This window comes from Myxine glutinosa, chromosome 5 (genome assembly GCF_964187855.1).
Source record: "Myxine glutinosa chromosome 5, kmMyxGlut1.1, whole genome shotgun sequence".
In the NCBI taxonomy this organism is placed as follows: domain Eukaryota; kingdom Metazoa; phylum Chordata; class Myxini; order Myxiniformes; family Myxinidae; genus Myxine; species Myxine glutinosa.
This window is the reverse complement of record NC_136265.1, coordinates 80175632-80243650: the sequence shown is the minus strand read 5'-3', so window position 1 is coordinate 80243650 and position 68019 is coordinate 80175632. Positions and strand designations below refer to the sequence as shown.

Here is a 68019-nt window from a genome sequence, read left to right as displayed (position 1 = left end):
CGAGGGAGCGCAATAGTTTAAAGGGGCGACAGGGAAGCGCGAGTTTCAGAGGGGAGTAGTCAGATCAGATGATGCCGTGTGATTGAGGATCGAAAGTGTATTGAGCAGTGTATGAGGAATAATTGTGATTGTGGATTGTATTGAGCATGGAAGTGTATGGAGCAGTGCATGAGGAACAATTGTGGTTGTGCATTGTATGGAATGATTGAAGAAGCCTGGGAGGAAGGAGGGTGCAGGTGGCACCAGGTGTGGTTGCACAGGTGTGCAAGTGAACAGGTGTATGGAGCAGTGTATGACTGAGTAGTGGTGATTGAGTGTTGTGTTGACCAAATGGTCCTGGGAGGAAGGAGGGTGCAGGAAGCACCAGGTGTAGGAGTGATTGCACAGGTGTGCAAATACAGGTGAGCATGGTTGTATGGAATAAATGGTCTGGAATATATGGAGTATGGAATGGATGGTGTGGAGTGAGTATGGTGGAAACTGTGGAGTGGAGTGGATGGTGCGAAGGTGTGTATGGGGAGGATGGACCCCATCACGAATACCCGGGGACGGGGAGGGTAGCTTAAGAGTTAGGTCGAGGGAGTAGGTAAATTGTGGTTGGATATTGGCATCTGTGGTGCGTGTGGAAGAATGGTGTTTGGATGGGTGCATTAGTGACGTGGAAATGGCTGGGCGTGTGGCCTGTTAGTGTGTGTAGTTAAATGGGCACTCCGCCACTGTTAGGATGTCGGCCAGGTGAGGCCGCAGGTGGGCTCTGAGAGCCGTTAGAGTTGTGGATGGGGCCCGAGGATCCGGAGGACGGACCCGGGTAGCCCAGTGCCAGAGAGGGCACCGAGTGGGGAGAGCGCCAGAGGGCCTTCCCCAGGTAGAAAGGTTAGGTTAAGGAGCAGGTAAGCTCGGAGGCAACTGCAGTGGTGGAGGTGTGCAGGTGGGTAGACCTGCTGGGAGAGCCACACGACCCAGTCCTGAAATTGTGCAAAGGCACAGGGAGTTGAATGGGGGGAGTGAGACCCCAAATTGATGAAGCACCACAGTTTGGTCAATGGGAATTTGGTTCTTAAAACCGCATAGAGTAAGATGGTCAATGGATTGGCAGGGAAAGACCCCGGGTAGTGTAAAGTGTATTAAAATCATTTAGAAGGTAGATAGGATGGAAATCTCCTTGCACCATCTACATCCACTCACCTGAGGTAACGACGTAACTCCACACCATGCCATGTGTTTTGGTTATTTCTGTGCAAATGCTTGGATTGTGAGATGCATCATGACGTGGGTGTGACATTGTGTTGTGTTCCATCTCTCCCTCCTTAAGAGGATTGATGATGAATTGGTGATGGCAAATTTGGTTAGAGGGATTGTGATGACGAATTTGGTATATTTTATAGCGGGGCAGCTAAGTGCCAAATATCAGTACAATTGTTCAGATTGTGGTAAAAGCACCAAATTTCGTACAGTTCATCTTGAATACATAATAATCGATTTCAGATATAGTGCCAAGAAAAAAATCCCCCTGGTGGCCATATTTGGCCAAAATCCAAGATGGCCACCAGCCGAGCCGTGAATTTCTATTAAACCCGATATTTTCTTTAATATTCAAGCTACAGACATGAATAAAACATCATTTTGTATGTTTTCAGACACAAGGAATCCAATTACAGCATTAATTCTTTCATAAAATGCATATATTTCAGCATAAAGGGCATGTTTATGTCGAAATTGTCAACAATCGACGAACAATTGACCGGATTACAATTTGGAATATTCACGATGACAACAGTCGGAAAGGTGAATGCTTACTTTCTAATATGACTATTAACTGTATTCAGAAACAATTCTTTTCTCTTTTCTGTCAGGTCTACATGTATGGCGCCAATGATGCCATCCAGGTGTTAAGTCTGAACCTTTGGAGCTCCCACAATGTCGACATGGAAAAAGTGTAAGCTCATTGAACATGAGAAGCTGTCCTCACCTCGAAACACACCCGGACCTATTGATTGGACAATATGTGTGCTATGTCAAGAACGTTCAACTGCACCACTTCAGTGTCCTGCACTATCAAAACGAACAGATGTGGGAGCTGGTTATGACACATTGGCTGACAATTTGAAATGTTTTCATGACTTGGGCAAGCTCGCGGTGGCTATAGATATATCACAGCTTGATGAGGGCGATGGCATTGCAAATACGTTGTCCAAACATAGTGCCAAATGGCATCACTCCTGCCGCTTGAAGTACTCTGCTAGTAGGCTGACAAGACTACAACCGGTGGAACCATGCACCAGTCAGAAAGGAGATGGTCCTTATATGCGTCGACAAGCTAGTGAAGATCAAAGTAGTGATACATGTTTCTTCTGTGACATAATGGGAACAGAAAGTAGTCCGCTGCACGAAGCAATGACGTCAAAACTTACACAACGTGTCAATCACTGTGCTTTCAAGCTACAGGATCAAAAGCTAATTGCCAAACTTAGTGCGGGTGACCTAGTGGCACAGGAAGCGAAATACCATTCAGCATGTCTGGTGAAACTGTACAATGCTAGCAACAGGAAAGTAGAGGAAGAACAAAACCAGAGCCCAGATGGACAGGCTCACGGTATAGCTTTGGTCGAGGTAATTGGCTATATCGAAGATATACGTTTAGCTGACAAGACCGTGGCTCCAATATTCAAATTGAGTAATCTCCTGCAGCTGTATCCGGATCGCTTACGAGAGCTAGGGGTGGACATATCGGGCCGTATAAACTCTACACGTCTGAAAGAGAGACTCCTTGCCCATGTATCAGGTCTTCACGCGTACAGGCAAGGTCGCGACATCCTTCTGACATTCGAAGAGGATGGAGGACTTGCTCTGAAAGATGCATGTTTGGATGACTTCGATGATGAAGCTATTTGCATAGCAAAGGCAGCACAGATTATTCGCCGAGACATGCTGAAGAAGCACACATCACACTTTGATGGCTACTTTGAAAAAGGATGCCAGGAAGATGCTGTACCACAGTCGTTGGTAGCACTACTTGGTATGCTAATGGATGAACCCAATATAAAGAACAAGGCAGCAGACACAGTGAGACAAGCAACTCTGAGTCTCGCTCAGCTGTTGCAATACAACAGTCATGTGAGAAGGCGCCAGGAGTCCACCAATTCGCATCACTGTAAGGACAGAGAGACCCCACTGCCTGTTTATATTGGCCTGATGATCCATGGACATACGCGTAAACGTGAACTGGTGGATATACTGTTTCATCTCGGCTTGTCAGTTTCATATGACAGGGTTCTTGGCATATCGACAGAACTTGCCATCTCAGCGTCTGAGCAATATCAAACTGATGGGGTTGTGTGTCCACTTGTCCTGCGCAAAAATCTATTTACAACTGCTGCAGTGGACAATATCGACCACAACCCCAGCTCAACTACAGCATGCGAGGCCTTTCATGGTACAGGAATATCCCTGTTTCAAAACCGAGCAACAGCGTCTGATGGTATTGTACGTGAACCCGCCATTCTGCAACCAACGTCTTCAAAAACACAGATACCGCCACTTCCGGACTCGTACACAACTTTGACACCAGTTACACTGATCAAGAAGGATCCCATTGTTCCATTGCAGAATGGTCCACTAACATGTGACAAAGAACTTGTGAAATCTGCTATTGACTGTGAAACTAAATGGCTGAACAATACCCAAGACCTTATCACCAAAGAGCTTCAGAGCACAGATGAGCCAATATCATGGGGTGCGTTCCATGCAAACACACTGGAAAGTCCAAGAAACTTTGATGTCACAATTACATCACTGTTACCGTTGTTCTCAGACGATTCCAAGTCTGTCGCCATGATCCGTCATGCAATGGATGTTGTAAAATCTGCAGTTGAACTTCTGAATTCTGGTCAGGTACCAGTGTTAACAGCGGACCAGCCTCTGTTTGCAATTGCAAAGCTGATCCAGTGGAACTGGCCAGATGTGTATGGAGAAGAAAAGTTTGTTATTCTGCTTGGTGGACTCCACACAGAGATGGACATCTTGAGAGTCCTTCGAAAGTTGCTGGACCGAAGTGGCTGGACACATGCGCTAACCCAAGCAAACGTTGCCACAGCAGGGACAGCTGACTCATTTTTAAAGGCGTCACATGTTACAAGAACATGCCCATCAAGTCACTTCTAGTGCATTGTCAATCCTCATGCATAAAGCTTACGACACCTACACGTGTGAGGAAATAGAACCATTGGCCTTTGACAAGTGGTGCCTTAAACAAGCTGAGATGTCTCCACAGTTCCAGTACTGGCTGATCATTATACGATTAGAGCTCCTCGTTTTGGTGTATGTGAGGTCTATTCGTGAAGGGAACTTCGCACTCTACGTCGCAGCCCTAGAAGCAATGGCTCCCTGGTTCTTTGCCCTTGATCAAACACACTATTCCAGATGGATTCCCGTTCATATTCGGGACATGGTTACACTGCAGGACAGACTTCCTGATGTAGCGAGGCAGTTTGAACAAGGTGACTTTGTGGTGCACAAAACAAATCGTCCATTCTCAGCTCTTGCCATAGATCATGCACACAAACAAAATAATGTGGTCGTAAAGGGTGATGGTGGGGCGGTTGGTCTTCTGCAAAATCCACGAGCACTCCTACGGTGGATGGTAGCAGGTCTTGAACTGGCTAAGGTTGTACATGGCTTTGAAACAGTTGCCCTCGAGAGCAGTACTTCGAAGAACAATCTTAAGCATCATGAGCATACGCTGTCCGCACAAGTCTCCTTTGCAAAAGAGGTCACGACGCTCATTCAAGTAATTGATGACATGGGAAATCCATTCACAGACGAAAGCGGGGACTTGCTGGTCTTGGATAGCCGAGATATTGTTGATTCAGAAATAGCGGATAACGTGCGCTCCATAGAGAATTTGGGCCAGCAGCAGTATGAGCAATATGTCAAAGAGCGTATGTTAGAGAGAACAACCCCTATAATGGATCCCATCAAGAGAAACAACATACCTTTGTTCAGCCGACCACCACCAAAGGTCTCATCTAAAGCAACACACCTATCATCACTTAAAAGTGACTGTGCACTGTTTTCGAGACTCTACATAGCTTCTCAAATGCGCGAAGGGGACCTGGAAAATTTATTCAGGCACGAGAACCATGCGTATCCTCCTTCTCTGTCACAGCTTGGGAAACTCCGGTTTGGGACAAAAGCTGACCTCACGGATTGTTTAGAAAAGCTATGCAAACCCAGTGGAGAAGCCCCTGTAGCTGATGTTATCATATTGGATGGAGCAGCAATCGTCAACATGTTGAGACCAGTAGGGACCAAAACCTTCCAGGAATACGCTACCCTAGTGTTTCTGCCGTACATCAAAGCACAGCTACGAAACGTCTCGAGAGTCGATATCGTTTGGGACATGTACATCCAAGGGAGCCTTAAATCCACAGCTAGAGAGAAACGAGGCAAAGGTATTCGGAGACGTGTAACAGCAGCAAACACTATTCCAGGAAACTGGCAGGAGTTCCTGCGTTTGGATAACAACAAGACTGAGCTCTTCGAATTCTTGGCACATCAGGTATTACCGTCACCAATCACCATGCTTAATATAATTCTTAATATATGCAAATAATTGTACATAACATTTAATATACAATGTAGTTTCATTAACCATGTTAGCAAGTGTGCGTACTACTGATATACCAATGCTCTATACCAATATGAATCTATAATCACTAATACTTCTTTACTGTCGCTACTTCTAACCATAGGTGGTGGAAAATCTCTCCACAGAGAAGGAAGTGTACACGACATGTGGAGAGAATGTGTTGTGTACTCGTGTGAATCAAAACGTATCGGCTATGGCACCTTGTTCGCACGAAGAAGCAGACACGAGAATGTTCGTCCATGCAATGGATGCAGCAAACCGAGGACATCGCAGAATTGTCTTGCGGACAGTCGACACTGATGTACATGTTCTTGCCGTCTCCAATGCTGTACGTCTTGAGAACACGGAGATATGGGTTGCGTTTGGCACAGGAAAGCATTGCCGGTACATCTCTGCTCATGAGATCGCCACATCGTTGGGCCATGACAAAGCAAGGGCGCTTCCAATGTTTCATGCCTTCACTGGTTGCGACACCGTGTCATCATTTGCGGGGAGAGGAAAGAAGACTGCTTTCGACATTTGGAAATCATTCCCCGAGGTCACTCCAGTCTTCATCACTCTTACGGAAACGCCATCAAGTTTCAACGAAGAGTACATGTCAGTTTTAGAGTGCTTCGTTGTACTGCTGTATGACAGGACATCTTCAGAAACCAGCGTAAATGCAGCCAGGCAACACATGTTCAGTACCAAAGCTAGATTTCTCGATGGTATATATCGCCAACAAGTGCAGCACTGTTACAACAAGTGAAACGGACAGTCTACCAAGGTGGACATATTTGGGGACAGTCACATGTGCGTGTTCCAGAGGTGCCTTCCCCAGATGCATGGGGGTGGAAGAAGAACGCTCTACATGAATGGGAACCACTGTGGACACTACTGCCTGAAGCAGCAATGTCTTGTTCCGAGCTGATAAAGTGTCATTGTGTGAAAGGTTGCAGGGGACAATGCAAGTGTGTCAAAGCAAATCTTAAATGTACAACACTCTGTCAATGCAGGGGTGATTGCGACCACAATGAAGGCAACTGACTGTTGTTTGTAAATGATGTAATGATATGGCGTTTTCATTCGCTAGTCGAATGTAGCCTACTGCAGTATTAGTAGTAGACATCATCATGTTTCAGTAGTATTGTCATTCAGTTGACATGGGTGTATATAGTTAATGTATTTGTTGTCTATCATGTCTATATACAACATGAACTGGTCAATTTATTGTTTATTTCAAGATCTGCCAATGTGGGTAATTGTGTTTTAATTCTAGTCTGATTTGTATATCAGTTTTACGGTATCGTTCTTGCCAGCAGTCAGCTATAGTGGCTACTGGTATAGTGGTATATCATATCAAGGTGCTTAATAATCTGTTATAATGTGGAATGTCAACCACACCCAACTGCAGTCAGAAGTAGTTGCTTAATGATTTTGTGTTCTTACTTCCCAATATATTGCATTGTGATATTTGTTTACATTTTTATTTATGTTTGCTTCTGCTTGTACATCATATGTTACCATGATGACAATGCATTTATTTTAAAACTCAACCATGTGGTAATTCCATGTAAAGTAATTTTACTTTTCATTTAATGTGAAATGTTTTAATATTGTTCATTTTTAAATCTCATTTCACATGCATCAGTGTACTATGTGCATAATTTAATGGTAGCGATGTATTGTTGTGCTAAACTGTTGGCAGGTGGAACAACAGAGCGATTCGGTTACTAAATTACCATATTATAAATGATGTGTACAATTACACCTTCATGCATTACATATATTATTGCAAGTAAAAAATACTTAGAATTTATATTATGAGTATAATACACCCATGTTGTGATATGATATCACATCACATTGCTTAAAATCGGTCAAATTTTTCACCGATTTCAGATAATTTGGCACAAAAAAGCCCTTTATGTTGAAATAAATGTATTTTATGAAAGAATTAATGCTGTAATTGGATTCCTTGTGTCTGAAAACGTACAAAATGATGTTTTATTCATGTCTGTAGCTTGAATATTAAAGACAATATCGGGTTTAATAGAAATTCACGGCTCGGCTGGTGGCCATCTTGGATTGGCCACCAGGGGGATTTTTTTCTTGGCACTATATCTGAAATCGATTATTATGTATTCAAGATGAACTGTACGAAATTTGGTGCTTTTACCACAATCTGAACAATTGTTTCACATATCTGCCCCGCTAATAGGGGAAATATGGGGAGGACGAGACGTAGTGACGGATTTGTAAATGTGTAGAGTTTTGTACATATGGGGGTAAGGGGCAAGGGTAGAACAGGTAACAGGGGGGGGGGGGGGGTGACGTACGGTAGGGACGAGCTTTTCTCCGCTCAGTCTCCAGACGCACCTCACCTTGCATTGCCTTTATTGATGTGTACCCTTGTGACCTTAACCCTCGCTAACCTGCCCTCTCTGTCTTCCTTCCCCGACCCATGGATCGTGCGTGCTCTCTGGGCACTGAGGGGAGCATGCGGGAGTCCGCCATTGTGTGCCCGAACCCCCGCAACCAGCTGTCTGCATCGATGCACCACTTATGGACCACATGTCTGTGGCTGAGCACCAATCATGGACCCCACGGGTTGGGGCATGGCCCCTCTGCTGGAACCGGCCAGGTTGGCCAGAGGAAGATCTTGCTTGCGGACCTCGGTAACGTGGCACTTATGCCATACAGGTGAACCACCCCTAGTCGGCCCCTGTGGGCCATAAATAAAAATGGACACATTTTGTGCACTTTTTATTATGTCCTAATAGGCCGCCAGCAAGAAGAACATGAGGAAAGACAACATCAGGAAGAACATTGGCCAGCAGAGGGAGCAGAAGAGCAAGACCATCAGCAGGGTTGTTTATTATGAACTGTGGTGACTGTGCACTGACTGGTGCGTTTTTTGGTGCTTTATGGTGCTCTTTGTTAGTGCTGGTGTGTCGATGCAGCGCAGGCTGTCTCTCCCCCCCCCCCCCCCCCCCCCAAAAGAACAATCACAGGTCCTGGGTTGCGTTTTGTAAATAGTCCAGCGTCAATTGTAAATAATGCTCCCCACCGTTCATGTATAGTTTGAAGACAATTCCGCAATTCGGTTAGCTGTGGGCGTAAATCTGTTAGGCAGGGTGCAATACAGCAGGGGGACATACTTGTTTGTGTTTTAAAACTGTCACACTCAGGGTCAGGTTAAATGTAGAGGGAACAACACCTACGTGTCACACTAAAGTTAAAGTTTTATAGGCCCGAGGGCGTGCCTAGAGGATGAGGGTGCAGTGTTGCGGATTTGAGAATCCTGTGTTTTTTATTGTTGTAAGTGTCATGAATCTTGTTGTAAATATCACCCTCCGTAGTGTAAAGGTCAAAGGTCGTCCTCCTAGTTAATCCATATACATGCACGTAGCAAATCATATATCCTTCTAAATAGTTATCTCCTTATTCTATGTAGTTTCAGGCTCTGTTCCCACTAGTTGACACTGCATTGCATCAGATGACATAAGATAGTTCCCTTCCATATCCCAAAGCCTCCATTGCCAACTGCATTGGGCGGTTTTCTGCATTTGCCGCCATTGCCATGTGCTCCAGCTCGGAGAAGAAAGGCGTGTCTCCACCTCGTCATCAGAGGGTGGAGCCAGGAGAGCCCTTGCCGACCAACCAAGCACGAGGGGTTTGGCTTGGGAGGGCGAAGGGAGAACGATTTGGGAGGTTCGCGAAGGTTCGAGGGTGTGGCCTATATAACCCGCAGCGGAACGCCCCCACAGGAGCTGCATGATCCAGGAGATGAGAGAGGGATGTCCCATGAGCTTTGAACCACCGCAGCTTTGAGCTTTGACGGCAGTTTCGACCGTGGCCGCGAAGGAACGCTGCCGTGCAAAAACGATCAAGAAGGGGCAGCGGCTGCTCACTCCCGGCCCGACCGTGCTCCGGTTCCAGTTGAACCTTCCTCTCCTTCCCGCCATTCGTTCCTGCCTTCATTTCCCATTCGTCTGAGTCTGACCGTCGTCTGTCTTTTGTCTTGTCCTGGGGTTAAGTAAGATTGTACAGTATAAGCTAGTATTTGCACTGTGTCTTCCTCTTCTTCTTCTTCTTCTTCCAGTTACTTTCGTTATCTTTCCTTCTCCTTGGTTCTTTTTGATTGTGTACAATAATAATAATTAGTAATAAATCATATTTGTTCTTCCTACTTTTGCCTTCTTCTTCTTCTTCTTCACATCCGTTCGTCTTTGAGGTTTCCCCATTGAATACCTGTGGCACGATTTGGCCAACGTATAAGAATCGGGTCTAGTTCTGTTAATGGTTCGTGCCGCGGTTGCTAAACCGTTCGGCAATTAACATCTGTCCGCGGTCGCGAACGAGGTTGCGCCCCTGCCTCTCCGGAGGGAGCTGTGCAGCTTCAGGACCACGTCGGTCAGTCATAGACGAGGGGATTAATCCCCCCTCGATAAGGGGAAAAGAGGCCGACGGAGAGATCCGTAACAATATATATATATATATATATATATATATATATATATATATATATATATATATATATATATATATATATATATATATATATATACATATATATATATATATATATATATATATATATATATATATATATATATATATATAAATGTGTCGTGGATGTGTGACGTCATGTAATGGAATAGGTGCATTGCGATATGGGAGGAGGAGGGTCGGATGTTGAAGGAGGAGGAAGAAGAGGAGGATCGGGGAAAATTGGCGGACTCGTCTCGTGTTTTGCTCATGTTGTCTCGTGTTTTGCTTTGCTTGTATGATCCGGAAAATGCTGTAATAAACTTTACAAATGCCTGTTTTCACCGAGGATAATAATGAGTCTACGTGAGTTGCTGCGTTATGATTTACACCAATTGTAATACAAACGTTTCTTTTGTACAAATTTATTTGTGAAATTGGGGATATTATTTATTTTTAATTTATTTGCAATCAAAAAAGGTCCAAGTGGTGTCAAGCTCTAAATGGTCATGTCCAAGCTGGTCGAATTGGTCTAAAGCATTTTATGGGTCTTCGTGGCCTTTAATGGTCTTCGTGGTCTTTTTGGCATTTTGGGTCTTCATGGACTTTTGGGTCTTCAGGATATTTTGGGTATTTTGGGTCTTTAGGGTATTTTGGATTCTCTGGGCCTCTAAGGGTATTTTGGGTCTTCGGGGCTTTTTGAGTCTTCAGGGTGTTTTGGGTCTTTGGGGTCTTTTAGGTCTTCAGGGTGTTTGGGTCATATGGCTCTTCGGGACCTTTTGGGTCTTCAGGGTCTTTTGGATCCTCAGGGCCTTTAAGGGTATTTTGGGTCTTTGGGGTATTTTGGGTCTTCAGGGTGTTTTGGGTCTTCAGGGTGTTTTGGGTCTTTGGGGACTTTTCAGTCTTTGGGGTGTTTTGGGTCTTCGGGGTGTTTTGGGTCTTCTAGGTGTTTTGGGTCTTCGGGGTGTTTTTGGTCTTCAGGGGTGTTTTGGGCCTTCAGGGTGTTTTGGGCCTTCGGGGTGTTTTGGGTCTTTGGGGTGTTTTGGGTTTTTGAGTATTCAGGGTCTTTTTGAGCCTCAGGGCCTTGAAGGGTATTTTGGGTCTTTGGGGTGTTTTTGGACTTCGGGGTCTTCAGGGTATTTTGGGTCTTCGTGGTCTGAAGGGTCTTGGGGGAATTAAAGGGTCGTCAAAGGTCTGAGGGGTCTCTGAACTGAACAGACCAGGTAGGCTCTCATATGTAGCCTAAGCGAGTTTTTAAAGAAGATAATCCAACTTTAGTTTTGCATGTAGCAGATGGGAGCGTCATTTTTTTTTCTGCGCCACCCCTACATAGAGTACTAACGTACTCTCTGATCTATCTATAATTCCAGTAATCTCTGTGTGTCTGTGTGTGTGTATGCGACCGCTGTTTCTCGACAACCACGGGTCCGATATACTTGAAACTTGCCAGGTATATTGCTGGGGACCCGAGGATGTGCCTTTTCAAGGTTTCATATTAATCGGAGAAGTAGTTACCGAGCTATGTCCAAAAAACGATTCAACCAATCAGAGAGCAGCGAGTTATCACGTGTGCCGAACGTGGCGAACAGACTCTGCCTCGGACGGCACATTTGAGAGCGTATTCATTTATTTCACGTTGGCAAACTATGTTGGCGCTATGTTGGCGTTAAACTATGTTTTAAAACTAATTAAAACTAATTTGCGATTCTTTCGCTTTCCTGCGCGTTTGTGCACGCTATGGCGATTTCTTTACCAAACTCCGCAAGCCGTTCGCTTTGGACCAAACCATTTCATGTAAATAGAGGGGGGGGGATTGTCACCGTACTCGCAAGCCGTTCGCTTTGGACCAAACCATTTCATGTAAATAGAGGGGGGGGGGGGGGGGATTGTCACCGTACTCGCAAGCCGTTCGCTTTGGACCAAACCATTTCATGTAAATAGAGGGGGGGGATTGTCACCGTACTCGCAAGCCGTTCGCTTTGGCTTTGCGAATGGACCAAACCATTTCATGTAAATAGAGGGGGGGGATATAATTTTAGATATATATATAGTACGGGCATGCCCTAGTATATACAAATACACACAAACACACATGTATATTTATGGACACACACACACACACAATTTTTTTTATTTTATATTTTACTATGGGTGTATATATTATACAGTATAATATGTGTGCATGTAATACAATACTGTATAATATGTCACATAGAATGTGTATAAATCACAAATGTGTGTGTGTGTGTGTGTGTGTGTGTGTGTGTGTGTGTGTGTGTGTGTGTGTGTGTGTGTGTGTGTGTGTGTGTGTGTGTGTGTGTGTGTGTCACCGCTACCGATCGTCATCTCTTCCAAGACTAAATGGAGCCTTCCCCGGTTCTGAAGCATCCATATTCACCCGAGTAAGGAACCACAACTCATAGACCAATCCTTCTCCGTGCTCCGTTTCCCCCTCGATCCCCCGAAGTAGCGCCTTGAGGGTACGCCCGGGTTAACCCGGTTGATCGGCTTAAGTACGGACGACCCCTTCCCCCACCAAATATGCCATCCTCGGCTCAGTTCTCACTCCCATCAAAGTCGTCCTCGATCCCACAACCCTTGCTCTGTCTCGTTCTTAATGGCTCTCTGTTTCCGTCGCCGGTGAGAGGGAGGCGGCAAATCACGCCACCTCCCCCTCGCCACCATCTTACACGTGTTTGTGTGTGTGTGTGTGGTATAGTGTCGGATTTTGAGGCACCAAAACCCTGAAAAATGTCTGCCTTGACGTCATCACCAGATCGACGTCACATCAAGTTTTCACATGACATAAAACATTTGAGTCCCCAAATGAGTGATAAATGAAATATGCACATTTTACCATGATAAGCAAAAGCATGATCATCCACTTAATCTCACAATTAAGAATCCCCTTTTAATAACAACCCCTGTCCATAACTGTGTGGACCTCAAACATCTGGGGACTCCAATCCAACCTGACAGATCTCTTAATCCAGGCCGCTGCCAATAACCTGAACATCTTCTATTTAACAGAATCCTTCCTCGAACAGGACGTCCCTCACTCCTTAGTGTCTCTCCCTGGGTATTGTTTGATCGACCTAAACCCCATCCTGGTTGTGGAATTATGCTGTGCAACAAAAAGCTCCATTTCTCGCTCTCCATGCACTGCTCTTCCACCTTTTCTAATGTACAAGACGCATCGCTCATGTGAAAGTCCTGACACTGCTGAATGCCTTTTGTCAGATGTCGTCGATCAGCTATTTGGAACATGGCATTAGACGCAGGCAAGTCACATGCTCTCACAGTCTCTCCACAGGGATAGGCAATTAAACGATCCAATCAACTTTTCTGGATTGTGTGGAAGAACAATTGAAGACGAAATTGCAAATTCTAATTGAACAGGAAAAATTGAGTTCGGAACTTGATTGTTTGGAAAAGCCATAAAATAATTATATTTTACAGCGTGGCTTGGAAACAGGGAAGTGCCATCCACTTGGCCTTGAGGCCGTTTTGAGCGAGTGTAAAAGCTCTACACATTTATTTATCCTTCAGGAGAAGTCTACCCTCAGGAGAGCCAGGACACAATATCTCTCTACTCTCAAGACGGAACACTCAAACCTGTCTCCCTCCTCCAAATCCTGGTGGCGTCTGGTCAAATCTGTTTCTGGCATTCGTTCCCCTTCCATCCCCTCCCTTACCTCAAACGGCTACACAGCTGACTCCGCACGTGAAAAAGCTGAATGCCTCAACTCTGTTCTCTATAAACTTAAGACAACATATGTGAAAGGGACAGTGGGATAATGAAATAATATTGGTATGAATTTTAGGGTAGAGTGGTATATAGATCAGGTAGATCTGTGTCGGTATCATGCTCCAACTGTCGTGAAGAAGAAGAACCATCTCAATGTACATAAGCAGGGACCTGTCTAGCCCGGATGTCGGATTAAGTGTATATTTGTAGTCATACAAGGATGGCCTTGTGATAAATAGAGTAGAGATTATGTTAATTCCCCTGTGCGTGAAACCTGTGACCTACCCTGTGTCCCGTATGGCAACGCACATAGACACTAGTTAGGAATCCATCCCCATCAGCTCACACACTAATTAAAAATTCCCCCCCACAATAAAATCCACTGGAAATGCAGGCAGGAAGCGCCCATGCATTGCGCCAACTTAGCAGACAAACATTGCTCAGTCAGGATGAGGCTCGTGATTGGTCAAGGTAGGGGCAAGAAGCTGGCCACTGATTGGTGGAAGGAAGACATGAGGCAGGACGAAGGTCGCCGATTGGCAGAGTAAGGAAGGACTGGTGATTGGCCAGGGGAGGGGCAAGAAGCTTCCCTCGGATTGGAGGACGTGAGGGGTGAGCAAGAAGTGACGCGCTGATTGGTGAAATGTGCTGGTGACGTCACGAGACGAGCGATAAAAGGACTGACTAGCCAGCATTTTGTTCTCGTTTTGGACTGCCTTCTTGCGCTGGACCCCTTCTCGCTTTGGACTCTCTTCCCTTCTTCTCCTGCTGCCCCTTACGCCTTCCTCCGCCATAGACTCTCTCTCCTTTGGTTCCGGACATCGCGAGCGATCGCGCGGGGACGCAAGGCTTGCCGCGGCAACATGCTCTGGCCTAGCAGTGCACGAGCAAGGGCGCGTCAAGGCCTGGTTCGCGCCAACGACTGATTGGCCTTCCTCCCGCTAACATCGGAGCCGCGTCCCGACTGCACTCGGGGCCTGACGATCCCTGACACACCTCAGCCGAGGGGAGATAAACCTGCACCACACACGCAAGACCCCCTTAATTTTATTATATATTCCCTTGTCGGTTTGTTACGTCTGGTGAAGGAGCGCTCATTAGGGGGTTTTAGTAACCGTCATTGTTCTCGGGTTCCGGAAATAAAGCCGTGTTTATTTTTGTACATAAAATCTGGTTCGTTTGAGTTACTTTTCGAAGGGTGAAGACATCATCAAGGCCGTCCAGGTAAGTCGGTATTCTTCTTCCTCCTCGCGTATCATCCGCCATCAATTGAACTGAACGCCTTCATTAACGCTCGTTTCCATCCGTGGCTTACTCTCGGTCTTAACTGAGAGCAGTCACATGACAATATGAAGGAGGCACTATGTCTGGATTGGAGAGATAGAAAAAATGTCGTTCAACCTCAGACAAGAACATCGAGCACAATGCTCAAAGCCAATTGTGCCGGCAAAAAGATAAACAACCACTGGCCCAGTGGATCATTTGTATGGAGTGACCGAGAAGTAAGACATCATGAATCAAGGATTGTCCAGGGTTCAGACAACACCCCTCCACTCTTTGACGTCTTGCATCCTCACACAGTTCCCTTTTGATTATTTGATGCAAGACATCACCTTGAGTAGATAGGGTGGCTTATACCCCATATTTCCCTCACCCCACACCTGCACATCTATATCCTATACCATTGTGTTGGGAAAACTCCTACACTACATGACCAAAAGTATGTGGATACCCATTCTAATTAGTGCATTCAGCTGTGTCAGCCACACCTATTGCTGACAGGTGTATATATAATCAAGCACACAGTCATAAAATCTCCATAGACAAACATTGGCAGAAGAATGGGCCGTACTGAAGAGCTCAGTGACTTTCAACGTGGCACCGTCATAGGATGCCACCTTTCCAACAAGTCAGTTCGTCAAATTTCTGCCCTGCTCGAGCTGCCCCAGTCAACTGTAAGTGCTGTTATTGTGAAGTAGAAACGTATTGGAGCAACAACAGCTCAGCCGTGAAGTGGTAGGCCACACAAGCTCACAGAACGGGACTGCCGGGTGCTGAAGCGCGTAAAAATCGTCTCTCCTCGGATGCAACTCACTTCCGAGTTCCAAACTGCCTCTGGAAGCAATGTCAGCACAACAACTGTTCGTCGGGATCTTCATCAAATGGGTTTCCATGGCCGAGCAGCCGCACACAAGCCGAAGATCACCATGCGCAATGCCAAGCGTCGGCTGGAGTGGTGTAAAGCTTGCCACCATTGGACTCTGGAGCAGTGGAAATGCGTTCTCTGGAGTGATGAATCACGCTTCACCATCTGGCAGTTCGACGGACGAATCTGGGTTGGCGGATGCCAGGAGAATGCTACCTGCCCGAATGCATTGTGCCAACTGTAAAGTTTGGTGGAGGAGGAATAATGGTCTGGGGCTGTTTTTCATGGTTCGTGCTGGGCCCCTTAGTTCCAGTGAAGGGAAACCTGAAGGGAAAGCATACAATGACATTCTAGACGATTGTGCTTCCAACTTTGTGGCAACAGTTTGGGGAAGGCCCTTTCCTGTTTCAGCATGACAATGCCCTCATGCACAAAGCGAGGTTCATCCAGAAATGGTTTGTCGATATCGGTGTGAAAGAACTTGACTGGCCTGCAGAAAGCCCTGACCTCAACCCCATCTAACACCTTTGGGATGAATTGGAACACCGACTGCGAGCCACGTCTAATTGCCCAATCTCTCTAATTAAACATTTTCAACACGACCCAGAGTGGACATCGAGTCGGTTCCATATCAATAGGTACTGGAAGAGGTGCAGTCCTTGTAAGTCTTTGGACTTACTCTTCACTGTAACCCCTTTGCCGGGAGGGTCATATCACAAAGCCATTGTGTGAGTGCTCGATATTACTTTGTTTTTTTTTCTCGGGACAACCATTACTCAAACAAAGATGTAGAGATGGTTTCACATGATCATTTATTCTGATCATCCCCACCTTGTTTCCATACTTTTTGGAGCAACATCTCTATATCCCTTTACATTCCATAAATGTTGTTATCTTCGCCACCAAAGGTGGATGGGGGTTATGTTTTCACCCCTGTCTGTTTGTTTGTTTGTGGGCAAAATATCTTTGTGGACGTTGAACAAAAGTTGTGGATGGATTCGGACGAAATTTGGCAGAGATGTAGCATATGTCACAAGGACGAAATAATTAGATTTTGGTGAAGATTCGGATTCGGCCACAAGAAGTTTTAAGTGATTCCTTCACCATTAGGAGATGGGGCCAAAAACTATACATTGCAGGATATCTCAAAACGTTATGCATGGATCTGGACGAAACTTGGTGGACAGGTTGTGTGTGTGACAAGGCAGAATCGATTCGATTTGGGTGAAGATCTGGATATGGATTCGGATATGAGAATTATTTAATTTCTTAAGTGATTCATCAACATTGGGAGATCGGGCCAAAAACTATACATTGCAGGATATCTCAAAAAGTTATGCATGGATCTGGACGAAACTTGGTGGACAGGTTGTGTGTGCGACAAGGAAGAATCGATTCGATTTTGGTGAAGATCTGAATATGGATTCCGATATGAGAATTATTTAATTTTTGACGAAATTTTGATTCTTCACCATTGAGTGATATGGCCAACCAGGTGGAGGTATGCTCTCTACTGAGTGCCGTTCTAGTTATTACTTATTTCTTATTGAGCGACAAGGGAGTTGAAAGCATGATTGGGCAAGATAAATACGAGTATAAGAAGAATGTCTCCCTATGGTGCATTAGCTATCCATAACCGAATGGTTTCTCTCATTTACACAATTATCACATATAATAAAGTTATTTTTCGATTTATCCAAGTATTGTGGTGAAGGTATATCTTCGGTATTATCGCTGGCAATACTGAACGAGTTTGACTCGCTCCGAAGAACGTTCTCGGAGGAACATTTGACTGGGACGAAGCTTTAGAATCCTCACTTTTACTCGTATAAACTCAATGTGAAAAATAGCAAAATTGGATTCAAGCCCAGAACCAACATAAACCTCCTTTTCACATGTTGACTTTCATCACAAGGCCAGATGTATTTTCATTAGTGGGACATCTAAAATATACAGGTGAAATATATAGAAGACTAAAACATATATGATGTGTTCTGAGAATACTCTTTGTTGCAATGGCAAATTTATTTTTCCCCGATTTAACATTTAAGCCAATAGAGAAATGACCTTTGTCCATGAAACCATTTTAACGAGAAGCTGGCTGGCACAGGGGGAGAGGAAGATGTGGGGAGGACGAGAAGGAAGTCTACGTTTGTGAGAATCTATGTTCGTTTGGTCTATGTTAAGGCCTTTCACTCACTCACAGCAAGCAAGTTTGTCGTCTTTCTGTCTTCTACCGACTCCTATCCGGCTTAGCTCCCCCTGCTCTGTCCTCCAAATATTCCTGCAAGATGCACAAGGTCTGCCAGCAACCCTCTTCTGGTGAAACTGCCAAAATCAAGACTCTCTGCTCAGCTTCACTCTTTCATTCCTCTTTTCTGCTGCCTCTGGAACAAACTTCCTCAATCTCTTCAATCCCACTGCTCTCTCCAGGTCTTTGAAATAGCTGCTCACCACCATCTCTTATCTTTCCCCATTAGGGTGGCCCAAACAAAAATGAAAGTTGAAAATATCTTTCTCTACAAGGCTCCAAGTGTTCCATATCAAGATGTAAGAACTCATGCCAAAAATTGGACAGATCGTACAATATTTAGAGGTCGCGACCAGTCCCTATATTTTAAGGGTTTGTCGTCCGTCAGCCAGAGGGATGGAGGTTTTGTCAAGAATGACTTTCTTCATCTTGTCCGTTCATGGAGAGTAGACCGAATATTTTCATAGACCGACTCGTGATAAGGGGTGTTGCAAAACATTTTACCTTTTTTCCCCCCCGAGGCATGCTTCCTTTGATGCACGTTAAAATAGCCGAGAATAGAATAACGCATATGCAACACGTTGTTCAGTGCGCGAAAAAACCATCACAGCAACGACAAGCGAAGAAAAAGTGATGACGTGGACGCAAGGTACGCATACGGCACGTACGCACGCACACGTCATGTCCGAATGCGTGCACAACCGTAACGGGTTCTCGTGGGGGAAAAAAGGTTAAATGTTTTGCAACACCCCTTATACGACGCCAATGAAGCACGATGATCGAACACAGTTCCGTCCAAACGTCTTAAGAGTTTTTGGTTTGAAGGACCTAATAGATTTTCTACCATAGCTGCTTTGGTGATCCTGTCGACGCGATCGAGGCGCGAGGTGCTCAGAGAAGTACCACAAATGGCGATAGAAAGCCTTAACAGCCACCTACCTGATAACACGGTTAGGATAGTCATGAAGGAGAACAATTTGGTTTAAGTCGTTGAGGGGGGCTCTCTCTGGGAGAGGAGCCTCGTGCCAGTAGCGAGCGTAAATAAGAGAAACGAATAGGCAAATCTGTGTGATGGCAGCAGTCTCATGAGCAGTCAGATTAAACTGGCTCTTCAAAAAGAAGATCTTCAGCGAGTATATTTCCTGAGCCATCCACCGCGCATTGTGCATAGCTCCTGGTGCACGAAAGAACGGTCCTCCGTCGAAGGATCCTCCTAGGAATATATGACAGCGCTGAAGCAACTCTCCATAGTTATCCCGTGGGAGCTGGCTCTTGACTGCCTCAGAGTAAAATGACACCATTTCTTGTCGTAGGCCATCCGGCATGCCAACAAAGAGCTCGTCTCCAGCAGAACGGAAATCAACTTTATTAATACCAGGCCAGGCCTTCTGGAAGCGTTTGAAGATTGCCACTTCAGGCCCACTGGTTGGTGTCAGGGTCACAGAAAATAGGGCCGACAACATGACCTCGAACACGTGATGAAGGCACGCGATCCAGATGATCTCCTTGTCCAGAGCCTTCTCAATTAGGGTGCACGCGCCTCTAGCCAATCCAGTATTGGCCGCAGTCGTATCGAAGACTAGTCCCTGGATCATGGGTTTGAGATTCCATTCCCCAGCGTTTGAATGCATGCATTGCTCTGCTCCTTTTCCGTGCTGCGTCCGATCTTAGGGACGGCAAGGAGTTGCTCTGTTTCACCACCAGCGACCAAGATGGCGACGCGATCCAAAATATTTTTATTGCCAGCAATATATGGAAGCAGTTTACCGTCCCAGTGAAGAAGCAGTGGGCTGTCAGGCGAGAAATCAGTCTGTTGAGCAGTTGCTACCGCCTCACGAGTGGTGACCCGCGCTGGTTGAATGGTGTTCCGGGATAGCGACACAGACTCCAGGTCATGACCGAGTGCTTGCATGACGGCTCCTACGACGAACATGGCAGCGCGGTTAAGGAGTTTCACTCGGTCGAGAGCAGCGGCTACTTCTTTAGTCACAACGGCCTGCTTCAATTTCTTATGCTTTGGCTGAGCTTGACTGGATGTTGATTGGAAATCATCTTCGGATTCCATCGATGAGGAGGAGCTACAGATGTCAGCAATGGCGGAACGAGACGGAAAAACCCTATTCACCTCTTGGATGCTCAACATGCTTTTTTCCTTTCGAGCACTGGCCTCATTACTCCTGAGGCGTTTCAGTGTTTCCTTGTTTGTTTTTTTTTTTTTTTTTTTTTTTGTATACTGAATCGAGGCTCGTGAAAGAGCTGACAACCGCGAGAGAAAGACAGCACAGGGGGACCACGAGGGAAAGACAGCACAGGGGGACCGCGAGGGAAAGACAGCACAGGGGGACCACGAGGGAAAGACAGCACAGGGGGACCGCGAGGGAAAGACAGCACAGGGGGACCGTGAGGGAAAGACAGCACAGGGGGACTGCGAGGGAAAGCCAGCACAGGGGGACCACGATGGAAAGACAGCACAGGGGGACCGCAAGGGAAAGACAGCACAGGGGGAACGCGAGGGAAAGACAGCACAGGGGGACCGTGAGGGAAAGACAGCACAGGGGGACCGTGAGGGAAAGACAGTACAGGGGGACCACGAGGGAAAGACAGCACAGGGGGACCACGAGGGAAAGACAGTACAGGGGGACCGCGAGGGAAAGACAGTACAGGGGGACCGCGAGGGAAAGCCAGCACAGGGGGACCACGAGGGAAAGACAGCACAGGGGGACCATGAGGGAAAGACAGCACAGGGGGACCGCGAGGGAAAGACAGCACAGGGGGACCACGAGGGAAAGACAGCACAGGGGGACCACGAGGGAAAGACAGTACAGGGGGACCGCGATGGAAAGACAGTACAGGGGGACCGCGAGGGAAAGACAGTACAGGGCGAGGGAAAGTACAGGGGGAGGGAAAGACAGTACAGGGGGACCGCGAGGGAAAGACAGTACAGGGGGACTGCGAGGGAAAGACAGCACAGGGGGACCGCGAGGGAAAGACAGCACAGGGGGACCGCGAGGGAAAGACAGCACAGGGGGACCGCAAGGGAAAGACAGCACAGGGGGACCGCGAGGGAAAGACAGCACAGGGGGACCACGAGAGAAAGACAGCACAGGGGGACCACGAGAGAAAGACAGCACAGGGGGACCACGAGGGAAAGACAGCACAGGGGGACCACGAGGGAAAGACAGTACAGGGGGACCGCGAGGGAAAGACAGTACAGGGGGACCACGAGGGAAAGAGGATCTGTCAATCCCAGACATACTCGAGCTCGCCGGATCCTGCTGTTGCATCCGCAAGAATCGCTTGTCTTTTTCGTCCGTCATAATACTGAGGGCATCTTTTCGTGAGATGTCAAATAGTTTGGTGAGATTCTCTTTGAATTTTCTTTCTATTTTTCGGCACCCGTCTTTCGGTTTCAATCTGCTTTTCTTCAACCCACAATATTCTTCATAAAGCTTCCGAAGCTTGCGCACGCCGGAGTCTACCCGTTGGGTCGGAATTCGGGCCTTGTCCCAAATTACCAGCGCTCTGTCTATGGTGGCCTTAGTACTGTCACCAATTGTAGATCCCGTCTGGTGGTGAAACATGAAATTCTTGAGAATAGCCTCGTTTGTTGGCAAGCCAGATCCCAAGATGTCCGGATTCAGCTTACCCAGGAGCCAAACATTCAGACTGCTCCTTGTCGTTGTCATGATATTGGTCTGTGGAATGAAATTAGAGTTAAAGAACTTGTACATATCTTTTATGTAAAATATAAAATCAATGATTTTAATATACTTTATAAATAAAAAAATAATTGCTTCAAGTTGCTTATAAAGGTATGTGTAGTGAATAGATGACAGAAAATTCCACCACTGGTGGAAAGTTTAACTTGCCTTATCACTGCCCAGACAGCTGGAGTACACAGCCCAGACAGCTGGAGCGCAACAGAGAAACGTCTACACCTGCCGAGACCTGGCGGCCAACTGAGCTAGTGGAAAAGCACGTAACTATCATATAGCGATTCTTTGGAAATAGGTTTGATGTCTACAGTGGCGTTTCGCGGCAAATATTTATTGTAGAACACAATAATGACGCAAAATTAGTGAAATTACGGAATTTAGAGATCTTTACTTTGAGGTCGCAACCTTTAAATATTGGCCGATATTCCGGGTTTTTTGCATGTAGGCTTCGTTTGTGATATCGAACAGTAAGAGCCTTGTGGAGAATAGGAATTCAAACATTTTTTTTTTCAGTTCATTTTTGGGCCACCCTATTTCCCATCCAAAACCTAGATCTTTTCTACCTCCGTTAATACACCCCAAATCCACCTCTTTTAAATTCAGTTTTCTTTCCTGAAAGTCCTTGTAATGTTCATCTTGTTTATCCCATGTACCCCATCCCAGCCCTATCCCTTCAACAGATCTCCCGCTGTCCCTGTTCGCTACTGTTGTTGTGCTTCCCTCTCTCTCCCCCTCTTGTCTCCGCTCCCTTTATTATATGTTATATTGTTAACTCTTACACAAGCCTCAACTTACAATACAAAAAAAATCATCTGTTTTTATTAACATGGTCAAATAGTTATCCCCGATTTAACATTAAAGTCAACGGGAAATGGGAGCATCTCAGAACCAACATTTTCTTACCATTGATGTATCACTGCCTGAGAGGTTACTCCACTCACTCAAAGGCCTTTCTAAGTTTGAACAAATGTTGCCAAGAAATGCAGAACCTCCAACCTTTGAGATATATGGGCACTTTATCCAAGTCTCGTCTAAAAAGGGAAATGAGGCAGAAAACTGCATTTATGGACACCTTATCAAAAACATGAAAATAAGAGGTATGCAAAGCATTTCAAACATCTTCAACCCAGTGTTACATCCTAAAATGTTGATCCCATTTTGGTGTAGCAGAAGTCAAGTACATCAGTAATCATTACTCATAAGTTTCGAGGTTTCATAAACAGTGTCACACAGCAGGAATTTCCACAGTTCAACCCGATGATAGTTCTGTTTAAACAGAAATGCACTGTCCATCTGAAAGTTGTGCAGCCTTCCTCTACTTGACCACAAACAACACTTTCCACAGTTGGTAACACTGAATAAAATTGTAATAACTCACCGTTTGTCCACTGTAGATGCTGTGTGGGGTTTTCACAAGCTGAACTTGATAAAGACTCGAACAAGGACTGAACCTCTGGCATAGTATTTCCAGTCTTGATGAAAAATAATTAAGTTGTGGAAAAAAGAAACTCATTTGGCATTTATCAACCGGTTGGCGAGAAAAACAATTCCCTTGGAAAATATTCCTACTCATGACCATCCATCTTTTTTCTTCGTCTCCACTCACGGGCTCAACCTTGTCTCATCCGACACTGGCATCCACCACGCTTACTTTCATCCTCTCGATGTGGTCTTTTGTTGGCCGGCGGAGATTAGCTAGCTAAATACGCTCTTCCTCTCGGGATGGGTCTGCCCCATTTTTTTCAACTTGTAATGGAGTACTTCCTTTGGAATTTCATTGGCGAGCCGTAGTCTGAATTCAACCTTTCATGCACATCCTGATTTCTCGCCACAGTTGCGAATTCATGGCCTTCGGTTCCTTGAAAAGAGTGTGGTTCCAGCTCCTGCTGAGGGGCTGACACCTCTTCTGATCGTCCATCAGTTCTTCACACATTCGTCATAGTCTGCTGACGACATCATTTATTTGAAAGTCTGGACTGTGGGAAAGTCAAACAATAAATTGTATATCTCCCAATGTTGTTTTTATGCCTTCGCCGACAAAGTCGCCAGAGGCATTATGTTTTTGGGTTGTCCGTCCATCCGTCCGTACGGGCTAAACCTCGTTTTTCTCAGCAACCAAATGTCCGATTGAGATGAAACTTTCAGGGTAGGAGTGACACCCATGCAGAATGTTTTTATGATCATTGTTACATAATATATGTCATGTGGTATGGCAGCCATCTTGGATTAAAAGCAAATAATTAAAAAATTATTTCTCGGAAACCGCTGAATGGAAAAATTGGAAACTTGGCACAGTCAAATACTTCCAATGGGTGAAGTGAAGTATACACAAGTCGAGGCTCGTGAAAGAGCTAACATCAATCACACAAAAAAAAAACGGACACACAAAACATACAATAAAGGGAGCGGGAGACAAGATGGGGAGAGAGAGGGAAGCACACAAGTATAACAGCAGAGAACAGGGACAACGGAAGATCCATGGGAGGAAGAGGGCTTGGGGGGAGGAGGCATGGGAAGGTGGGGGGGTGGGTGTGAAAGGTATAAAACACATGGACACTGCTAGAACTTCCAGGAAAGAAAGAAGTTGGGATTTCCAAAAAAAAAAGTGGATCTGGGGTGAATTAACGGGGGTAGAAGAGATCAAGGTTTTGGATGGGGGAAGAAGTGAAGTGGTATACCAGCCAAAAGTGTTTTAATCGAATTCCTTATCCTAAAAATCTGAAATTACATGCACATGATCTATGACCCATTTGTAGTGAAACAGTAAATTTATGACATCATAGGTCACATGGTTTGGCAGCCATATTGGATTGAAGGAAAATGTTAAATAATTATATCTGAAACCACTCACCCTATCGATGCAAAATTTAACAAATAACATCTAACAGCACGGTTGCATATAGTTTGAAAATGATGACGTCATATGTCACGTGGTCTGGCAGCCATCTTGGATAGAAAAACGAACCTTATCCGATCAACACGAAACTTCACAAACGTCACAAAATGCCGCTACTGGTGTAGAACTTTTTCTAATGACAACTATGATGTCATGTCACATGGTACTGGCACCATTTGGAAAAACCGAAAACATTTGGACCTCTACATCTCCAAAACCGCTCCGTGGAAAACATGTAAAGTACCAATGACGTCATCATTAACAACACATTCCCCATGCAGAGTTCTTTACAATGAGCCACGTTCCGTGGCTTTACAATGAGCCACTTCACCACCCGTGGTTAGCTCACCTGGAATAATACATGGCTCAATGTAAAGAACTCCGCATGGGGAATGTGCTGTTAATGATGACGTCATTAGGGCCTTCATTATGACATCATAATTCGACAAGTACAACGCTTAGTCCGATCAGTATGGAATTTATTGAGCGTGATGTACATAACAATTACATTGGGGAATGTAAATTTTTGACGTCATCGGTCACGTGGTCTGGCAGCCATACCAAAGAAAAAATACCTTCAAAAAACAGACCAAATCGACAGCGCGGATTAAGTATTCTTTGAGAATACCATCTAGTTCAATTATGTTTATGCATCCTCTCTCTCTACTTGAAATTGTCCGTAAATACTTGAAACTTCTTATCCGAAACCGCTGAAGGGAATGCGACGAAATTCGGCACCAATTACAGTCACGTGAAAAAGTAAGTACACCCCATGTAAAGTTTTGACCTTTTCAACATATTTCAACGTACAGATATTTGATCTTAATTTCACCAATATTGATAGATAAAGGTGATATAATAGAACAAATATCATGAAACATTTACATTTTGTAGTACATTGTTTAATTTAAATAAACATAGATGCAAATTTCGCATGTGGAAAAAGTAAGTACACCCCTACATTTATCACTACTTCAAACACCTAAAATTAGAATCAGGTGCACCAGCTCAGGTGCAAATGATTAGAACATCATCAGAGAGGATCTTGGAGGAACCTGTCTTATTTAAACCTCAGACATTTAGTTTGGTTTGCTCTTTGTTGTTGAAGTGTGCAGCGTCACCATGCCTAGATCAAAAGAGCTCTCTGAGGCCTTCATAAAGAAGGTTATAGATGCCTTCGAGTCTGGGAAGGGATTTAAAAAGATCTCTAAACAATTTGAAATCAATCATTCGACTGTCCGGAAGATCATCTACAAGTGGAGAAGATTCCAAACAACTGCCAACTTGTTCAAGCCAGGCCGCTCCAGCAAGTTCAATCCCGAGAGCAGACCGCAAGATGCTGAAAGAAGTCTCTAAGAACCCCAGAATGTCATCACGGGACCTACAGGTAGCTCTTGCCACTGTTGATGACAAAGTGCACGAGTCTACCATTAGAAAGAGGCTGCACAAATTTGATCTACATGGGAGGTGTGCCAGGTGGAAACCTTTGCTGTCCAGAAAGAACATCAGGGCAAGACTAAAGTTTGCCAATGAACACCTTGGCAAAGACCAGCACTTCTGGAACAATGTGCTCTGGACAGATGAGTCAAAGGTAGAGCTATTTGGCCACAGTACCAGAAGACATGTTTGGTGAAAACTAAAGACAGCATTTGACCATAAGAACCTGATACCAACTGTAAAGCATGGTGGTGGAAATATTATGGTTTGGGGCAGCTTTGCTGCATCAGGGCCTGGGCAGCTCACCATCATAGAATCCACTATTAATTCTTCATTGTACCAGAGGGTGCTTGAGGATAATGTGAGACCATCTGTCGGAAAGTTGAAGCTCAACCGAAGGTGGACCTTGCAACATGACAATGACCCTAAACGTACCAGTAAATCCACCAAGGAATGGCTGAAAAGAAATAAATGGAGGGTTCTGGAATGGCCAAGTCAAAGCCCGGATCTAAATCCCATCGAGATGTTGTGGGGGGATTTGAAACGAGCTGTGCATGTAAGAAACCCCTCAAACATCGCACAGCTGAAAGAATTCTGCATGGAGGAGTGGGCAAAAATTTCTCCTAGTCAATGTCAGAGACTGGTAGACAGTTATAAGAAACGCCTACTTGAGGTTGTTTCTGCCAAAGGGGGCAATACCACCTATTAGAGCCAAGGGTGTACTTACTTTTTCCACATGTGAAATTTGCATTTATGTTTATTTAAATTATACAATGGACTACAAAATGTAAATGTTTCATGATATTTGTGATATTATATCACCTTTATCTATCAATATTGTTGAAATGAAGATCAAATAGCTGTATGTTGAAATCTATCTATAATTCCAGCAATCTCTGTGTGTGTGTGTGTGTGTCTGTCTGTGTGTTTGTTTGTCTGTGACCGCTGTTTCTCGACAACCACGGGTCCGATATACTTGAAACTTGCCAGGTATATTGCTGGGGACCCGAGGATGTGCCTTTTCAAGGTTTCATATTAATCGGACAATTACTTACCGAGCGATGTCCAAAAAACGATTCAACCAATCAGAGAGCAGCGAACTAGCGCGTGTGCCGAACGTGGCGGACACACTCTGCCTCGGATGGCACATTTGAGAGCGTATTCATTTATTTCACGTTTGCAAACTATGTTGGCGCTATGTTGGCGTTAAACGATGTTTTAAAACTAATAAAAACGAATTTGCGATTCATTCGCTTTCCTGCGCGTTTGTGTACGCGATGGCGATTTCTTTACCAAACTCCGGAAGCCGTTCGCTTTGGACCGAACCATTTCATGTAAATAGAGGGGGGGGTTCTGTGGTCGTTGCGAATGGACCAAACCATTCATGTAAATAGAGGGGGGGGATTGTCACTGTACTCGCAAGCCGTTCGCCGTTCGCTTTGGCGTTGCGAATGGACCAAACCATTTCATGTAAATAGAGGGGGGGGATATAATTTTAGATAGATATATAGTACGGGCATATATATAGTACGGGCATGCCCTAGTATGTTGAAAAAGTCAAAACTTTACATGGGGTGTACTTACTTTTTCACGTGACTGTGTATTTGTTGTGTTGTGACTAAAGTTTGTTCACGGCATTAAAAAAAAATCGTGGTCTAAAGGGGTTTACCGGGGTCAAAGTGGATCCAGGTTTGAACCCCCAAAATAGGAATTTGCTTTTTCCTCTGAAACTACACACACTATTTCGATGTAACTTGACCACAATCTTCACCACCCGTGCTGTACCAAAATTTGTTCACGGCATTAAAAAAAATCTTCCCCTTTGTAGGTCTACGGTGGGGTTGCCCCCCAAAATAGGTATTTTTTTCTTTCTTTGGTTAAAGTCTTATGATTATGTTAGTATGATTCTACGTGCTGGCCTGTCTTCTAGCAACCATTGAAATTGATTTAAAATACCTTTAGTCGGTGCAGTATGCTGTTTATTCGACCAGGTGAGAACCAGGGGTATTGCCCCTACGTTTTTTAGTTGCTTGTTGTCTGACTTCATCAGTTATTTCCTTCATTCTCACTTTGGTTGGGGATGTGTGGATTTTCTCTGCTGAAAGTGATCTTTGCAAGTGAAACTTTATCAGCTTTTGAAGACTTTTCACTTTTTCAATAGGTCGACAAACCGTTGTCCTTTTCTGTGTATTCCCAATCCATCGTGTGTGGAATATACTTTGCAATAGAGAATTGTCCCCTTTGTGGATCAGCTCAATCATTTTAAACCCATTCTGTTAATCTGCAGCTTTGTTTGTGACAGCTTTTGTGTCTGGTGTTACCTCTTCAAGTTTTTGTTTTGGTGTGGAAACCTGTCTCACAGTGAGGTTGATATATTATCTTTTGTGTGAATTCTTTTATGTCTTTTCATTGATGAGGAACGAACAAAATCCATTTTGCAAATATAGCACTTGTATGGCTTTCTTCCGCTGTGTACGTTTTGATGTCGATGTAAACCAGCCAATTGAGCAAAAGCCGTGGGACAAACGGAACACTTGTGGGGCTTCTCTCCTGTGTGTATTTTTTGATGTTCATGCAAATGGTCTGAACGAGTAAAGGCCTTCAGACAGATGGAACACTTGTGGGGCTTCTCTCCCGTGTGTATTTTTTTATGTCGATGCAAATGCGATGAAGAAATAAAATCCTTACTGCAAACAGAACATTTGTAGGGCTTCTCTCCTGTGTGCATTTTTCTATGTTCACATAGATATGAGGAAGAAGAAAAATTATTGTTGCAAACAGAACACGTGTATGGATGTACTCCTGTGTGTGTTGTTTGATGAACTTTTAAGGATACGAAGTGTTGAAAGGCTTTAAAACACACGGAACACTTGTAGGCCTTCTCTCCCGTGTGTATTCTTTGATGCCCACTTAATGTTATTCTATTCGCCAATATCTTATGACACACAGAACACTTGTAGGGATTCTCTCCCATGTGTATTCTTTGATGGTTGCGTAAACGTGTCAATTGTTTGAAAGCCTTTGGATTCTCTCCCATGTGTATTCTTTGATGGTTGCGTAAACGTGTCAATTGGTTGAAAGCCTTTGGACACACAGTACACTTATGCGGCTTCTCTCCTGTATGTGTTCTTTGATGAATGTACAAATTTGTTGATTGACGAAAGCTCTTAAAACACACAGAGCACTTGTGCGGTTTCTCACCTGTGTGTATTTGTTTATGTCGTTTTAAAGATGACAACGCGGTAAATGATATTTTGCAAACAGAACACTTGTGTGGTCTCTTACTTCTTTGGATATTCTTGAGGTTCTTGATGGTGCAGCTTTTGCAACTGCGGTTGAAAGACACACTGCTAAACGTGTCGGTTTCTTGACAAGCAGTTTGTGTCATGTGACGATTTAAAACTTCTGAGCAGAACAACTGGGAACAGTTGGAACAAGAAACCAGTTTCATTTGTTTCACTGGAAAGATAAATCACAAAAAGCATTCAAAATTCAGCAACACTTTTAAATGTTTCATACTTGACAAGTATTTCACTCAATAGATAAACATTTGCCATATTTCTATCCTCCACTCCATGGACAAGCTACATATCAAGGATTTAAAATTGGTGGAATTTTCAATGTTCCCAAATGGGTCACAGTGACTGAGTAAACACAAGCTACCTTACCAGAGGTTATTCAATTATTGTGGGCAGCAGATAGTAAGGTATGATGTGCGGTTCTTATTTATATTTGTAACGTCTCCCTTTATCCTCTTCACAAAGTGATTTCAGAAGCATAATTTTTCAGTCTGATAGGATGAAGGAGCAGTAGGTTCATAGTGAAGAAAATGCAGAACTATATGAAAGAAGGTGTACGATCAAATTTCTGTCAACCAAGCCTCAGCAAGAATAGATTTTGTGGCTCAACCAATTATTTTCAAACTTTTGGCCTCTACAATATCCAGAAAAGTGATGTAGGACAAAGGGTTAACAGTCCCACAGAGAGAACAATACTCCGATACTCCAACACCTATAAAGCAGTGGTACCTTTCAGCATGACACCCCCCTTTTGGTTTTTATTAACCCTCATGCCAACCCCCATTGTTTTATTGAAATACATTTTATTTTGGATGCAGGAAAGCACAGTCGGACACTACGCTGCCATGGCCAATGCCCGCTGTTGATACTACACCACTACAGAGATGACTGAAGAATATGAGTGCACAGCTCCTTACAGCTTTAATTCCAGACGGGAAGTTCGGTAAGTAGGTCCCACCAGCTTTACGTGGAGAAAAGGTCAATCCAGCAAAGCGAATTGCCTGGGAGATGCTGACGCCACGATTGCTATACCAACAATTATTCCAACGTTCTCTTTCCGCCACCAATGCAAGGGAAAACCAAGCTTCTGCTGTTTAGTTGTTTTTAATTTACAAATCCATTAGTTGCAGTATTATTCACAGGTGGCAGCACGCATGGAGCTGGCACAATGTTTGAAGGTCATGAGGGTATTGCAAGGCAGAGAAATTTGGTGTTCAGAGAAATATCGAAATTAATTTAACAAATGAATAGTTTTCCCATGAGCTCACTCATGCCCCTCCAGCCCCCGGCCCACCCTGCACCCACCTCACACCCCACAAGCGGGACACACCCCCCAGCTTGGGAACCACTGCTTTGGAGGATCGCCTGGAAATTTAGCATCTCATGAACATGCCATCGGGAATGGTGAGACCCATAGATTTCTCAAGTATTAACCACTTTCAAAGGTTAATCCTTAAAGTAAACAAGTAGAACTACATTCAGAGTACACCGCCTGTATGCCAAATAAATAAATAACATATCCTCCAGCATGCAACAATGACGTGGCGCATTTAGCATCCGGCAATGTCGCAGTGCAGCACATGGAGACGGAATTGAGAGGGAGCGGTGTACAATAATTGTTTGATTAATCGTGTAATTAAAATAAATAAATAATAATCGTAAAATAATTCATTTCTGAATCAATTGGCTAATAGCACACCAAAGCCACCACTGCTACATCCGAATCTGTAACTAATTCATCGAAAAATTGAAAATCAAGTCATTAATCATAAAATTAAGTAATTAATCGATTAATCAATAAATCAAAAATACCCTTTACAGCCAAATCACTTTGTCACTATCATGTCTGAATATCAGCTACCGAGCTCAAAAAGTGCCTGAAACATTGTGCAGATGAGAAAGAAAATAAATAAGTGATTAATAATGAAAATAAATAAGTAATAATCATAAAGTAATTAAATTATTAATCAATTGGCTAATAGAATACCTAAACCACCATACTTCTCCCACCCCCCCCCCCTTCCCACGCCGCCTCCCCCCAAGCCCTCTCCCTCCCACACATTCCCGATGTCCCTCACAAATGTTGTGTTTATGTGCTTCCCCTTCTCTCCCCATCTTGTCAACCGCTCCCCTTTTTATATACTTTGTTTGTTTGTCTGTTTGATTTGTTTGTGTGATAAATGTTAGCTCTTTCACGAGCCTCGATTATGTATACAACAACAAAAAAAAAAAACTCATCTGAATCTGTAACTTAAAAAAATTTTTTTTTTAGCAGTTAATTGAATTATTAAATAATTAATCAATTGATTGATCAATAAATCAATAAATCTAAAATACCCTTTACAGCCAAATCACTTGGTCATTGTCATGTCCTAAGCTTCCTAGCTCAAAAGGTGCCTGAGATGAGAAAGGTGATAAATATAAGAAAGGCCCAGATGACAAAGGAAATAAATAAATAAGCATCATAAAATAATTAAATTATTAATCAATTGGCTAATAGAATACCTAAACCATCACTGTTACATCTGAATCTGTAAGTTTAAAACTATATTAAAGTCATTAATCAAATAAATAGTCGATTAATTGATTAATCAATAAATCAAAAATACCATTTACAGCCAAATCACTTGGTCATTGTCATGTCCGAATATCAGCTTCCTTGCTTAAAAGGTGCCTGAGATATTGCCCAGATGAGAAAGGAAATAAATAAGTGCTTAATTAATCGATACTAATTAAGTAATTAATCAATCAACTAATTAATCAAAAAACCTAAAATACTGTTTTTGCGAAATTACTTACTCACCGTTATGCCGAAATCTCAGCTTCCTAGCTCAAAGGATGGCTGAGATATCTCCCGGACAAACAAACAAACAAACAAGAAAACTAACAAACGGAGTGAAAACAGAGTACTCTCTTTCGGCTAGCGTCATCACAAGTGCTGACATCATGCAGTGCCTGGGGATGGAATAGGAAAGGAGCGGTGTACAACAAACAACCACGGGAACAGATGTGTGTCTACCTTCAGCCTAAGTCACACATAGGCGGATATTTTGGCGACTACTGGCGACTGCCGGCGATCAAGATTTTTCGGCGACTACTGCCGATTTCGGGCGGTCAAATATGGTCAGGCGGCAGTATGGCGACTGCAGGCGGCCACATTGCGACTGCATTGCGACGATGCCCCAAGTGGGATGGCGACTGTTGAAGATCGACGACGACTGCATTGCGGATGCACGGCGGCAGCGTGGCGACAGTCTGGCGGCTAGATTACGACCGATGGCGGATCGCGGCGACTGCATTGGGGCCGGGTGGCGGTTTACTCCGACGTCCGCAAGACTGCAATAAGACCGCCGGCGATTGGAGACGATTCACACAACTTTTTAAATCTTTATTTCTCTCTTTTACATTTCACTTTATTCATTTCAATGATGTATGACATGAAGCATAAAGATGTTTGATGTACAATAAGAAAGTTAATAAAGATGTATCATTGTAATGTAATAATCAAACTTTTCTGCAGGGAGAGAGAATGGAAATAAAGTCCAACAAATTATTTCCACTGGTCCCAAGTCCCATAAATAAAGTTTCCAAAGGACCAAAGTCCCAAAAATAAAGTTCCCAAAAGTCCCAAGTCCAAACAATAAAGCCATATCCTTGTCGGCACCACAGGACCTCACTCCACGGAGACCCTCACACCATCCTGTCTTGCCATGGAATCGTGGTATGTCGTAATGCAGTCGCCAGGCAGTCGTATCTCTGTCGCCAATGGCCGTAACTCGGCCGCCAGTAGTCCTACTGCTGTCGTCGTCAGTCTCCCATAGCCGCAGGGGAGACGTGGCAGTTCTTCTGTAGTCGATATGCAGCCGCAACAGTGTCGGCCCGTAGTCGGGAAGATGCCGCAGGAAGGCCGTATGGCATTCGCATCTCTGCCGTGCTAGCTGGTGGGGCGATTGCGGAAGACTATGAGCGACTGGGTTGCGGCCGCTTTACGGTCTTATTACGGATACCGACGACAGCATGGCGGTTCCATCACGACAGCATGGCGGATCTTTTTTGAGGACGACTGAGCGCGCCGTTTTTAAACATTTAAAAATATATTTGGCCCCTTTGCGGCTCTTGCCGACTGCAGCCGACCTGGGGAGGATAACCATGACTACAGAATACCGTCCATTACCGTTTCATTACGATTGTCGGCGGGTGGTGGCGATTTTTCCAGTCGCCAGTAGTCGCCGACAAATCCGCCTATGTGTGACTTAGGCTTTCAGGAGAGTCAGCAAACAATATCTCCCCACTCTCAAGACTGAACTTTCAAACCCTCACCTGAAACTCAAGCTGTGCATGCCACTGTTCACCTTCCCATTTTGAAAGTCCAAAAAACAATTAATTGACCCATTAAATTGTCTTTACTACTTTCAAAATAGTAGTAAAGTACAAAATAGTACTCTCTTATGATCAATGTTAGCTCTTACACGAGCCTCGATCTTGTATACAAAAAAAAAAAAAGGGAAAGAACAGGGGACAACTTGAGCTTAACAAAGGTAGTGGCTGACAATGATTCAAGAGAACACAACGACCACAAGATAACAGAGAACAGGGGACACAATCCAAGAAATTATGTAGATTTTCCATTCCAACCCAACAAAATCTCATCATAGATGATAAAGGAAAGGGACCAGTCTTACTACATCGTGGTACAGGTCTTGAATGCGTATCCCATATCATGTGATTAGACAATAGTGATAAACTTGTATTTTTAACTTGTTAACTCCCCAATAATCTAAGTTGGTTTGTTATATACAATGCCATTTCCACAGAGTATATTGGGAAATAGAGACTCTCAAACTATATCTTCATGTATCCAATGAATCTTGAGTAAAGTTCAGAAAATTTTCAAATGCAACAGATATCCTGTTGAGTTACCATCAAAAGGCCCGTTTGGGTGCACACACTTTTAATTAATTTGCAATTCTACATGAATTGGAACGAAATAATTTCTTTATAAAAAAATAAATAAACAAAACAAGTGAGCACAGTTTGATGTGTTCTCTCCGTACCTTCGAGCAGCTGAGCAGCTTTGCTTGCCTCTGCAGGAGGACAATCACATGGTTCGTGCTTCACATGCTCATTGCTCAAAGCATTCTGGGAGGTCTGAATAGGGTTACTCTGGAAGGTTTCTATCTTCACCAGAGGAGCTTCTTCTGCAAACCGTGTGACATCAGTTGATTACAGGAAAGAAAGGCACAAAAGTTTCATCATTGTGAGGTTTTTTTGTTTTTTATTTTACTACAAAGTCTAAGGCTGCTAATGGAGCTGCCAATTGGGGGAAGCACCGTCACTGGCGTCCCTTCCTGGGATATTCTGGGTACCAGCAATATCATAACAATGGCGCTGCTTTTCACACCACACTCAGCGGGGCATTTTCTCAGGTGGAATTTCCTCCTCCCATGGATGCCAAATGATTGGGATTGACCGTATTCTATCCTTTTAAATGCAGAACGTCAAGCAAAGAAGGAGCACGTACCATTTTTAAAGTCTTTGGTCTGATCTGCTGGGGTTTTCAACCGCCGACCTCCCAGCCTTGGAGTGGATGCGCTAACAATTATTTAGAAATGTCGGACAATCAACTATTCTATTTTGGCAGTGACCTGATGCATTATTATGACAAATCTGATAACACAACAACAACAACATGCATTTTAAGGCCATTTTCCCTGCAAGAGCGGGGGTTAGTCTTGCGGTCCCCATGACAATCTTCTCCATTTTGCCCTATTTTCTGCATCTCTCCTTGTTAACCCCCTTGCCCGCACGTCTTCTTCCACCGTCTTTAACCAAGTCTTTCTCGGTCTTCCCCGTCCTCTACTTCCTTCTACATTCATTTCCATCACTGTTCTCAACCAGTCACTTTCATCCTTCCTCAACACATGACCAAACCATCTCAACCTGTTCCTCTTCACAGCATCAACCACAGGCTCTATTCCCATCATCTTTCGCAATTCATCATTGTGACATGACAACATGACAAATCTGATAGAATCATGATAAATCATCAAGGGAGATGTTATAGCTATGAATTGAAAGGCGGGCACCTCATGCCTGTCAAACAATGCTTGAACACTCCCGGATGAAGAACTTTTCAGGAACAATGCATCAGATCTGTGCCAGTCCCTTTCTGTACAGCTTTACCAGCTGGTAATGCTTTTCTTTTTGAATAAGACTTCAAACAGTTGCTCACTAGGTTTGGTAGGTTGTCCATTCTTGTTCACTCAGGGGCTCCTCTTTTTTTGAGCCTCTCCACAAGCAAACGCTCCACAAATGCAAGGAAGAAAATATGTAATCTCAATTGTGAATCTGTGATACATCCATAGGCATAATTTTAGCTCACCTGGAATGTTGTTCCGGGGAGCTTATGCGATGGCGCATCGTCCGTCCATCCATAAACACTAGAAACTTCTTATCTGAACCCGCTGATGGGATTGTGACCAAACTTGGCACAAATTATATTTGGTACTAGCAGAAGTACCCGGCATTGCTGGGCGGGGGAGGGGAGGGGGAAGAGGAGGGGAGGAGAGGGGGGGGAGGGGAAAGGGTAGGGGGAGGGATGGGAGAGGAGAGGAGTGGGGGGGGAGGGGCGGGGGAGGGGGGGAGGGAGAGGGGGAGGGGGCAGGGGGGAAGGGGAAGGGGTAGGGGGAAGGGGAAGGGGAAGGGGGGAGGGGGAAGGGGGAGGGGGAAAAGGGAGGGGGAGGGGAGAAGGTAGGGTGGAGGGGGAAGGGAGGGGGAGGGGAGGACGGAGGGGGAGGGGGAAGGGGAAGGGAAGGGGAGGGCCAGTCAACAATGACGTTGCAGTTCTCATGGTCGGAGAGCAGCACAACAATCGCGACATCGTCCTGAATCTTCGCAACAGCACGAAGCGGCTTTTGGAGACTCACCGATCCTGTGACGCCCTCCAGTACCGGCGTTGCCGGGTGGGGGAAGGGAGACCCGTACATTCCCAACCCGTACATTCGCCCTCTCGACTCAAGCTCACTCGGACAAAAGCCTCGCACAAATTACACCGTGAAGGCCCAATGGCCATGTCTATGCCACAAATCAAGTACGTGAGCGAGTCGGGAGCACTGAATTGAAAATATATAGAACGCTCATACTCCGTGAAAAGTGAAGCCAACTGGCGGCGGGGATGGAACATCACGTGATCGCTCTGAGCGAATCAGCGCGCTGCTCTGCCACCGGTCAGAATCCATGTATAATATTCCTCGCTGAAAAAAAATCTATGTGAAACATGCTACTATCTATGCTAAATCATGCTAAATGCTAATCATGCTAAAATAAAATCTATGCTACTTGCTGGCGGCAAGGAACATCACGTGATCGCGTCACGAACATCATTCGTGATTACGTCATCACGTGATCGTGATCGTCATCAATGAGCGCGAATGAGCGAATCAGCGCGCTGCTCTGCCACCGATTCAGATTCCGTGTATAATATTCCTCACTGAAAAAAAATATGGATCTAAAGAAGAAAGAAAAAAAAAACTTATGTGGTGTGAATGGCAATGTTCCTCGCTGAAATGTGAAAAAACGCAATCGCTTTTCGCTCTGAAATACGTGCGAACGCGTAACCGAGTTAATGGCGGCAAGGAACATCACGTGATCGCTCTGAGCGAATCAGCGTGCTGCTCTGCCACCGGTCAGATTCCGTGCATAATATTCCTCACTGAAATGCGCTGAGGTAAAAATATGGTAAAAAAACATATTATGAAATAAATTTTTAGGTCGGCCATGTTCTTCCCCGGCTCAATATCAAGTACGTGAGCCTCTCCGTTTAGGAGTCTATTGGTAACATTACACACACACACACACACACACACACACACACACACACACACACACACACACACACACACACACACACACACACACACACACACACACACACACACACACTGTTTTTTATATATATAGATGTTGTGACTAAAGTTTGTTCACGGCATTAAAAAAGAAATAATAATAATAAATAAAAATCGGGGTCTAACGGCGTTCAAAGTGGGTCCTTGTTTGACCCCTCACCTCCCCCCCCCCCCCCCCCCCCAAATAGGAATTCGCTTTTTCCCCTGAAACTGAAATCCTCTCTATCTCTTTGCTGATGACTTCACTCTCTGCCGCTGCACACCTCATCCCTTAGATCGGCAGTCTGCAGCCTCATCACTCTCTGCAGACCTGGACAAAATCACAGACTGGTCAAACAAGTGGAACATGTCTTTCAATCCTGACAAATCTCACACTCTTACGATGTCTCTCCGAAAAGACCGACTGGACAACCCTCCCATCCACTTTCTGAATAATCCTCTCCAAGAGGTTCAGTCACTCAACCTTTTGGGTATCACTATCTGCAATGATCTTTCCTGGGAAAACCACATTTCCAAGCTGGCCTCCAAAGCCAGTCGCTGACTGGGCATCCTCCGTCGTGCGAAGTCCTTCCTTGACACACCTGAGCTCCTCACCACATACAAGGGCTTTCATCCGCAGCTCAATGGAATACTGTTCTCCCCTCTGGGCCGGTGCTCCTGCCTCACACCTAGCTTGGCTTCACGCTGTTGAAACCAAAGCTTTCAGAATCATTGGAATCTCCCGCGATGAAACTAACTCCAAGAGCCTTTCACTCACTCACCGCAGGCAGGTTGGTGGTCTTTCTGTCTTCTACCGACTCCTCTCCGGCCTTGCTCCCCCAGCTCTCTCTGGACTCTGTCCCCCAAATATTCATACAGGTCACACAAGATCTGCCAGCAACCCTCTTATGGTTAAACTGCCAAAATCAAGACTCTCTGCTCACCTTCACTCCTTCATTCCTCTTTTCTCCCGCCTCTGGAACAAACTCCCTCACTCTCTTCAATCCCACTCCTCCCTCCAGGTCTTTAAAACAGTTGTTCACCACCATCTCTTATCTTCCCCCATCCAAAAGCTTGATCTTTTCTACCCCCGCTAATTTCACCACAGATTCACTTTGTTTAAATACCAACTTCCTTCCTGGAAGTCCTTGCAGTGTCCTTGTGTTTTATACTTCTCCCACCCCTCCCCTCCCTTCCCACGCCTCCTCCCCCCCAAGCCCTCCCACAGATCTCCCGATTTCCCTGCTCTTAAATGTTGTGTTTGTGTGCTTCCCCTTCTCTCCCCATCTTGTCTACCACGACCCTTATTATATACTTTGTGTGTCTGTTTGATTTTTTGTGTGATAAATGTCAGCTCTTTCATGAGCCTCGATCCTGTATACAAAAAAATCCAAAAAACTGCACACACAATTTCGATGAAAATTGACCACAACCTTTACCATCCGTGATGTATCAAAGTTTGTTCATGGCATTAAAAACAAGTCAAGTGAATCCACTTGGATTCCGCCCAGGTTGGCACATGGAAATTATGATGTAGCATAATTATCATCTCGGGTCAAGATTTGAAATTATGCCATGGTTTTTGTAAAATTGCTACTAGTATTCACATTATGTACTTTCACCAAAACATACATCATCATAGAAACATACATAGAATTTGGGTCCTCTGGGTCATTTGGGTCCTCTGGGTCATTTGGGTCCTCTGGGTCATTTGGGTCCTCTGGGTCATTTGGGTCCTCTGGGTCATTTGGGTCCTCTGGGTCATTTGGGTCATTTGGGTCATTTGGGTCCTCTGGGTCATTTGGGTCCTCTGGGTCATTTGGGTCCTCTGGGTCATTTGGGTCCTCTGGGTCATTTGGGTCCTCTGGGTCATTTGGGTCATTTGGGTCATTTGGGTCCTCTGGGTCCTCTGGGTCCTCTGGGTCCTCTGGGTCCTCTGGGTCATTTGGGTCCTCTGGGTCATTTGGGTCCTCTGGGTCCTCTGGGTCCTCTGGGTCCTCTGGGTCATTTGGGTCCTCTGGGTCATTTGGGTCATTTGGGTCCTCTGGGTCATTTGGGTCATTTGGGTCCTCTGGGTCATTTGGGTCCTCTGGGTCATTTGGGTCCTCTGGGTCATTTGGGTCCTCTGGGTCATTTGGGTCCTCTGGGTCATTTGGGTCCTCTGGGTCATTTGGGTCCTCTGGGTCATTTGGGTCCTCTGGGTCATTTGGGTCCTCTGGGTCATTTGGGTCCTCTGGGTCATTTGGGTCCTCTGGGTCATTTGGGTCCTCTGGGTCCTCTGGGTCATTTGGGTCCTCTGGGTCCTCTGGGTCATTTGGGTCCTCTGGGTCATTTGGGTCCTCTGGGTCATTTGGGTCCTCTGGGTCATTTGGGTCCTCTGGGTCATTTGGGTCATTTGGGTCCTCTGGGTCATTTGGGTCCTCTGGGTCATTTGGGTCCTCTGGGTCCTCTGGGTCCTCTGGGTCATTTGGGTCCTCTGGGTCATTTGGGTCCTCTGGGTCATTTGGGTCCTCTGGGTCATTTGGGTCCTCTGGGTCCTCTGGGTCCTCTGGGTCATTTGGGTCCTCTGGGTCCTCTGGGTCCTCTGGGTCCTCTGGGTCATTTGGGTCCTCTGGGTCATTTGGGTCCTCTGGGTCATTTGGGTCCTCTGGGTCATTTGGGTCCTCTGGGTCATTTGGGTCCTCTGGGTCATTTGGGTCCTCTGGGTCATTTGGGTCCTCTGGGTCATTTGGGTCATTTGGGTCCTCTGGGTCATTTGGGTCCTCTGGGTCATTTGGGTCCTCTGGGTCATTTGGGTCCTCTGGGTCCTCTGGGTCATTTGGGTCCTCTGGGTCATTTGGGTCCTCTGGGTCATTTGGGTCCTCTGGGTCATTTGGGTCCTCTGGGTCCTCTGGGTCATTTGGGTCCTCTGGGTCATTTGGGTCCTCTGGGTCCTCTGGGTCATTTGGGTCCTCTGGGTCCTCTGGGTCATTTGGGTCCTCTGGGTCATTTGGGTCCTCTGGGTCATTTGGGTCCTCTGGGTCATTTGGGTCATTTGGGTCCTCTGGGTCATTTGGGTCCTCTGGGTCATTTGGGTCCTCTGGGTCATTTGGGTCCTCTGGGTCATTTGGGTCCTCTGGGTCATTTGGGTCCTCTGGGTCATTTGGGTCCTCTGGGTCATTTGGGTCCTCTGGGTCATTTGGGTCCTCTGGGTCATTTGGGTCCTCTGGGTCATTTGGGTCCTCTGGGTCATTTGGGTCCTCTGGGTCATTTGGGTCCTCTGGGTCATTTGGGTCCTCTGTGTCATTTGGGTCCTCTGGGTCATTTGGGTCCTCTGGGTCATTTGGGTCCTCTGGGTCATTTGGGTCCTCTGGGTCATTTGGGTCCTATATTCCTATCCTATAACATATATATCTCCTATAACCTATCCTATAAATATAGATTTGATGACGTCATGTTTACACATCTGAGCGACAGAAATGAGCGACAGAAATGGGTGACAGAAACTAGCTTCACTTTTGAGCGCCCGAAATTCCCAGGCAAACGCTATAACGCACAGGTTTACAACCTGTGCGTTAATAATAATCTATCTATAATTCCAGTAATCTCTGTGTGTATGTTTGTTTGTATGTTTGTATGTTTGTATGTTTGTCTGTGACCGCTGTTTCTCGACAACTACCGGTCCGATATACTTGAAACTTGCCAGGTATATTGCTGGGGACCCGAGGATGTGCCTTTTCAAGGTTTTAAATTAATCGCAGAAGTAGTTACCGAGCTATGTCCAAAAAACGATTCAACCAATCAGAGAGCAGCGAGCTATCACGTGTGCCGAACGTGGCGAACAGACTCTGCCTCGGATGGCACATTTGAGAGCGTATTCATTTATTTCCCGTCGGCAAACTATGTTGGCGCTATGTTGGCGTTAAACTATGTTTTAAAACTAATTAAAACTAATTTGCGATTCTTTCGCTTTCCTGCGATATGCGACCTTCCGGAGCTCCTGTGAGAGCGTGCGCCATTACGGATAGTACGGGTACGGGCATGCCATATGTTGGCGTTAAACTATGTTTTAAAACTAATTAAAACCATTTCATGTAAATAGAGGGGGGGGGGGATTGTCACTGTACTCGCAAGCCGTTCGCCGTTCGCTTTGGCGTTGCGAATGGACCAAAACATTTCATGGACCAAACCATTTCATGTAAAGCGTTCGCCGTTCGCTTTGGCGTTGCGAATGGACCAAAACATTTCATAGACCAAACCATTTCATGTAAATAGAGGGGGGGGATATAATTTTAGATATATATATAGTACGGGCATGCCCTAGTAATAATAATAATAATAATAATAAATCAGGCCCGAAGAGAGTGTGTGGGGAGTGGGGGGGGGGGGGGGAGGTTGCCTCCCGAAATAGGTATTTGCTTTCGTCTCAGAAACTACACACTCAATTCTGATGAAACTTGACCAAAACCTTAATTACCCGTGATGTACCAATGTTTGTTCAAGCCATTAGAAAAATTGGGGTCTGAGGAGTTATATACGGGGTGGGGAGGGGAATGGGTTGCCCCCCAAAAGAGGTATTTTTTTTATTGTTTGTTTAAAGTCTTATGATTATGTTGGTATGATTGTACATGCTGCCCTGTGTTCTAGCAACCATTGAAATTGGTTTAAAATACCTTTAGTCAGTGTAGCATACTGCTTTATTCTACCAGGTGAGCGCCAGGGGTATTGCCCCTATTTTTCAAAGTTAGGGTTGTGTGCAATAAGCCAGAGACAAAGCAACGTTCTCACGTTGCAATCACCAGTTGCAGTTGTTAGTGTGTTAGGTTGGGCAATAGTTTAACATTTTTTTAGAGGTGAAAAAGACGAAGAGGAAGAAGTACAATTTCGCAATTTAGCGATTTCTTGATGTGGTACTTTAGTGATGTATTCTTGGTGTCTTTTTACGTCTTGATACTACAGAAAACGCTCGAGAACAAAAGTTATGGCTTTTAAAAGTTTTATATTATCTTCTCACCATAACACTTTGTCGACATTTGATGCGGTGGCCATTCTTTTCCATGATCAACCTTCTATATGGCACTGAATTTTACAGTGCCTTCATAAAGTATTCACACCCCTTGACTTTTTCACATTTTGTTGTTGTGTTACAGCCTGAATAAAAAAATAGATTAAATTGAGATTAATTGTCACTTGTTGACTTGACACAATACCCCATAATGTCAAAGTGGAATTTTCTTTTTAGAATACATATTAGTGCTGGGACAATTAGAAAATTTGACGAAAACCGATTGCCGATGAAAAAAACACAAAAAACCTTGGCCGATTGATTGGAGCAACGCGAATGATAAATAAGAACCTTACGGAGATCTGATTGACCATCCCTGGAAATTTTAACACAAACTAACTGCAGTTGGAAGCTGTCTGGTGCTTGGTGAGATCCTCAATAGAACCACATGCATTGAAGTTCGCTATTTCCAGGGGCTTCGCTCCTGGCATTCTGGGATTATGTCATTTCAAAAGACCTAGATGTTGATTTTGCACAAACTGGAGAAAACAGGTATAGAATAAGCCATGAATAAAGTGTTGTGGTTTGAAATGACATGGACTTCTACATGAGAGGATAACATGGATGGAATGTTCATTTGGATATACTAGGGCATGCCCGTACTATATCTATATCTAAAATTATATCCCCCCCCCTCTATTTACATGAAATGGTTTGGTCCAAAGCGAACGGCTTGCGAGTACGGTGACAATCCCCCCCCCTCTATTTACATGAAATGGTTTTGGTCCAAAGCGAACGGCTTGCGGAGTTTGGTAAAGAAATCGCCATAGCGTGCCCAAACGCGCAGGAAAGCGAAAGAATCGCAAATTTAAGGAAATGCCCGTACTTCCGTAAGGAAGAGAAAAAAAATGAAAAGGAAAAACATTCCAAACCGCGAGGGAAAACAACACGGCACGTCGACACAACAACGTGTCCTGTGATTGGCCGTACGTGGCTGCCAGTAGCTGCCCCCCAAAAAAAGCTTTCACCGTCCGGCGACTGAATTTAAGGGGAAAAATAAAACGCTCTTCGCTTAAAACAACGCCCTTCGCTCTGACTGAATTGGGACAATGTTTTTATGTTTTTAATTGAATTACTATCCGTAATGGCGCACGCTCTCACGGGAGCTCCGGAAGGTCGTATATCGCAGTTACGATGAATCGCAAATTAGTTTTTATTAGTTTTAAAACATAGTTTAACGCCAACATAGCGCCAACATAGTTTGCAAACGTGAAATAAATGAATACGCTCTCAAATGTGCCATCCGAGGCAGAGTCTGTTCGCCACGTTCGGCACACGTGATAGCTCGCTGCTCTCTGATTGGTTGAATCGTTTTTTGGACATAGCTCGGTAACTACTTCTGCGATTAATTTAAAACCTTGAAAAGGCACATCCTCGGGTCCCCAGCAATATACCTGGCAAGTTTCAAGTATATCGGACCGGTAGTTGTCGAGAAACAGCGGTCACAGACAAACATACAAACATACAAACATACAAACAAACATACACACAGAGATTAGTGGAATTATAGATAGATACTGCACTGACAAAATGGACACGAGCACGGTGGGAAACACAACAGGTACCAGATATGACGGAGCAAAGTGTTTATATTCTGGAAGGAAAGTGTATCATTATCATTCAAGCTGAATTACAACAGGAACATTGTTGTTGTTGTTGTTGTTGTTGTTGTTCAAACCTTTGATAAGCGAGGAGTAATCATCAATGAACTCGGACTCCACCTTCACTTTCACAATAAAATCTGAAAAGAAAAACATCACGTTCAAACTCAACTTCAAGGAACATTTCTAAAGAAAATAATCATCACAAAAGTTATCCAAATTATTTTTTACTTTTTAATCTCCTGAAAAATATCTTTTTGAAACGACTTGGAAAAGTAAAGCGTTGATGAGTTCTAACTTACATAAAGTAAAGGAAACAGCCCATGTGGATGGAAACACTTTTATCACAACTACAATTCCACAAGGATTGTAAAGAAATAATTTATTTGGGAAAATAAACAAAACAAGTCAGGAGACGACGATGGTTCACGAGCGAGCGGTATTCAATGACAAAGGACGGACTATGACCGAAACAGGCCCGGACTGGGAGGTCGGGGGCCCACGTGGCAGGTGTCGGCCCCCGACATGCGGTGTAAATGCCTATTTACAAAGGACCCCAATGCGCTGCGTGCACAGGCCTTTAAGAGCCAGCTGTACGTAATTGTGTGTGGTGCTGGCCTGGAAATGTCAAAACGAAGGTTACTGACCTTGAAATGAGATAAAAAATAATGTATAATCAGTTATGAGGTTAGTTAGCTACACAATACCGAAAATTCGGTTCGATTCAGACAACTTTAAAATTTGACCTTTGTGACCTTCAAAGGTCAAAGGTCGAAGATTCTGAAATATGTTGGAAAACTTGTATTTCATGATGTATGTGATAATAAAAGATCATGTATGACATTTCACCCTATCAGGAAGCGAACAATGTAATAAACCATCAAAAATCGACTTTTCTAGATTTCGAGACCTTGTGACCTTGACCTTGGGGCGAAAATGAAAAATCGAGCTCCGTGGGGCCAGACACATGGCATTGGCCTAACCAACTACCGAAACCCCTGTCAGATTCAACCTACTCCCTCGGAGAAGATGTAGCTTGAACTCGATTACCCACTAAAAAGACATCTTTTTTGGGCGTCGCTCCGCCCACAATGGGCGCAATACGCCCACTCTAGGCAGGACACAACTAGATCATGATATCAACCTCCCACCCAAGTTTCATCAAGATTGGATGATATCATTGGGTAGTTATGCTGCGGACAGACAGACAGACAGACACACAGACAGACACACACCCATGACGAATATAGTGGTCACTCTGTTTGATAACTCGTGAACCAATAAGTACACACAGTGTGATGTGTTCTCTTTGTAACTCTACTCACCTTCAAGCAGCTGATCAGCTTTGCTTGGCTCCGCAGGAGGAGAACCACACGGTTCCTGCTTTACGTGCTCATAACTCAAAGCATCCTGGGAGCTCTGGAGGGAGTTACTCTGGAAGGTTTCAATCTTCACCTGACAAGCTACATCTGCAAACCGTGTGACATCATCGTATTACAGGAACAAAAGGGAGAAACAAGTGAATCCCCCCCACCCCCCATAAAAGAATTGTTTTGAAAGATAATCTGGTCAAACCCCAAGCAAGAATTGTCACAAAAAAGGTCTCATCCTTAAATCCATATATAGTCTGGCAAATGAAAACCGTAACACTGATTTAACTCACGACTGAAACACATTGTATTTCAATTTAACATTGAAAAATGAAAAAGGAGTAAAAATGAAGAGAAAATCCCAGAATTGGAGATAGGTTGCATAAATTAAAAGAAGGTGAATTAAAACGATTTGTAAAGTACAAAAGTACAACACAATTCAAAGCTTTTTTTTGTTTTTGTTTGAAACCAACAATTGAAAGAAAACAAATGCCATTAAAACAATCATTCTTTTGATACGTTGTTTCAACAACTTGCCTTGGCCTCCTGGAAGGCAAATCCAATGGAAGGCAATCTCATTTACTTTCACAAAGCTCGGAACAAGTATGTGTCTACCCTCAGGAGAGTCAGGAAACAATACCTCTCTACTCTCAGGACTGAACTCTCAAACCTGTCTCCCTCTTCAAAATTCTGGTGGCGTCTGGTCAAATCTGTTTGGCTACACAGCAAATGGCTACACAGCTGACTCCGCACGTGAAAAAGCTGAATGCCTCAACTCTGTGTTTGCCTCAAAATCTTGTGTCCCAAACCCATCTCTCCCTGTCCCCACCTTACCCAGTCGTACCCAGCTGCTCCTGGACGCTGTGTCCTTCTCTCCTGATAAGGTGGAGAAGTTTCTGTCAAACCTCAATTCTGATTCTGCAACTGGACCAGACGGCATCAGCCCATGGGCCTCGATCTTTTCTACCTCTGTCAATTTCACCCCAGATACACTTTTTTTGAAATAACGACTTCTTTCCTTGAGGTCCTAGCAGTGTCAATATGTTTTATACCTCTCCAACCCTCTCTCCCCTTCCCATGCCTCCTCCCGCCAAGCATCTCCCTCCCACAGATCTCCCGATGTCCCTGTTCTCCACTGTTGTACTTGTGTGCTTCCCTCTCTCTCCCCATCTTGTCTCCCGCCCCCTTTATTATATGTTTTATGTGTCCGCTTTTTTTTTTTTGTGCGATTCATTTTAGCTCTTACACGAGCCTCGATCTTGTATACAAAAAAAACAAACAAGTACAGATACATTCAAAGTACACCGCCCCCATGCCAAATAATTAAATATCCTACAGCGCGGCATTGCCAGGGCGCCTCCGGCGCCCGGCAATACCACAGTATAGCTCATAGAGGCTGCATTGCGAAGGAGAGGTGTACGCTAATTGATTGATTAATTGTATAATTAAAATCAATAAAAGATTATCACAAAATATTTTCTTAATCAATTGGCTAATAGCATAACTAAACCACTAGTGCTTCATCCGAAGATGTATTTAATTAAATAAGTCATTAATAAAAAAATTAAATAATTAATTGATTAATCAATAAATAATTAATCGATTAAATGATTAATCAATAAATCAAAAATATCCTTGATAGCCACATCACTTGGTCACTGTCATGTCCAAATATTAGCTTCCGAGCTCAAAAGGTGCCTGAGATATTGGCCAAATGAGAAAGAAAATAAATTAATGATTAATAATGAAAATAAATAAATAATAATCATTAAAATTTTTAATTATTAATCAATTCGGTCAGAGAACACATAAACCACCACCATTTCATCAGAATATGTAACTTAAAAACAAAAAAGTTAGTCATTAATCGAATAATTAAATAATTAATCGATTAATTGATTAATTAATAAATCAAAAATAGCCTTTGCAGCCAAATCACCTGGTCATTGGCATGTCCAAATATCAGCTTCCTAACTTAAAAGGTGCCTGAGTTAATGGTCAGAAGAGAAAGGAAATTTAATTAATTAAATAATTACTTAATTAATCGCTAATAATTAAATAACTCCTCAATTAATTGATAAATCAAAAAACAAAAAATACAGTTTTTGACAAAGGACTTGCTCACTATTGTGCCGAAATTTCAGCTTCTGGGCTCAAAGGATGGCTGAGATATCGCCCGGACAAACAAGAAAACAAGAAAGTAAGAAAACAAACAACCAGAGTGAAAACTGAGTACTCCCTTTGAGCGTGCGTCATTGCCGAGCCCCCTTCGGTGCCCGGCAATGACGTTATGCAGCACCTGGGGATGGCATAGGAAATGTGTGGTGTACAAAAAAAACAAAAACGTAGCGGCAGTGTGGCACCAACTTATCTAACAGATTTTCATGATTATCATCAGGGAAGGGGGGAGGGGGGGAAAGGGCATCAGCATATTCACGTTACTTTTTGTTCCCTCCACCCACTCGCAAGTGTGAGGGCAGGTCGGGCCTGGCACACGATGTTGGAACACTTCCGGATGAAGAGCTTTTATTAATAAAACATCAGATCTGTGGCAATCCCTATATAGACACCTTTACCTGTTGATGGTACTTTTCCTTTTGAATAAGACTTCAAACGGTGGTTCAATAGGTCAGTTGGGGTGTCCATTCTTGTTGACTCCATGGCTCTCTATTTTTTGCAGCTGCACAAATTTAGGGAAGAAAATAATTATTTCAAGTGGGAATGTGTGATAGTTTATACATCCACAAGATTTTTAAAAACATTTAAATACTACAAAGCATCTGAAAATGCAAAGCCCGTCCACGTCAGCTTTGTATTTAGACATCTTCCTCTTCTTCCTCTTCCTTATGATAAAAATGATGAAAACAGCTAAAAACTAGAACGGCACTCAGTAGAGAGCATACCTCGCCAGGTGAGCAGTTTACAATTTGTATCCCAGAGTAGACCAGAAAATCACAATACAGATTCACATTTAATCAAAATCATCCATCCACAACTTTTTGAGACATCCTGCTATGTATCGTTTTTGGCCCAATCTCCCAATGGTGAAGAATCACTTAAAAAATTCTAGTAGCCGAATCCGAATCTGCATTGGATAAAAATCGTCTGTTGCAAAATGAGGGCAAACTAAATGTATTGGTCGGTTTTTATTGCCGACTTTGTGCCGCTGGAGATGACGGCGTCGATATTCATCCTCTCTTTGTTGCTCAACCGAGTCGTAGACAACAGTGCTCCACTGTTTTTTGTATCTCTGGCAAATTCTTCCCAGTTCCCCATGTTAGCGTTTGCTTTCTTCAGATGTCTTTTCACAACGTCTTTTTAACGTAGCTTTTGTCCTCCAGGTACACGTTTGCCCTCCTTCAGCTCACCATGAAGTAAAATTTTTGGGAGCCGATGCTCTGGCATATGAATGACGTGACCTGTCCATCTAAGTTGGGCATCTTACTATAATTCACCAAATGTCTGTCTGTCTGTCTGTCTGTCTGTGTTCCCAGGTACCGCAAAAACGGCTGAACCGATCGCAACGAAATTTTTGGTGGGCAATCCTGGGAGCCCCTGGAGTAAAATAGGCTGTATTGTTTTTCCAATTTTTTTTCCTATTTTTCCAATTTTCCAGTTTTTCCAAACACGATGGAATAATATTTACCGATATGAACAGTGATGTGGCTTTTATTGAAATTCTACAAATACCGTTTAGATTTTGATGATTTGCGTGTGATATGATTTAACGGATGTTTATATAAATCGTTTAAAATAAAAAAAGCCTTCGATTTCTGATATTTTGCCTTTTCATTTGGGCCTCCCAATTGAAGCCCCGCCCGTAGGGCCTGTTCCTAGTATGTAATTAATGTAATTACCGTTCCTAGTATGTAATTAATGCCTCAACACTGGGTATCCCAGCTCTCCTTTGGACTGTGGTATTGGGGACTCGGTCTTGCCATTTGATTCCCAAAAGCTGCCACAGATGTGTTAATTGCAAGCTTGTACGTTTCTTCATGTGGCTCCTGTAGAGAGTCATAGCTTCCACTGAGTACAGAAGTGCAGTCATCACCACAGCACGATAGACCTTGATCTTGGTTGTAGTTCGGATGCCATGCTGGGACCAGAGACGTTTGGCCAGGCTTCCGAAAGCTTTTGATGCTGCCTGCATGCGGTGTGCATCAGGTGAGTTGTCATGTGTTACTGCACTCCCAAGATATGTATAGGACTATAGGTGTTAACACATCTAAGGGCTTCTCCATTGACAAGCACTTTGGGTTGTATATTCGTGTCAATGTTATGTCTATCGGTTGACTGAAAGAGAAGTTCAGTTTTGCTGGTGTTAATTTGGAATCCAAATTGTTTTGCTGCAGTTGCAAAACTGTTGGTGATTTCTTGGATATCCCTAAGTAAATGGGCAACTAGGGCTGAGTCGTCAGCAAACAGAAGTTCTCTAACACACTCTACTCGCAATTTGGTGTTGGCATGCAGTCTGGCGAGGTTGAATAGTTTTCCGGTACTTCTGGTACGGATATAAATTCCAGTACTGAGATTTTGTGACACGCTGGGAAGGACTCCAGTTAGGAACAAGGTAAACGGAGTGGGTGCTAACACAACCCTGGTTCACTCCATGGGATATACCAAACGAGTCAGTGACATCACCTGCCACAAAGACCCTGCCAATCATCCCATCATGGAACTCTTTCATGATCTTTATGAAATGATCTGGACAGCCATAGATCTTGAGTGTCTTCCAGAGGGTTTCCTTGTCCACAGTGTGGAATGCTTTCGAAAAGTCGACAAATACAACATATAAGTCATGATGCTTTTTCCTGCAGTTGTTGAAGTGAATATCATATCATTTGTTGATCTTCCAGCATGGAAACCACATTGACTTTCAGGGATGACACGTTCTGAGATGACTTTCAATGGCTGTACCAATAATGCAGTGCCCCCTGTAGGTTAGTGCAGGAATTTGGAATTTGGCCATGGTGCCAGTGATAGCTCGCTTACACTCCACAGGACAATAAGTTAGGGATGTATTGGAAAAATAAACTCAACAACTTCACTGGATGGTTTGTAAAGTACTTAAAAATCCCTGAATTTCCATTCCGTGCAAAAGTTTCATACAGCTACCATTAAATTGGAGCATCATATGGAAATGTTGAATTGATTTTGGATAACTCGAGAAAAAGCAATATAACAAGCATTCTGAGTATTGCGCTGCAATACATGTCCCCTACCAAAGTTCAAAGTGCCATAACTTTGTCGAAAATGATCGAATATGCAAATTTATGCACGTTTGATGCTGGTTTTCAAACTTGATCTGAGGTATGCTGAGACACGTGTGTCACGCCTCGCCTCGTTGATAAGCCCGCAAGGTCGCTCCGTGGAGCGGCCTGCACGTATTGCACTGTGTGAATTATATAATTACCAACTCACGGTCTGAGGTACTAGCGATTCAAGAGATATCCATTTTTAAAATATTTTCGTTTAATTAACGATATCTGCCAAACCACGTGCCCTATCGCAAATTCCAAAAGGACATTTTAGTAGACTGACATGCTGAACAGATCTGTGAAGTTTCCCCTCGATTGGATCAAAAATGAGGGAGGCGCTCGGTTTTAAAGGTTCATGCTTAAAAATGTCATAACTCTGAGTCTGAAACCATGTGATGCATGACGTCATGCTCGCTGACTTTTTTGTTCGTCATGGGTATGTGATTCTGCCTGCAAAGTTTGGCCTCGATCTGTTCAGCCGTTGCAGAGAAAAAGGGGTTTTCGTGTTTTCACGAAAAACAATATGGCGGCCGAACCACGTGACCTGTGACGTCATAATTACCATTAAAATATTCTACAGACCGAGTCCCCCCTACGGTGAAAATTTGATCTCAATCGGTCCTATTATTGCAGAGAAATTGGTTTTTAAAGGAAATTAAAAATTAAAATGGTACTGAGTTAAGGATCATCAGAATTATCAGAATTCCCAAAGTTCAAAGTGCCATAACTGTCAAAAATGATCGAAACGTCGTGAAGTTCGAACTTGATCTGTAACTTATCATGAGGAAACCATGTGCCAAGTTTGAAATCATTAGCATTAAGAGTTTAGAAAAAAAGTCCGGAAAACTGTTCTTTGCATGACGGACTGACGGACTGACAGACTGACAGACTGACAGACTGACGGACGGAGGGACGGCGTGCAAACCTATAGTCCCCTACCGGTGTAATAAGCAATGGAACACAGAAATAACTAGAGCAATGCGATTGTGTTGCCAATATGCCTCAGCATCGTCCCACAATGGGTAGATGCCCTCATTCACTGTCCTAAAACTAAACAAGTTTGATTTAAATCCCTTCAGCTGTTTTAAAGTATCACATTTTCACCAGCCATGACAGGTTTCACATCGACCGATGAAGCTGTTTCAGAGAGGGATTTTTTGAAATATCGGCTTTCAAGCTAATATGGCTGCCACACCACATGGCATACGACCTTAAAAAATGTACACTCTGCATATGTATGGGTAGGAGATCACATTTGTGAAGTTTCGTGTTGATCGGTTGGTGTTCATTTTTCTATCCAAGATGGCTGCCAAACCACGTGACCGACAGGCATCATCATTTTGTAAAATTTCGCATCGATAGGGTAAGTGGTTTCAGATATGTATTATTTAATATTTTCCTTCAATCCAATATGGCTGCCACACCCTGTGATCAATGACGTTTTCATGGTCATCTTTTAATTGCCATGCCTAGTCAATGACACATATAAATTTTAGAGTCAATCGATTTGGTGGTTTGGAAGAAGATTTTTTTAAAGGTTTTAGGTTAAATCCAATATGGCTGCCAAACCATGTGACCAATGACGTTTTTGTGGTCATCTTTTAATCGCCATGCCAAGTCAATGACACATGTAAAGTTTAGAGTCAATCGATTTGGTGGTTTGGAAGAAGATTTTTTGAAAGGTTTTAGGTTAAATCCAATATGGCTGCCAAACCCTGTGACCGATGATGTCATAAATTTAATATTTCAATACAAATGTGTCACAGATCATGTGCATGCAATTTCAGATTTTTAGGATAAGGAACTCGATTAAAACATTTTTGGCTGGTATACCACTTCACCTATGATATCATCATGCTTTTGTTCCCCATTGGGAGTACTTGACAATGTGCCAAGTTTCAAATTTTTCCATTAAACGGTTTCCGAGAAATAATTTTTAAATTATTTGCGTTTAAAACCTAGATGGATGCCATAGCACGTGACATATGACGTCACAATTATCATACATTCTGCATGAGTGTCTCTCCTACCCTGAAAGTTTCGTCTCAATAGGACATGTGGTTGCTGAGAAAAACGAGGTTTAGCCCGTACGGACGGCGGGACGGACAACCCGAAAACATAATGCGTCCGGCGACCTTCGGGGACGGAGGCATAATATCTTCCATTCATGACCTCTCGTGGATTGATATCTTGCCTTTTATCCCAACAACAATACATCGACACGTCAGAACAAACATAAGGACATCGACACGATGTTGTACGAGTGAACCCGATCAGGACATCGACACGATCTTGTACGAGGGAACCCGATCAGGAGATCGACACGATCTTGTACGAGGGAACCTGATCAGGACATCGACATGATATTGTACGAGTGAACCCGATCAGGACATCGACACGATCTTGTACGAGGGAACCATATCCGTACATCGACACGATCATGTACGACTACGAGGGAACCTGATCAGGACATCGACATGATATTGTACGATTGAACCCAATCACGATCTTATCCGAGTGAACCCGATCAGGACATCGACACGATCTTGTACGAAGGAACCATATCCGTACATCGACACGATCTTATCCGAGTGAACCCGATCAGGACATCGACACGATCTTGTACGAGTGAACCCTATCCGGACATCGCCACGATCTTGTACGAGTGAACCCTATGCGGACATCGACACGATCTTGTACGAGTGAACCCTATCCGGACATCGACACGATCTTGCACGAGTGAACCCTACCCGTACATCGACACGATTCCCCGTACATTACAATTTTTTACCCCATACATAGGAAGTAAAAACCACAGTTAAACAATCTATCCCGTACGTACATGTCTGCATTTTGTTAAGATTGTACACTGAAAACGGTTCAACGGAGGAAATTTAAACTTTAGCACGTTACATGATCATTTGATAAAGCGCATATTAAAATAACTAGTTATAAATAAAAAAAATCATTTTAATCGCTTCAGATATTTAATTGGGATCGGTTGGTAAATTAAAGCGAAGAAGAAGAAGAACAACAAAACAACAACAATTTCCCGATTTATACTTTGTCGATCTATTCTGTCGTTTTTATTAACTTGATAGTTTTGAAAACACTCCAGACCGAGAATGAAACCTACTTTGTAAAGATTTATGAATTTACTCTCTCGCAGACTTTCAAAAGTATAATTCGTACACATTTACCTCAGAAATGGAGATAGACAAATTTGCGCCTGAAAAAAACAAGAAGAGTTGTCGTGAACAAAGTCCTTCAATTAACCCAGTACAGTGTACCCAGTACAGTACCGCACACTTCAACAACCGAACCCCAACGTGCGAATGAAGAGTGAAGACCGCGCGACCACGTGATGTATGATTCGAGGTAATAACACAATTCCACTCCGCAGATTCGCCACAGATTCGAACGTTTTGTTTTAAAAAAAACATTCGGAGTTTTATTTAAAAATGAAAACGAACAAGAATCCATTGAGGTTAGAATGTTTCCAGGTAAGCAACAGGTAGGATTCGTTAACGAGGAGCGAGTCGAAGAGTTTTTCTTTCTCTTTCTCCACAAAACGTCCCGAAATAAATAATTACCGCACGAATGTTTTCAACGACTTCCTCGATCCGTGGGGAATCTGCGGATTGGATTGCTGAAAACCGCCTCGGATTGCTGAAAACCGCCTCGGAGATCGATTGAGTGCACAACATTCGGCTTCACTCGTACGCTGGTGTTACACTGTACGACACTCTACTGTACACAATGGAACAAGATCTCAGCAGAGAGGAGCACAGAGCGAACTCCGATGGAGGAAACGCCGTCGGACCAGGACTTTCTCTCATAGACCGCGGGTCCAAGGTAGCTCAACAAGAAGAATGAATGTGGACCCGGTACGTGGTGTTCTGGTTCCTGTCCATGTACGAACCCGGCCCGTGGTGTTCTGGTTCCCATTCATGTACGGACCCGATACGTGGTGTTCTGGTTCCTGCCCATGCATGTACGGACCCGGTACGTGGTGTTCTGGTTCCCATTTATGTACGGACCCGATACGTGGTGTTCTGGTTCCTGTCCATGCATGTACGGACCCGGTACGTGGTGTTCTGGTTCCCATTCATGTACGGGCCCGATACGTGGTGTTCTGGTTCCTGTCCATGCATGGACCCGGTACGTTGTGTTCTGATTGTCCATGTACGGACCCGGTACGTGGTGTTCTGGTTCCCGTTCATGCACGGACCGGTACGTTGTGTTCTGGTTCCTGTCCATGTACGGACCCAATATGTTGTGTTCTGGTTCCTGTCCATGTACGGACCCTGTACGTCGTGTTCTGGTTCCTATCCATGTTCGGACCCGGTACGTCGTGTTCTGGTTCCTGTCCATGTACGGACCCAATATGTTGTGTTCTGGTTCCTGTCCATGTACGGACCCTGTACGTCGTGTTCTGGTTCCTATCCATGTTCGGACCCGGTACGTCGTGTTCTGGTTCCTGTCCATGTACGGACCCAATATGTTGTGTTCTGGTTCCTGTCCATGTACGGACCCTGTACGTCGTGTTCTGGTTCCTATCCATGTTCGGACCCGGTACGTCGTGTTCTGGTTCCTGTCCATGTACGGACCCTGTACGTCGTGTTCTGGTTCCGGTCCATGTACGGACCTGGTACGTTGTGTTCTGATTGTCCATGTACGGACCCGGTACGTGGTGTTCTGGTTCCCGTTCATGCACGGACCGGTACGTTGTGTTCTGGTTCCTGTCCATGTACGAACCCGGCCCGTGGTGTTCTGGTTCCCATTCATGTACGGACCCGATACGTGGTGTTCTGGTTCCCGTTCATCCATGTACGGACCCGGTACGTGGTGTTCTGGTTCCTGTCCATGTACGGACCCAGTATGTTGTGTTCTGGTTCCTGTCCATGTACGGACCCGGTACGTCGTGTTCTGGTTACTGTCCATGCACGGACCCGGTACGTTGTGTTCTGGTTCCTGTCCATGCATGGACCCGGTACGTTGTGTTCTGGTTCCTCTCCATGTTCGGACCCGGTACGTCGTGTCCTGGTTCCTGTCCATGTACGGACCCGGTATGTTGTGTTCTGCTTCCTGTCCATGTACGGACCCGGTACGTCGTGTTCTGGTTCCCATTCATGTACAGACCCGGTATGTGGTGTTCTGGTTCCCGTCCATGTACGGACCCGGTACGTGGTGTTCTGGTTCCCGTCCATGTACGTACCCGGTACGTGTGTTCTGGCTGCTGTTCATGTACGTACTTGGTACGTTGTGTTCTGGTTCCTGTCCATGTACGTACCCAGTACGTGTGTTCTGGTTCCTGTCCATGTACGTACCTGGTATGTTGTGTTCTGGTTCCCGTTCATGTACGGACCCGGTATGTGGTGTTCTGGTCCCTGTCCATGTACGGACCCAGTACGTGGTGTTCTGGTTCCTGTCCATGTACGTACCCGGTACTTGTGTTCTGGTTCCTGTCCATGTACGTACCCAGTACGTGTGTTCTGGTTCCTGTCCATGTACGGACACGGTACGTTGTGTTCTGATTCCTGTCCATGTACGGACACGGTATGTTGTGTTCTGGTTCCTGTCCATGTACGGACACGGTGTGTTGTGTTCTGGTTCCTGTCCATGTACGTACCCGGTACGTTGTGTTCTGGTTCCTGTCCATGTACAGACCCGGTACGATCAAAGTATTGATCAACAAATGGATCAATATTTTCAATATATAACAAAGGGATCAATATTTTCAATATATAATAAAGGGATCAATATTTTCAATACATAACAATGGGATCAATATTTTCAATATATAACAAAGGGATCCATATTTTCAATGTATAACAAAGGGATCAATATTTTCAATATATAACAAAGGGATCCATATTTTCAATATATAACAAAGGGATCAATATTTTCAATATATAACAAAAGGATCAATATTTTCAATATATAACAAAGGGATCAATATTTTCAGTGTATCACAAAGGGATCAATATTTTCAATAAATAACAAGGATCAATATTTTCAATATATAACAGTGATCAATATTTTCAATGTATAACAACGGGATCAATATTTTCAATATATAACAAAGGGATCAATATTTGCAATGTACAACAAAGGGATCAATATTTTCAAAATATAACAAAGGGATCAATATTTTCAATGTATAACAAAGGGTTCAATATATAGAAAGGGATCAGTATTTTCAATATATTGTACAACAAAGGGATCAATATTTTCAACATATATAAACAAAGATCAATATTTTCAATATACTGCATAACAAAGGGATAAATATTTTAAATATATAACAAAAGGATCAATATTTTCAATGTACAACAAATGGATCAATATTTTCAATATATAACAAAGGGATCAATATTTTCAATGTGCAACAAAAGGATCATTATTTTCAATACATAACAAAGGGATCAATATTTTCAATACATAACAAAGGGATAAATATTTTCAGTGTATAACAAAGGGATCAATATTTTCAATAAATAACAAGGATCAATATTTTCAGTATATCACAAAGGGATCACTATTTTCAATGTATAACAAAATGATCAATATTTTCAATGTATAACAAAATGATCAATTTTTAACAAAGGGATCAATATTTTAAATATATAACAAAGGGATCAATATTTTCAATATATAACAAAAGGATCAATATTTTCAATATATAACAAAAGGATCAATATTTTCAATATATAACAAAAGGATCAATATTGTCAATATATAACAAAGGGATCAATATTTGCAATGTACAACAAAGGGATCAATATTTGCAATGTACAACAAAAGGATCAATATTTGCAATGTACAACAAAGGGATCAATATTTGCAATGTACAACAAAGGGATCAATATTTTCAATGTATAACAAAGGGTTAAATATATAACAAAGGGTTCAGTATTTTCAATATACTGCACAACAAAGCGATCAATATTTTCAATATATAACAAAAGGATCAATATTTTCAATATATAACAAAGGGATCAATATTTTCAATGTATGATAAAGGGATTAATATTTTCAATTTATAACAAAAGCATCAATATTTTCAATATATAACAAAGGAGTCAATATTTTCAATATATAACAAAGGGATCAATATTTTCAATATATAACAAAGGGATGACTATTTTCAATATATAACAAAGGGATAAATATTTTCAGTGTATAACAAAGGGATCAGTATTTTCAATATACTAGGGCGTGCCCGTACTATATATATATCTAAAATTATATCCCCCCCCTCTATTTACATGAAATGGTTTGGTCCATTCGCAAAGCCAAAGCGAACGGCTTGCGAGTACGGTGACAATCCCCCCCCTCTATTTACATGAAATGGTTTGGTCCATTCGCAAAGCCAAAGCGAACGGCTTGCGAGTACGGTGACAATCCCCCCCCTCTATTTACATGAAATGGTTTGGTCCATTCGCAAAGCCAAAGCGAACGGCTTGCGGAGTTTGGTAAAGAAATCGCCATAGCTCGGTAACTACTTCTCCGATTAATATGAAACCTTGAAAAGGCACATCCTCAGGTCCCCAGCAATATACCTGGCAAGTTTCAAGTATATCGGACCCGTGGTTGTCGAGAAACAGTGGTCACAGACAAACAAACACACAGACACACACAGAGATTACTGGAATTATAGATAGATAACAAAGGGATCACTATTTACAATATATAACAAAGGGATCAATATTTTCAGTGTATAACAAAGGGATCAATGTTTTCAATGTATAACAAAATGATCAATATTTTCAATATATAACAAAGGGATCAATATTTTCAATATATAACAATGGGATCAATATTTTCAATATATAACCTCCTGTCTGCAAACCCTGGCTAAATCACCTGAGTTCATCCCCACCGTACAAAGCAACATCAAGCTCACCCTGTTAAATACCCGGTCCCTCAACAACAAAAGCCTCATCCTGAACGACTACATTCTGGATAATAAACTGGACTTTCTCTGTCTCACTAAAACCTGGCAACAACCTCTGGACTACTTCTCACTCAACCTCACTACACCCAATGGATATTCTTACATCAATAAACCATGCACGGAGGGCCGAGGTGGTGGAATTGCCGTAATTCACCGACAAGACGTCAAGACCAGCCTCATCTCCATCTCATCTGCTCCATCATTTGAACACCTGGCTTTTAAACTCTCTGGTCACACACAGTCAGTCATGGCTGTCGTCTACCGCCCTCCCAAACCACACCCATCATTCCTGTCTGACTTCTCCTACTTTCTGACCCAGCTATGTTCCCTCTCCCCCTCAATCCTCCTCCTCGGTGATTTCAATATCCACATGGACTCCACTGACTCCACAATAACCACTGACTTCACTGATTTACTCACCTGCTTTAACCTCACTCAACATGTCAACTTTCCTACCCATAACCGTGGTCACATTCTGGACCTTGTCTGCTCTACTGGATTAATTTTGCACCATCTCTCAGGCTCCGACCTCACCCTCTCTGACCACTTAGCCATCACTATGACCATCAACATCCCCACCCCAGCACCAAGGCATTATCGCACTATCAACTTCCGTAAGCTAAACGCTCTTTCACCTACCTCATTCTCATCCACCCTCTCTGAAAAAATGTCCACTTCTCCCTTCGTTGACCTCCACACCCCTTCTGACCTCACTGACCGACAACCACACTCTCTCCTCCTGCCTTGACCAGCTCGCGCCTATAAAAACCAAAACAGTTTCTTTCTCCCATTCTGCTCCCTGGTTTACCCCTGAACTCCGCCTGATGAAAACTCGTGCTCGCCAACTTGAAAGACTCCGCAATAAAACAGGTCTCACAATTCACTCCCAAGCCTACAAGGACCACCTACAACACTACAAAGATGCCCCCTCCCGCGCCCGCTCCGCCTACTACTCTCAAATTATCCACTCTGGCTCCGGAAACCCAAAAGCACTCTTCTCTACAATAAACAAACTCCTCAGCCCCATGAACACCACCACCCAGTCATTCACAGTAGACAACTGCATCTCCTTCCTTTCATTCTTCCAATGCAAAATTGACAACATCTACAACAGCTTAACCACCACCGCACCCGCTCCCCCTCAAACCACCAGCCCCCCCCCCCTTATCCTGCCAACCCCTGTCTCAATTCTCCCCGGTCTCCCCTACTGACCTCTCTGAACTCCTCATAGGAATGAAAACTGCCACCTGCACTCTTGACCCCATCCCCTCAAGCTTTGTCAAGGCCTCCCTTCCTGCTCTCTCTCCACTTATCACTGCAACAATAAACTCCTCCCTGTCTACAGGCATCGTCCCACCATCCCTCAAAATTGCTGCTGTTACCCCCATTCTGAAAAAACCTGGACTCAACCCTGACACCCTAAACAACTTCAGACCCATCTCCAACCTACCCTTTCTGTCAAAAGTTTTGGAACGCGGTGTAGCCACTCAACTCAAACATCACCTCTCTGCCAATAACCTGTATGAAACATTCCAATCCGGATTCCGCTCCAACCACAGTACTGAAACTGCTCTCCTCAAAATCACCAACGACCTTCTCCTCTCCTCTGACGCTGGCAACCTCAACATTCCCATCCTCCTCGACCTCAGCGCCGCCTTTGACACCATCAATCACACCATCCTCCTCACCCGACTTGAAACCACCTTTAACATTACCGGCACTGCCCTCTCTTGGATCAAATCATACCTCTCTGACAGATGCCAGTTCATCTCCATCAATAACTGCAAATCCCCCACTGCTCCCCTCCCCCAAGGTGTCCCCCAAGGTTCAGTTCTTGGCCCCCTCCTCTTCATCCTGTACCTGTCCCCCCTTGGTCACTTAATCCGCCGTCATGGTCTCCAATTACACTGCTTCGCCGATGACATCCAGCTTTTCATCTCCACCAAGTCCATCTCCACCACCACCCACTCTATCCTGACAAACTGCATCACTGAAATAAAATCCTGGCTTCAAATCAACTTCCTCAAACTTAACTATGATAAATCTTAAATAATCATCATTGGCCCAAAAACGCTCACCAAATCCACCCATAACTTTGCCCTCAACATCGACGGTTTCCCAGTATCCACCTCCCCTCACATCCGGAATCTTGGCATCATCTTTGACCAAACCCTCTCCTTCGACAAATACACTGAACAGATCACAAAGACAGCCTTCTTTCACCTGAAAAACATCACCCGTCTCCGTCCATCCCTCTTCTCCACGGCTGCAGAAACCCTCATCCACGCCTTCATCACCTCCCGTCTGGACTACTGCAACAGCCTCCTCTATGGTTCACCCTCAATAATCACCAATAAACTCCAATACATTCAGAACTCCGCTGCCCGTCTACTCACCCATTCCCGGACCCGTGACCACATCACCCCCGTCCTTTACAAGCTTCACTGGCTCCCCATCCCCCAGAGAATCCAGTACAAAATCCTCCTCTTGACCTACAAAGCCCTCCATAACCTGGCCCCATCCTACCTGGCTGACCTCCTCTCCAGACACACTCCCACCCGCAACCTCCGCTTTGCTGGTACCAACCTCCTGACCCCCCCCCCCCCCCCCCATCCGGACCAAATTCAGATCCTGGGGGGACAGGGCCTTCTCCATCGCTGCTCCCACCCTCTGGAACTCACTACCTCACACCATCAGAGACTCCTCCTCACTCACCACATTCAAAACGTCACTCAAGACCCACCTGTTCAACACTGCATTTAACATTTAACCCACATCATTTAACCCCTGACTATCTCTTCTCCTTCTCCTTCCTTTTGCTTTGTTTATTTACCTTTTGATTTTTGTCTTTTTGCACTTGTTTTTTGTACTCTGTCAAAGCGTCTCTGGGCTTCTTGAAAAGCACTAAATAAAATAAATGTATTATTATTATTATTATAACAAAGGGATCAGTATTTTCAATATATAACAAAGGGATCACTATTTTCAATATATAACAAAGGCATCAATATTTTCAGTGTATAACAAAGTGATCAATGTTTTCAATGTAAAACCAAATGATCAATATTTTCAATGTATAACAAAGGGATCAATATTTTCAATATATAACAATGGGATCAGTATTTGCAATGTACAGCAAAGGGATCAATATTTTCAACATATACGAAAGGGATCAATATTGTCAATGTGTAACAAAGGGTTCAATATATAACAAAGGGATCAGTATTTTCAATATATAACAAAGGGATCAATATTTTCAATATATAACAAAGGGATCAATATTTTCAATATACAACAAAGGGATCAATATTTTCAATATACAACAAAGGGATCAATGTTTTCAATATATAACAAAGGGATCAATATTTTCAATATATAACAAAGGGATCAATATTTTCAATATATAACAAAGGGATCAATATTTTCAATATATAACAAAGGGATCAATATTATCAATGTATAACAAAGGGTTCAATATATAACAAAGGGATCAGTATTTTCAATATATAACAAAGGGATCAATATTTTCAATATACAACAAATGGATCAATATTTTCAATATCTCCATGCATGGCTTGCGGACTTCCTCTCTGGTCGTAGTCAACGTGTGGCCCTGAATGGATTTCTCTCAACTCCCCTTCCTGTTCAGGCTGGAGTTCCCCAAGGCAGTGTTCTGGGCCCTGTGCTTTTTCTGGTCTTTATCAATGATCTCTCCGACTCTCTGGAAAATCCTCTCTATCTCTTTGCTGATGACTCCACTCTCTGCCGCTCCATTCCTCTGCCCTCAGATCGGCAGTCTGCAGCCTCCTCACTCTCTGAAGATGGACAAAATCACAGACTGGTCAAACAAGTGGAACATGTCTTTCAATCCTGACAAATCTCACACTCTTACTATGTCTCTCCGAAAAGAACGACTGGACAACCCTCCCATCTCCTTTCTCAACAATCCTCTCCAAGAAGTTCTGTCGCTCAAGCTTTTGGGTCTCACTATCTGCCATGATCTTTCTTGGGAAAACCACATTTCCAAGCTGGCCTCCAAAGCCAGTCGCCGACTGGGCATCCTCCGTCGTGCGAAGTCCTTCCTCGGCACACCTGAGCTCCTCACCACATACAAGGCTTTCATCCGCAGCTCAATGGAATACTGTTCTCCCCTATGGGCCGGTGCTCCTGCCTCACACCTAGCTCGGCTTCACGCTGTCGAAACCAAAGCTTTCAGAATTATTGGAATCTCCCGCGATGAAGCTATCTCTGAGGGCTTTTCACTCACTCACCGCAGGCAGGTAGGTGGTCTTTCTGTCTTCTACCGACTCCTCTCCGGCCTTGCACCCCCAGCTCTCTCTGTGCTCTGTCCCCCAAATATTCCTACAGGTCGCACAAGATCTGCCAGCAACCCTCTGATGGTTAAACTGCCGAAATCTCGGCTCTCTGCTCACCTTCACTCTTTCATTCCTCTTTTCTCCCACCTCTGGAACAAACTCCCTCACTCCCTTCAATCCCACTTGTCCCTCCAGGTCTTTAAAACAGCTGTTCACCACCATCTCTTATCTTCCCCCATACAAAACCTTGATCTTTTCTACCCCCGCTAATTCACCCCAGATCCACCTTGTTTGAAATTCCAACTTCTTTCCTGGAAGTCCTGGCAGTGTCCATATGTTTTATACCTCCCCCACCCACCCCCTTCCCATGCCCCCCCCCCCCCCAATGCCCTCTCCCTCTCACAGATCTCTCGATGTCTCCATGTCTCTCGGTCCCTGCTCTCAAAATAATGTTGTGTTTGTGTCCTTCCTCCTCTCTCCCCATCTTGTCTACCGCTCCCGATATTATATGTTTTATGTGTCGGTTTGTCTTTCTGTGTGATTAATGTTCGCTCTTTCACGAGCCTCGATGTTGTATCCCAAAAAAAAAAAAAAAAAAAAAAGTAACAAAAGGATCAATATTTTCAATACATAACAAAGGGATCAATATTTTCAATGTATAACAAAGGGATCAATATTTTCAATATATAACAAAGGGATCAATATTTTCAATATATAACAAAGGGATCAATATTTTCAATAAATAACGGATCAATATTTTCAATAAATAACAAAGGGATCAATATTTTCAATATATAACAAAGAGATCAATATTTTCAATATATAACAAAGAGATCAATATTTTCAATACATAACAAAGGGATCAATATTTGCAATAAATAACAAAGGGATCAATATTTTCAATATATAACAAAGGGATCAACATTTTCAATGTATAACAAAGGGATCAATATTTTCAATATATAACAAAGGAATCAATATTTTCTGAGCGGTTCATGATGACAGTTTCATTTTAACTTGTGAATACCAAATGGATCGCGATACTGGTGTTGGGGGTCTGAGTGATCGTTACTCACTTATATTTTTGTAGTTTTTCTAGTCGAACATTGAGACGTAATCTTGTCATGGGGACATGTAGGCCAAAGTGTACTAACGCCACATGCGCCAAAATATGCATATCATGATTGTTCTGCCAATTATCACTGAGGATGTGGAAATGGTATCAAATTACAGGTTATTTTAAGTGATTGCATACTCATAGATGTTAAACCACCTCACCTGTTATTGTGCAAGCTCGTGTGTAAAACATCATGTTGTATATTGAATGGATCATTTATGTAAACTGCATGATCATCTATTACCCCCACCACCGAAGGAGGATGCTGTTTATGTTATGCTTATGCTTATGCAGGACGTCTCAAAAATTGTGGACGGATTCAAACAAAATTTGGTTTGGTATGGGACAAGGACGAAATTGTTAGATATTGGTGAAGATCCAAATCCGAATCAGGATCTGAGAATTTTTTACTGCATAGCCCAAAGGGCAAAAGCCGTCAATAACAGTGTTTCTCTGTCCATAAGTATGTATGTATGTCCCCTCAAACGTACACCAATCAGAGCTGAGGATCTGGTCACATGACGGGGGTAATGTGATGTCATTACGGTGGTACGACGGCTGACCACACACCGCCATTTTGATTCCGATGCTGTTGAAGCTGAACATATCGTTGAAGCTGTCATGTATCACAATCTGCATGCCCTACCTTTACCTTTTTCATTCAGTGTGAAACACAAACAAACACGTGAAACACATTAAGTAAAACACGTGAAAATAAGGATCTTTTATAACACTCGATTGTTATCATGGCTGTGGTGGTTGTTGTTATTGTTTGTGGGTTGATTCTTTGTAGTTTTATATATATTTATTTTGCTTCACAAAATATCACGAAATGTATATATATAATTTTGTATGCTGTTCCGTGTCCTTCTAAAGGGTTTCTACTGTTGTAGAATAATAAATGCTTCCGTTCAAACTGCTGAGTGAATAAACCATACATAAGCGCTTCTTCCTCTTCTTCAAACTCACAGAGAGGCTTTCAGAACTGGTAAATTCGTGATTAAATAAACGATTTTTATGTTGTAGATGTTTGGTTCCTGTGTTGACAGCGTTTGTCTCTCTGTATGTACAGTCACGTGAAAAAGTAAGTACACCCCTTGTAAAGTTTTTTACTTTTTCAACATATTTCAACATACAGCTATTTGATCTTCATTTCAACAATATTGATAGATAAAGGTGATATAATATAACAAATATCATGAAACATTTACATTTTGTAGTCCATTGTATAATTTAAATTTACATCAATGCAAATTTCGCATGTAGAAAAAGTAAGTACACCCCTACATTTATCACTACTTCAAATACCTAAAATTAGAATCAGGTGCACCAGCTCAGGTGCAAATGATTAGAACATCGTTAGAGAGGATCTTGGAGGAACCTGTCTTACTTAAACCTCAGACATTTAGTTTGGTTTGGTCTTTGTTGTTAAAGTGTGCGGCGTCACCATGCCTAGATCAAAAGAGCTCTCTGAGGCCTTCAGAAAGAAGGTTATAGATGCCTACGAGTCTGCGAAGGGATTTTAAAAGATCTCCAAAGAATTTGAAATCAATCATTCGACTGTCCGGAAGATCATCTACAAGTGGAGAAGATTCCAAACAACTGCCAACTTGTTCAGGCCAGGCCGCCCCAGCAAGTTCAGCCTGAGAGCAGACCGCAAGATGTCTCTAAGAACCCCAGAATGTCATCACGGGACCTACAGGTAGCTCTTGCCACTGTTGATGTCAAAGTGCACGAGTCTACCATTAGAAAGAGGCTGCACAAATTTGATCGACATGGGAGGTGTGCCAGGAGGAAACCTTTGCTGTCCAGAAAGAACATCAGGGCAAGACTAAAGTTTGCCAATGAACACCTCGGCAAAGACCAGCACTTCTGGAACAATGTGCTCTGGACAGATGAGTCAAAGGTAGAGCTATTTGGCCACAGTACCAGAAGACATGTTTAGCGAAAACCAAAGACAGCATTTGACCACAAGAACATGATACCAACTGTAAAGCATGGTGGTGGAAATATTATGGTTTGGGGCAGCTTTGCTGCATCAGGGCCTGGGCAGCTCACCATCATGGAATCCACTATGAATTCTTCATTGTACCAGAGGGTGCTTGAGGATAATGTGAGGCCATCTGTTGGAAAATTGAAGCTCAACCGAAGGTGGACCTTGCAACATGACCGAAGGTGGGAGAAGTATAAAACACAGGGACACTGCAAGGACTTCCAGGAAAGAAGTTGGTATTTCAAAAAAGTGGATTTGGGGTGAAATTAGCGGGGGTAGAAAAGATTAAGGTTTTGGATGGGGGAAGATAAGAGATGGTGGTGAACAGCTGTTTTAAAGACCTGGAGGGAGGAGTGGGATTGAAGAGAGTGAGGGAGTTTGTTCCAGAGGTGGGAGAAAAGAGAAATGAAGGTGAGCAGAGAGTCTTGATTTTGGCAGTTTAACCATAAGAGGGTTGCAGGCAGATATTGTGCGACCTGTAGGAATATTTGGGGGACAGAGCCCAGAGAGAGCTGGGGGAGCAAGACTGGAGAGGAGTCAGTAGAAGACAGAAAGACCACCGAACTGCCCGCGGTGAGTAAGTGAAAGGTCCTCGGAGTTAGCTTCATCGCGGAAGATTCCAATGATTCTGAAAGCTTTGGTTTCAACAGCGTGAAGCCGAGGTAGGTGTGAGGCAGGAGCACCGGCCCAAAGGGGAGAACAGTATTCCATTGAGCTGCGGATGAAAGCCTTGTATGTGCTGAGGAGCTCAGGTGTGCCAAGGAAGGACTTCGCATGACGGAGGATGCCCAGTCAGCGACTGGCTTTGGAGGCCAGCGTGGAAATGTGGTTTTCCCAGGAAAGATCATGGCAGATAGTGAGACCCACAAGCTTGAGTGACAGAACTTATTGGACAGGATTGTTCAGAAAGTAGATGGGAGGGTTGTCCAGTCGGTCTTTTCGGAGAGACGTTGTGAGACTGTGAGATTTGTCAGGATTGAAAGACATGTTCCACTTGTTTGACCAGTCTGTGATTTTGTCCAGGTCTGCAGAGAGTGAGGAGGCTGCAGACTGCCGATCTGAGGGATGAGGAATGGACCGGCAGAGAGTGGAGTCATCAGCAAAGAGATAGAGAGGATTTTCAAGAGAGTCAGAGAGATCATTGATGAAGACCAGAGAAAGCACAGGGCCCAGAACACTGCCTTGGAGAACTCCAGCCTGAACAGGAAGGGGAGATGAGAGAAACCCATTCAGGGCCACACGTTGACTACGACTAGAGAGGAAGTCCGCAAGCCATGCATGGAGATTTCCATGGATACCATAGGAGGAGAGTTTGGTGAGCAGAGCGGGGTGCCAGACCGTATCGAAGGCACGTGATATGTCAAGGGAGACAGCTCTAATTTCCTGTTTGGCATTGAGGACCTCCATCCATTGTTGAGACAGCAGAAGCAGCATGTCCAGAGTAGAGTGACCTGGTCTGAATCCAAATTCATGATCAGAGATCAAGCCATTGGAGAAGAGGAAAGATTTGATATCCGAAGCAATGATGTTTTCCATGACTTTGCTGATTATTGGGAGAAGGCTGATTGGTCTGTAGTTGCAAGGATCTGTTTTTGCACCTTTTTTGTGTAAAGTGGTAATGTTGGCTGATTTCCAAGCTGATGGCAGATCACATTGAGCAAAAGAGAGGGTGACGAGAACAGAAAGAGCGGCAAAGCTGGATTTTAGGACGCGAGGGCTGATGCCGTCAGGTCCAGTTGCAGAATCAGAGTCGAGGGTTGACAGAAACGTCTCTGTCTTGTCAGGAGAAAAAGACACAGAGTCCAGGAGCTGATGGGTACAACTGGGTATGGTGGGTACAGAGAGGGATGGGTTTGGGACACAAGAT

At 43.9% G+C, this 68019-nt stretch overlaps 1 protein-coding gene across 2 annotated transcripts; it reads right to left on the bottom strand.

Moving 5' to 3' along the window:
* Positions 1-28186: 28186 nt before the first annotated feature.
* LOC137428344 (uncharacterized) lies at positions 28187-54095 on the bottom strand. 2 transcript variants are annotated; one of them, XM_068118268.2, is made up of 6 exons: positions 53967-54095; positions 48085-48188; positions 45464-45607; positions 44216-44278; positions 34665-34808; positions 28187-29770 (listed from the first exon to the last, which is right to left on the bottom strand). In XM_068118268.2, the coding sequence occupies exons 2-6, from the start codon at positions 48167-48169 to the stop codon at positions 28668-28670; spliced, it is 1539 nt and encodes a 512-aa protein (XP_067974369.1). In that variant the 5' UTR covers positions 48170-48188; positions 53967-54095; the 3' UTR covers positions 28187-28667. The 2 variants fall into 2 exon arrangements, with proteins under 2 accessions (XP_067974369.1, XP_067974370.1); XM_068118269.2 differs by having other exon boundaries at positions 29598-29729.
* Positions 54096-68019: the final 13924 nt, after the last annotated feature.

Excerpts from the sequence above, each read along its gene's own strand:
- LOC137428344 (XM_068118268.2), bottom strand. The coding sequence starts at position 48,169 with ATGGAGTCAACAAGAATGGACACCCCAACTGACCTATTGAACCACCGT. Across the intron at positions 44,279-45,463 it reads AGCTGATCAGCTGCTTGAAG|ATTTTATTGTGAAAGTGAAG; the intron begins GTGAGTAGAGTT and ends TTTTCTTTTCAG. Across the intron at positions 34,809-44,215 it reads TTACTCCTCGCTTATCAAAG|AAGAAGCTCCTCTGGTGAAG; the intron begins GTTTGAACAACA and ends CACGGTTTGCAG.